This window comes from Squalius cephalus (genome assembly GCF_949319135.1).
Source record: "Squalius cephalus genome assembly, chromosome: 4".
Classification (NCBI taxonomy): Eukaryota; Metazoa; Chordata; class Actinopteri; order Cypriniformes; family Leuciscidae; genus Squalius; species Squalius cephalus.
Genome location: NC_137125.1, coordinates 11,268,994 through 11,341,082, shown reverse-complemented (window position 1 = coordinate 11,341,082; position 72,089 = coordinate 11,268,994). Strand labels below are relative to the sequence as shown.

The following is a 72,089-nucleotide window of genomic DNA, read 5'->3' as shown; positions in this document are numbered from 1 at the left end:
AACTAAGAGTGGTGGAAAATATTAAAGAATAGATAAAGCACACCACATTTCAAATTATCTTTTAATTACACTGAAGTCTGAAGTCCTGATCAAACTGCAACTTCAGTTGCAACGGAACAAATGTTTATGTAATGTTTTTTTCTCCAATGTTTTTATAAAAAAATTTTTTCTTAGTTCTGTCAATTTTCTACAGTACAGCATGAGCATATAAACTTCAAATAATATGCATACCATCCAGAGCAAGGATGCCACTGCACCAACACCTTCGCATGACCCTTAGCAGAAACAGAATGAAACATGGGTTTATGTTCAAGACATTTACTTGCAACACATGAAGTTAGTCATACATCTGCTGAACGGTAAATACAAAAAAATAAGTTCAAGTAAAAATAAACAAAGTGAAATTAATAGCTAGTTGACTAAAAACTTTAATTAATAAATATTAGCACAATTCACTTTATTACTATATACAATACAATTTTGTAATATATATGGAACTGCAGTTTTTATTTTTGTCACACTACCATTGCTATGGTTAAAGCGCCCCTATTATGGAATTTTGAAAAGTACCTTTCATGCAGTGTGTAACATAGAACTAAGTGAACAAAAAAATCCTGCAAAGTTTTAAATATGAAAGTTCACCATATAAATAGTTATTGTCTCTCAAAAGTGAGAGTCGATTCTGAATCAGTCGAATGAATTGTTTTTCCAGCGAGTAATTTTTCCTACAAATGATCTTTATTGGCCACGCGCACATATTGCGCACACCGTAGACACCAGGGAAAACATTCAGCTTCAGCTGATAACTGTCATGTCGGCTGTTCTAAAATGCGACGCAGAAGAGACTGTCAGTGAGTCAGTGGCTACTATGGCAAGCCGTTTTAACTTTTATTCATTTCCAGGATATGAATTATTGATATCAAAAATGTAATTCTTGATATCTGTAATTATATTTTCACTAGTGAAATGTCACCATAGGCTGCCATTCAAAATAAATTGTTGATATCAAGAATTGATTTCTAGTAAGTAGAAATATAATTTTTTATATCAATTTGATATCAGTAACATTGTTACTAGTAAAAATGTGAATTCCTGATATCAAGAATTACGTAGTTACTAGTAAAAATGTCTATTCTAGATATCAACAATTACATTGCTACTAGTAAAAATGTTAATTTTTGATATCTGAAAATGTATTTCTGAATATTATTTCAGATATCTAAAATGGCTTTCTTACTAGTAACAATCACATTCATGATATCAGAAATTAACATTGTCACTAGTGAAAATGCAATTATTGATATCAAAAATGAACATTGTTACTAGTAGCAATTCAATTGTTATCAAGAATAGACATTTAAACTAGTGACAATTTAATTCTTGATATCAAAAATTAAGGTTTTTACTAGTAAGAATTGTATTTCTGATATGTGAAACTGGAATTTCAACTAGTAAGAAATCTTTTCTTGATATCAACAATGGATTTTGAATGGCAGCCTATGGTGACATTTCACTAGTGAAAATACAATTACAGATATCAAAAATGATAGTTTCTACTAGTAGAAATTCAATTGTTGATATCAAGAATTATCATTTTAACTAGTGAAAATGTAAATGCTGATATCAAGAATTGCCATTGTTACTAGTATTTCAGTATTTTGTATTTTGAAACAAACCTCCCTGATTCTTTTCTTCAAAATTTTTTTGTAGGGGAAACTGGTTGAGTCATCATGCATGGGGCATTCTGAAACACATAAAAATGTGGTTATAATTTGTAAAAGTAAAAGAAAAAGTTCAACAAACAATCAAGAAGAGGTCTTGGGTATGTTATGGTCACAACAATGAATAGCTTACTATAAATATGTTGCAATATGTGCAAAAGAACATATTACAATGTACATTTGTAGAATTCTAAACCAGTCTTTTAAAAAACAAAACAATGAGAAAGGCCCTGTTCTTTAAGCTCTAAAACTGTGATCACGTTGCAAAAATCAAACATAGCTTTGATTCATATGTAAAAATAAATAAAAATAAATAAACAAATCCACACATACCTTTATGGTCTGCTTTCTTCTTTCTTTTTTTTCCTGAGGAAGATACTGGACCTGGACTGCCTAGCTCAGTGGACAGTTTAGAATTGAAAGAAAGAGTTGAGGCTGGTGGCAGAGGAGAGGCCAGAGAAGAAGAAGAAGGTAAAGGACTAGACTCAGATGAGATGAAAACAGGATGAGGAGCCAAAGAGGAAGATGCAGGAGGAATGAGAGGTGTTTCAGACTCAGGGCTGAGCAGATGAGTGGACTCTGCTGTATCTGCTGATGGAGTCTCTGAGGTGTTTGTTGCAGAACTTGCAGAACTGCTTGGTGCAATAGCCACTGTTGGATAAAAGAAACTGTGATGTGGACATGAGAGTAATAATAATAATTCAATAATAATTCAGCAAAAATAAATAAATAATAAAATAAAGTTGTATTATGTTTTTAAAGTATAGTTTTATTTATTTTGTATTACGTTTAAGTCCACCTATGAATTGTATTTATTAATGTAATATCAATTTAACATTATCAAAATAATACCCTGCTCAAGATTTCTTATGTAATTTCCCCTGTGAAAAAAGATTGGGAGTATTGTTTATATATACAATTTTTTAAGGTGAAGAAAAATAAGTAAGGGATAATGTATAGTGAGCCGGTTGTTATAGTGAATAACAACCCCGACAGGCTGATCGGGATCCCGACGCGAAGCGGAGCTTGAATCAGCCTGAAGGGGTTGTTATTCACTATAACAACCGGCTCACTATACATTATCCTGCTTATTACATGGTTACCTACATAATAAATAAATAATTTAACACAAATTACTGATTTAAAAAAGAAGTTTATTGATTTAAAAATGATTGTATTGCTTCCGCTAAAGAAAATAGTCCGTTCCGCGTCCATAGCAACGCTCTGTTTTTCATGGCAACGGTCTGTTATACTTCGATCAAGAAATAACAGACCGCATTCTACATTGGAATTCAGCCAAGCCATGTAATAAAAATAAATAATAATCATAATAATATATAATTTAGGATGCACTAATAAGCAATTAAATATGTGAAAATTTGCATGCATTGTACATTTGTGTTTATTACCATTAAGAAGACTTTCATACAACCTCTTTATGGTAAGAAAAGCATCCTGAGTTTCTTCTGTATCCATCTTCCATGGACAGAAGCACTCAGCAGAAAAACCATTCAAGGTTCTCCTGCCAAGGAGAAAGAGTGGGAACCTCTCTAAAAGTTCCCACTTGTGGATCTGGAATAACATTGAGACAGAATTATAAAACTAATAAGAGAGAGAGATAGAGAGACAGAAATTAGCTTGAATGGTTTAGTCATTGTGATACTATTACAGTACTTTTTATTCTATTTCAGGGGTGTTCAATCCTGCTCCTGCAGGGCCACTATCCAGAGTTTAACGAGTTTGCTTGCCCATAAAATCTTTCAGATATTAGGTTAAACTTATTTGGCTTGCTGTCCACTGAAGAGGGGCTCGATGAAGCAGCTTCAACTCGAGCTCTGATATACCCCCCAGTGGCTAAATGTAGGATATGATAATTGAAGGGCAAGGTACCGGAGATGAAGGTGGAGTTTGGGGAGGTGGAGGGATACTGGAACAGCTTGATGCTAGAGAGAGGTAAGCGGCTGCTTATATACTCAGGCTGTTGATTGAAAGATTAGATGGGCTCACTCCTCCCTAACTTGCGTTTAGGAACTTCATTTAACTCAAACCCCACTTAAACACACCTGAACCCGAAGTTGGAGCTAAACAATGCAAGACGCAACTTCTAATTTAGAGTTCTTTATCAGACCTGAGTACACTGGACACACACAGATGTTACACCCCAGTCGTTGTGCACTGAAAAAAGAATTGCTGAAACTTATATAAATATAACAACGACATGTGTAAAAGCTAAATATCAGGGATTATTTACTTACTATTTTATGACTAACATCTGAAATATAAACCTACCAGTAGATTTGTTGCATCATAAACTTTGTTCACACTGCAGTTTTTTTTTTGCCGGTCTATCCATTCTTGGGAAAGCTGTTTCTTCTTCTTCTCCAGCTTCTGCTTGTATGGCTGCTTAGCATGGCAGTGTTGACATGTTTTGCTAGCTACTCCAATTTTTTTCCTGCATATGCAGCAATCCTTTAGAGTAGGCATCTGTAAAAAGAAACATAAATAATAAGTGTTATGAGGGGATAATTAATATGTTTTCACCCCTATGTTGACAAGAGTCACAGTCTTCAAAAATATCGTCACCACAGTGACCTAACTTTCAAAACATTTAAAGAAAACTGAAACAGTATAATGCTACTCAGAAACATTTTTTTTTCCAGGATGAATAGGGGAATATTAATTAATATTCATGATGGAAGTCATCCCTGACTGGTCTGATAACCTACACCAACCCCACCCCTAAACCTAACCATCAATGGGGGTCTGACCAATCAGGGAGGACTTCCGTCATGAATATTAATCAGTATTCCCCTACCATCCTGGGAGAATTTTTTTAATACAAGGTTTTCGTTGGAAAATATATTTTGCAGCGATTTTTGTGTGAGCATATCAGTGAACACCCCTGACCACTCAGGTGGTCCACAGAAAGCTAAAATTCTTGTGTCAGCAGCATTTGTCCAAATTTCAATCTTAACCGTTCTATTTCATCAGAAACGATCTGAAAACAGTGCTTTAAGTGTAAAAAAACGAACTTGTCCTTTAATCAAAATCCGAAAAGTTATTTCCGGTCTGGAATGGCGTTCCTTCTCTGATGAAGTCAGTTTGACGGCTTGGGTTGAAAACGCTTAACCACTCCCCTCAAACTGCTAGTCTGCTATGAGCGAGATGTAGAGGAGGAGCGCTAGAGTAAAACCCTTCCCTCTGTTCAATATTGCCTTTCACTTGCAACTTCCAGGTCACAGGGACTTTTTTTTTTTGTATTAGTGTTAGACTATTATTGGAAGCATCAGAATGCAGCTATAGAAGAGGTTTTAGATCAAATGTCATAATACATGTTATAGACTGTTATTGACTTCTAAAACCGATATGAATGACACATGTGAGGTATGAGTATAACAGATCATAACAGATCATAAAAACATGGACACATAGACACATGTAGCATACTGGTGTCAGATATTGCAAAAACTCGAATTAGATTCCAGCTATTGTTTTGGGAAGGTTATATTATGTATTTTACATCTGTGTCCAAACATAATACCCAAGTTAAGCACTGTCATCCCTCACAGTAAAAATAATATTATATTATCTAACGTTAATGTTAAATGATGATTAATGATCTAATGAAGTCTATTGCAGATATTCATACATGCATATAACTTAGAAATATATATATTTATTACATGGCTTGGTTGAATTCTAATGTAGAATGCAGTAGTGATGGGGACGAGACCGCCTATGCCGAGTCCGAGTCAAGACCGAGTCTTTGAAGGGTCGAGTCCGAGTCGAGACAGAGTCCGTTGGTTTTCAAATTCAGTTGAGTCCGAGTCAAGACCGAGTCTTTGAGGAAGCAAGTCCGAGTCGAGACCGAGTCTTTGAAGGGTCGAGTCCGAGTCAAGACCGAGTCTTTGAAGGGTCGAGTCCGAGTCAAGACCGAGTCTTTGAAGGGTCGAGTCCGAGTCAAGACCGAGTCTTTGAAGGGTCGAGTCCGAGTCAAGACCGAGTCTTTGAAGGGTCGAGTCCGAGTCAAGACCGAGTCTTTGAAGGGTCGAGTCCGAGTCAAGACCGAGTCTTTGAGGAAGCAAGTCCGAGTCGAGACCGAGTCTTTGAAGGGTCGAGTCCGAGTCAAGACCGAGTCTTTGAAGGGTCGAGTCCGAGTCAAGACCGAGTCTTTGAAGGGTCGAGTCCGAGTCAAGACCGAGTCTTTGAAGGGTCGAGTCCGAGTCAAGACCGAGTCTTTGAAGGGTCGAGTCCGAGTCAAGACCGAGTCTTTGAAGGGTCGAGTCCGAGTCAAGACCGAGTCTTTGAGGAAGCAAGTCCGAGTCGAGACCGAGTCTTTGAAGGGTCGAGTCCGAGTCAAGACCGAGTCTTTGAAGGGTCGAGTCCGAGTCAAGACCGAGTCTTTGAAGGGTCGAGTCCGAGTCAAGACCGAGTCTTTGAAGGGTCGAGTCCGAGTCGAGACCGAGTCTTTGAAGGGTCGAGTCCGAGTCAAGACCGAGTCTTTGAAGGGTCGAGTCCGAGTCAAGACCGAGTCTTTGAAGGGTCGAGTCCGAGTCAAGACCGAGTCTTTGAAGGGTCGAGTCCGAGTCAAGACCGAGTCTTTGAGGAAGCAAGTCCGAGTCGAGACCGAGTCTTTGAAGGGTCGAGTCCGAGTCAAGACCGAGTCTTTGAAGGGTCGAGTCCGAGTCAAGACCGAGTCTTTGAAGGGTCGAGTCCGAGTCAAGACCGAGTCTTTGAAGGGTCGAGTCCGAGTCAAGACCGAGTCTTTGAAGGGTCGAGTCCGAGTCAAGACCGAGTCTTTGAAGGGTCGAGTCCGAGTCAAGACCGAGTCTTTGAGGAAGCAAGTCCGAGTCGAGACCGAGTCTTTGAAGGGTCGAGTCCGAGTCAAGACCGAGTCTTTGAAGGGTCGAGTCCGAGTCAAGACCGAGTCTTTGAAGGGTCGAGTCCGAGTCAAGACCGAGTCTTTGAAGGGTCGAGTCCGAGTCGAGACCGAGTCTTTGAAGGGTCGAGTCCGAGTCAAGACCGAGTCTTTGAAGGGTCGAGTCCGAGTCAAGACCGAGTCTTTGAGGAAGCAAGTCCGAGTCGAGACCGAGTCTTTGAAGGGTCGAGTCCGAGTCAAGACCGAGTCTTTGAAGGGTCGAGTCCGAGTCAAGACCGAGTCTTTGAATGAATGAATGAATGAATGAGGCATTTATATAGCGCTTTCATATGTACTACTGTACACCCAAAGCGCTTTACAATCATATCAGGGGATCTCTCCTCAACCACCACCAGTGTGCAGCATCCACTTGGATGAAGCGACGGCAGCCACAGTACAACGGCGCCAGTGCGCTCACCACACACCAGATATAGGTGGAGAGAGGAGAGAGAGTGATAGAGCCAATTTAATGTAAGGGGATTATTAGGAGGCCATGATTGGTAAGGGCCAATGGGTGGAATGTGAAGGGTCGAGACCGAGTCAAGACCGAGTCTTTGAGGAAGCAAGTCCGAGTCGAGACCGAGTCTTTAGGAGTCGAGACCAAGACCATAAAAACATGTCAGTTTTCATATTCATGATTTAATATCACCCCAGTTAATAATCAACAATTCCGCCTACAGACTAAGCTAGATTGGGAATTGTTTAGAGGAGCAGTCTTAACATATGGACTATGCTTTTACTATCATTAAAAAAATCATGCATCATCTTCTGCCTATTTTTCTAAACTGCTTCAACAGTGCTGCTCTGTCATCAACATGTTAAGCCCACCCTGACTTTTTTAATCATAGTTAGGGCATGCAGAGCAAATAAAAAATTTCTAGTGGACTAGTGATGGGGACGAGACCGCCTATGCAGAGTCCGAGTCAAGACCGAGTCTTTGAAGAAACGAGTCCGAGTCGAGTCCGTGAAAGCAGAAATCGGTCTCGAGACCGGACTCGTACTACATCACTAGAATGCGGTCTGTTATTTCTTGATAACTGCCGCTGCTAAGGATAACAAACCGTTGCCATGCAAAGCAGAGCGTTGCCATGGACACGTAGGATTCTAACCGTAGAGACAGAACGCACTATTTTATTTAGCGGAAGCAATACAATCATTTTTAAATCAATAAACTGTTTTAAATCAATATTTTGTGTCAAATTATTGATTTATTTGGTAGGTAGCCATGTAATAAGCGGGATAATGTAGAGAGAGGCGGTTGTTATAGCGAATACAACCCCTTCAGGCTGATTCAAGACCTTCGCGTCGGTTGTATTCACTACTATAACAACCACCTTGCCCTAGTCTACTACATTATCCCTTACATTTATTTAAATATAATACAAAATGACAGAAACACAGTCAGTTTGCTCAATCAATCAATTTATCAATCTATCTATATTGTTTGTACAAACAAATACACCCACATTAATATAATTAATGCATGTGACCTAACAAAACCATTGTGGCACTGTTTGGTAAATATAATATGATCATGCTTAAGTGGATAAAAATCAACATCAGATGACTTGGGTTAATCACCTTTGTTGTCTGTCCTTGTCTTGTCGTTCTGTTCCTGGCTTTGCACCTGTATAAAAAAAGACAAATAGCACAGTGTACTATATATTATAATGAATATATTGGTCATAATTATTTATGTTCACTGTTTATAATTCTGAAGAGCTAAGAGAGAAGAGAAGAGAGTTTTTCACTGAACTTTAACAATGACGTTAAAGATCTATTCTATTAGGTGTGTGTGTGTGTGTGTGTGTGTGTGTGTGTGTGTGTGTGTGTGTGTGTGTGTGTGTGTGTGTGTGTGTGTGTGTGTGTGTGAGTGAGTGGAAACAATTCCATTCTAGTTATTATTATACATAATTCCATTATTTTATCACAAATATTTCTTTTATTTGAAATAACAACCATTACTATTGTATTTAAAATTAATATTTAGGTCTAGTATGATTATATTTGCAGTATTTATTTATTAATTTCCACAATTGGATATTTCTGGAAAATATTATCTCAAATATTAATGTACGTCAATTAATAATGTAGCCTACTGAAACGTAATTCACATGTTAAATGCTTTAAAATAGTATTTGGATGATCAAATTATACGAAATAAGGAAACAGTATTGAACGTTTTAACAGAATGTGTGGACTTTTTACATGGTCCCTTACACACAACTTTTCCAATTTCCGAACAATGTCACACTAAATACTGACTTTAAAATGCTGATGTGATCTGATCAAATGATTTGACCCTCAAACATGTTCAAATAATAAGAAAAATAACGTCCCTAATTTGACATGCGACGTAGGCTATAGGCCACGCAAGCAATTCAATCTTGAATAGACGATAACGTTAATTATAGATATTTGTCCAGTAACAATAATCCATCTCTTTTTAATAATGGTATGTCGATATATATGAATAAAATCTTAATGTCACTAATGATGTTCTCGCTGTCTAACTTTTCCACTTAACGTTACTTTAGGATATTTCATTGTGTTTCTTATTTCATAGGCTAACAGTTACATCGTTATTCCCAAGTAAAAACCTCCAACAAGTTACAAAAACACCAAATAGCAAGATGAACCAGCACAAAGCGCCTTGCATATTATTTTGTTCTAAAATTATTATATTATCAAAGTTCTGATTAGCCTACCTGAATTAGCCTCAATTGTCTCGTATAAAACCCATAATGCATCGAGGCGACTCTGCGTGACAAATTTTCCGCCGCCTATAGGGGCACTATTTTAGGAAATGATGCAATGGGTCGTATTTGAGGACAGGTGCAAACGACCTTTACGGTCGTATAAGTTGGAGGACTTGTTGACTTTATTTCACGTCAGAATTCTAGATCTGAGCTGTAGATAAATGAATATTATTTACGGACTATAAACTGTATACCAGATTTTGCATTATAGTCTCGAGTCTTGACAGCTGTAATCTTGTCCATGCTGGCAAATAATCATGACCACCCGACATGAATTATGATATAGCACGGCCATTCAAAAGTAGGGTCTACCATGTGCATAGTAAAACGATTACCAAAAATAGGCGGGAATTAATGTAAACACAGATATCGGATACCAGTCCTGTCTAAAGTGAATCTAAACATGCGGGCCAGAAAGTCAGACATGGTCAAAAGATCGGATCTGTGCATTAAGACCTTAAAACCCTTTCACACTGGACGCAAGGCGCGAATTGTTGTATTTTTTTATCAGCTGTTTGTGTAATGAATGCTTTCACACTGAACGCGAATGTGCTGTGGCGGAAAAACTACGTTTATTTTTTTCCGCTTCAATGACGATTTTTTTCTTTACTTGCGCAGCAACAGAGAAGGCTTCAACCAAGGTGACGTCACAGCAAAGATTATGGATCTTCTGATTGACGTCGACGCATCGCGTTTTGTTTGACAAAACTAACAAAAACTACAAGGACAATGATTTGAAAGACAATGTGTGGCATAGCATTGCCAACCAGCTCTACTATCACGACTGTGAGCATGTTGCGTGATAGTTATAAGGCTAGAAAGCTAGACTACATTTGGGATAGAAAGCTAACACTATCATCGTCAAAGATAGAGACAGAGATCGTGTTTACTTTGAAAATGTAACAAAATGTAGTGAGACTGTTTAGGGCTGCTTTTAGGATACTATATATTCTTTGTGTGATGGCTACAGTTTCTAGTCGAATGATTTTGACTTGTTCACCCAAAACCTTGTTTTCTGTCTTTTAAAGAAAATTAAAAGCTCGTCTTCACTGGAAGATGAAGTGTCCATGTTTTCTCAACTGTTGCCGATCATTTCTCTGAAACGTCACAGACGTTCGTTATGCGTCCGGTGTTATAGGGCCTTTAGTGTGTCCCAGAGCGCCGTTACCCAGGCACAACATGCATCCTAGACTGCTCTGAGAGATCTTGATTCCTGTGCAGTCTTTTAGCCATCACTATGCCCAGAACACTATCAAGTACCTAGTGGCAAATGCACCCTGTGGCCTAATAATGTTTGCCTCTCCAGTTTATGGAGGTAGATGTAGTGACAAATTCATTACATGGTTCCTGGAATACCTGAGTCCAAGAGATAAGGTCATGGCTGACCGAGGCTTCATCATCCGTGATCTGCTGTCTGTAAGGAAGGTGAAGCTCATAATACCTGCCTTTACTCAAAGGGGGTTTACTCAAATCTCCTGCTGCATTCAGTGCAATTCTCTCTTCAAAGACTGTGAAGGCCACAGGGATGTGGACAGAGGGAAAACTACACGGTTTCTACTCTGAAAATGTGAACATAATTCTCACAATTATTTTTTGGACTTTGTAGCCTAAATAAGGCCGCTGTCTTTAAAGGTTTTCAAGTTATCATTATAAAAATCCTCCCAGAACACAACTGTTGCACTCTGTTGCAATATATATAAAAAAAATGTATTCATGTTTTATAAAAATGCTGGCAAATAATGATGCTGTTTTTGCCTTGGCTCAAACAAGTAAGTGATGCGTCAGGAATGACCCAAATAACATACTGCAACATGTTTTTGATTGTTACATATTTGTTTGTCTTTGTGTTCTCTGTGGGCCTTGTTTTTGTACAGTTTTGAACAGTTTTGCCTTTTAATCCCATATATTAGATGTGGTAAAACTGTTTCATTGGCAGTGTTTATATTTTCAGCACTTCAATGTGACAACATGTTTAAATATGTAAATATGACACAATATTATTATTTCTACTGTTCTTAGGCGTAGGTTTCTATGCGCTTTTGTGATTTTGGGAGCGTGTGACTGAACGGGACTTTTATTTTGGTATGCTGATGTGACGTCATAAGACTGCGTCGCGCTGCTCCAGTGTTGTGATTCGGCTGAAGAGAGGTTTGTGTGTTAAATCATTTAAAGTATTCAGTCTATGCAAACCTTTCCGATTATTATATAGCTTCTACAAGAACTCTAAAACGAGTTCTTAATATATCCTTGTACTTTATCTAACATGTTATGTTTATGAGTAAAACGCATCTATACACGAGTAACAGTAAAATATGCGTCTCATTTAGCTCCCTATATCGTGAATCAGTTAATTATCAGTGAGTCAGTAGCACGAGTGAAATAGTTTACTAATGTGATGATTAATTCTGCCTACTTATTCAATTACGTGTTTATTTACTCCCTGTCCTATTTCGACTGCCCTCCACGTGCACGCGCACGCGCACGACGTCATTTGCTGACATTGGTGCGACAAAATGAATTGAATATGTTGTGTTGCCCTTTTATCTTCATTTGATTGATTTAATGTAGTTATTGCAGCGATAATGTAGTTATAACATTGTTTGTTAAATGTTTTGAGAACATACTGAATTGTTTTGTATTTTTGAAACTCAATTTAAAAGATGAATAAATAAATAAAGTTCAGCGCTGTTTGCTTTTTAAAGCTTTTTGTAACCAAATATTTTCCTCCCAAATCACAGCACGACAACAGCAAACGTTCAAGTCGTCTCATTTTTTAATAAACCAACAGGGTATGAGTCATATGGGTCTTGTAATCTATTATTTGACTGTAAATATCAGGAACCATAGTCCTTTGTGCAATAAAAGTAAAATAAAACTTTAAAACTTCTTGAGTAATGGGTCAGTGTTTGCCCGCAGCGATGTCATTAAATGACGTAATGCTCGTGCACGCAGAGGGCAGTCGAAATTCGCCACAACGCCGCTGAATAAATCTCATACCACAGTCAGTTATTCACTACAGGAGTAAAAACTGAGCGAGCTTTTGACTTCTTCACTGTATTAACAGCGCATAAATTCTCTCAGACACAACGAGTCTTGGATCTAACTCAACATAAGCTGATAATGGTTTGTCTTAGTTTGTTTAGAAAAAAATAGAAGAATCAAGGTTTATTTTTTATTTTCATCAGTGTTCATCGATGATTATTGTGCTGTTCGGGGGCCTATTAAAGACTGTTATTATATGATTAATAGGCTAATATTATTAATAATTAGTGCTCGCCCACTGTTTCAACGGCACTGGTTCCGGAAGTATTTTTTCCATTCATTTCTCCCATGGGGATTTTGAAAAATGTCTTTATTAAAGAGTTATATGAGCCAAATTATTGTCTTAATGTTATTTTTATAACTAAAGTGTTAGGCTAAACTTATCAAGGGCATCAGCTATGGCTTCTAATTCTCTTAAAATTATATTAAAGGGGTGGTTGATTATGATTTGACTTTTCTAACTTTAGTTAGTGTGTAATGTTGCTCTTTGAGCATAAACAACATCTGCAAAGTTACAACGCTCAAAGCAAAGGGGAGATATTTGCTTTTAAAGATATCATTTTTTAAGGACTACAACAAGCGGCTGGTTGGGACTACATGACATTACTCCCGGGTTAGTGACATCACCAACCCTAAAATTTACATAAACCCCGCCCCCGGGAACACGATTTATAGATATATCATGACAGAATATGTTAACCATTGATTAGAAGATAACTACATATAAGCTACAACAATTTATCAACTAACCATTCAGAAATGTTCTGTTGCTTCTACATGTTGTCACTTCTTCTTGAGTCTCTCCATCATTGTCTGACTCCGGTTTGAACATAAAAGGCTAAAAGTTTTTGAAATCTCCAGTGCATGTCTGTGTGAGGTAAAAGGATACAAGCTCTTGAAGCTCCGCCCTCTGTGCCGGTAGCAGCAGCTCATTTGCATTTAAAGGGACGGTGCGTTTTTACTCACCCTCAAAAAGTGACAATTTTAACATGCTATATAAAAATATCTGTGGGGTATTTTGAGCTAAAACTTCACATACACACTCTGGGGACATCAGAGACTTATTTTACATCTTGTGAAAAGGGCATTATACCTAGGGTTGCAAAATTCTGGGAATTTTCAAAGATGGAAACTTTCCATGGGAATTAATGGGAATTTAAGGGAATTAACAGGAATTTATGGGAATAAACTGGGAATTTTCAAGGTTGAAGGTTGGCTCTTCATAGGGAACGTAAATATAGTTGAGGAAAGTATATTTTAGCATAATCTTGACTAAAACAAACAGATGCCATTCAAATACACTTGAATATCCATGCCATTCCTCAATCACATGCACATAGCACACTGCTTACTGCAAGGCTATTAAAACCACACCCCCTACTGGCACTGTGCATGCCTCCATCACATGTACAGAAGCCCAAAGCACAAGACTATTGAAGGCACATATTTGAGCCTGTGGACTAAACAAAATGAAGTAAGTTTTGATGATATTATGGGGAAATATATTTATTTAATGTTTAAATTGCAAATATCACATACAAATGTATTCATCTAGTAGATAGCAAGCTGATAAGTTAGATGCTAAATAAGCTAGCATAACTTTATTTACCACATAAGTAGGGCTGGGCGGTATGTCGGTATATATCGTTACCGCGGAAGAAAAAATCAACCGTAACAGATTTTTTTATTCCGTGTATACCGCGACATGTAAATAAGTAGGCGTGGTTAACTCACGTGCAGCGTGCGTGAGACTGAGACACTGATATTTGTCAAAGAAACATGAAGAAAGACCAAGAGGATCCACAAAAGGAATTACGTTTTCAAAATTAACTTGATATTTTCGGGGGGGGAGGCGCAGAAGTCAACTAGAGCAGTGCAGCACACTGAAAGTTTAGAGAGACGCACATGCTCGCAACGGGGCTTACTTGACGACAAGTTCATATATCAATATTCTAATGAATAGAAATAACCTTAAATGTATCTATCCATCTCTTATGTGTACAGTTACTTTCAGAGTGGATGCGCAAGCGGTTGCCGTGGTAATGAATATTTCCAAAATTCCCCAGCTTAACTTCCCATGGAAATTTACCGGAAACTTTCCGGAAATTTTCCGCCCCTTTGCAACCCTAATTATACCACCCCTTTAAAATGTCCGTCTTGGTGATTATCCTTGTAAACATATCCTAATATTCCTGCTGCGCACTTATCTGTTTTAAAAGTTAAAAGGGACCAAGTGACAAATATCAGTATCGCAATCAGCCAATAGTTTAAAATTGGTCCCGGAGAAAAAAAATATAATCTGCAAATATTAATAATAATAATACATTTTATTTGAAAGGCGCCTTTCTGACACTCAAGGTCACCGTACAGGCATACATAAAAGTTAATACATAAAACAAATGATAAAATAATGCAAGAAATAAATTAAAAACCAGTTAAAATCAATTAGAATTACAGATGAATTGATGTTACAATGAATAGGCTTGTTTAAACAGATAGGTTTTGAGTCCAGATTTGAAATGAGGGAATGAGTCCATATTTCTGAGATGAGGTGGAAGAGAGTTCCAAAGGCGGGGAGCAGAGCGGCTGAATGCTCTGCTCCCCATTGTGGTGAGACGGGCAGGTGGGACAGACAGGTATAATGAGGAGGAGGATCTGAGAGAGCGAGATGGAGTGGGAACATGGAGGAGGTTAGATAGATAAGGGGGTGAGAGGTTGTGGATGGCTTTGAATGTCAGCAAGAGGACTTTGAACTGGATACGGGACTGGATAGGGAGCCAGTGGAGCTGCTGGAGGACAGGAGTGATGTGATGGATGGAGGGGGTTTGGGTAATGATTCGGGCAGCTGAATTCTGGACTAATTGAAGTTTACGGAGGGATTTGTGTGGGAGGCCCAAGAGAAGTGAATTACAATAATCTAGACGTGAGGTGACAAGGCTGTGGACAAGAATGGCGGCAGAGTTGGGGGTAAGGGAGGGGCGAAGACGATTAATGTTACGTAAATGGAAGTAGGCTGACCGGGTGATGTTATTGATGTGTGATTGAAATGATAGTGTGCTATCCAGGATGACACCCAGACTCTTAACCTGAGGGGAAGGTGAGACGGAGGAGTTATCAGTTGTGATGGAAAAACTGTTGGTTTTGGATAATGTGGATTTGGTGCCAATGAGGAGAACCTCGGTTTTATCACTGTTAAGTTTAAGGAAGTTTAGGGTAAACCAGGATTTTATTTCAGCAATGCAATCGGTGAGGGTAGTGGGTGGGAGAGTGACTGAGGGCTTTGTGGTGAGGTAGAGCTGGATGTCATCCGCGTAGCAGTGGAAAGTAACATTGAATTTACGGAGAATATTGCCAAGGGGAAGAAGGTAGATGATAAAGAGAAGGGGCCCCAGGACAAAGCCCTGGGGCACACCTGTAGTGACGGGGGAGGGAATGGATTTTAAATTGGTATTAAATACCAAAGAAATCATAACTAATGATGAAATGTATAATTTTTGTTCTTCTCTTAATTTGTTGTGCTAATTTTGAGTGGAGGGAATTAAGATCATCAATTATCACTCTGAATGACCCCTTTTCTAAGGGGATGATTCAGACGCACCCAAAGATATAGTTTGGATGTGTTTTTCTTTGTTAATTATTCTCTTCTTAAACAGGACAAACACAGAAAAACTCCTGGTGAAGCGACTGAGATCCATATGACACTATTATAAAGATGGCGTTTATTAAAGAGGAGAGTGAAGACTTCAAGATTGAAGAAACATTCACAGTGAAACATGAATATACTGAGGAACAATCAAAGATGGCGTTTATTAAAGAGGAGATTGAAGACATAAGGATTGAAGGAACATTCAGTGTGAAAGACGAAGATGCTGAGGAACAAAAAAAGGTGCTGTTTATTAAAGAGGAGAGTAAAGACGTGAAGATTGAAGAAACATTGACAGTGAAACAAGAAGAAACTGAGGAACAAACAGGTTGGTTTCATTCTCAAAGCTGAACTCAGTCATTTGATCCTTATTAGAATGTCCAGCTCTACAGAAATTAATGATATTTTTGCAGAGTGCAGGGCTCCACACTGAGACCAAATGGTTGCATTTTGCTAACTTTTTTCCTTCCGGTGTGACAAACTTTTGTTAAAGGTCGCACTGGTGCCACCAGCACATTGGCCAACTGATAAGAGCTGCCTTTTATGTTGCATGTGAGAATCATCAAACGGCATACAAAACGAAAGTGAAACGAAACTACGCTACTTGTTTGAGCTAAGAACAGGTTCTACTCGCGGGCCGATCTGGATCACGTGACACTGTTACTACACAGCGCTGGGAGATCCAGTGAGGAAGCATTTTGAATTTACCACAGTATTAATAACATTGTTACTGCAAGATCTAGTTGGATCTGTTATAAAACACAGATATCAGATCAAACAGCACTGACGTGGAAACCAAGAGAAACATTGTGCCATGAGCGACCAAGTTATAAAATGCTGTATAATCCACAAATTGGGATGAATTCAATGTAGCAATGCTAAATGTAAACATGGTATTGTGGCAAAAAATTTTTTTTTACATTATTCATACGCAGGACTCAGTCTCTTCCCAGAACAGTGTAACAAGGTTTGTGTTCAAGGAAGAAGGAAGCAGGAACCAGCAAAAGTTAAACACTTTAGTTAAAAAATAAACAAACAAAAGCAAAGCGGCAGCCCCTCATGGACGACTGCCACATAAACAAAATGCAACGTAAATGGCTCAAGCCTGGTCCTCTTTCATCCTTTACTGTCATCACTCCTCCTTTTATCCTGCCGGAGCTCCTCCGTAAGAGATACAAGGCCCGTGTGGTGCGCAGGTGAAGCTTGTTAGGCCACGCTCCATTCTCACAGCTCTAGGCCCCGCCCTGCTTGCCACAAATGATAACTCCATCTGTCCTTCCTCTACTTCCCCCTTTTCTCCTTGTAAACAACCCCATCCCAAACTATTCCCACCCAGACTCCTTCCCACATCAAGCAGTCCCCATCATTGAAATTAGTCCCCACCACCAACAACAAAAATAACACTAATGTAATGGATTAGTCAACTTTGGTGTCCAAAGGATTGCAAAAGTAAGCATATACAAAAGAGTGAGGTCAAAGACCGTGAAGTCACAGGTCCTTCAACCCCTAGATGGTGCACATGCTCACACGGCACCCATTGCAAGTTCACAAGAATGAAAGTGCATAGAAAGTGTGCTATTTGGGACAGGACCATAGTTGCCCACACAAGTGCCAGTCTTCAACACAATGAACTCAAAAAACAAAACATAAACTCTCTAAGGAGCTGTTTACATGACAACGTTTTCAACTAAAGACTGAATCTTTTTTAGGCGTTTTGGCTTTTCATTTACACCACAACGGCATTTTGGGGGCCTGAAAACACAAACTTTTGAAAACGATTCAGAGTGCAAGTTTTTGAAAATGATATACCTTTGTCGTCTATGGAAACTGGCGTTGTTCATGTGTATTACGTGTTCAGTCTAAAGGCGTGTAGTTCTCTACATCACTAACTACTGTCCTGGCCTCTGCGTGCATTGTGAATTTTCTAATCTGTTGTTTTCGTGATTCCATGTAAACGGGGATCGTTTTGACAATGTTGTGTAGACAAAATACACAGTAACTCGCATGTTGATTTGAAACCGTCAAGCTAGTTAACGCTTTTTTGTCTTCTGCTAGTTTTCTACACAGGGTGAACAGTGGCTGCAAAATTGTGAATGACAAATCATGTTCCGCAATACATGTGCACAAACATATTTTTAAGTCGCAGACACAGTCAGTCATAGACAACGGTGTGTCAGCTGTAACAGTTTTTCCCGGCAACGTTGTGATAAGTTTGAGTGCACGGCCAGTGGCTCTATGACCGGGGTCTAACTCATGACGAGCAAGCACTTTCTTACCGCTGCTGGCATTTAGTAGCTTCCTCGAGCAAACATGCAGCAACAAGCACCAGGCTCTCTCAGTTTCTGGCACCAACTGCCAAAAGGCTTGCCATCTACCTTCTAATATCCACTCTCAGCGCCATTTATTTTTGAGTCCTTTATCTATGGGTAGGACATCATCCCCAGGCTTCATGAACTTGCGCTCCATGCTTTCACCAACAAAGCTAACATGACGTGTGGATCTCAATCACACTGTGTTGCCAGGACCCGCCCTGCGCTGCTTCTGATAGGCTTATAAAGGTAGTTAGAGCTGCGTTCCTCTCATATGATTGGTAGGTGAAATCAATTGACTCGAAAATATTAAACCGCATGCAAGTTCCCAAACTTTTTATTTTATTTTATTTTCCCTCACGGCTGCACGCCGGAGAGATTCGGCACGGTGCTGGAATACTTTAAGCCCTGCAAATGTTTACATCCTACAGCTGTTAAAGCATCATGTTGCCCTCTTGAGAATAAAGTAATGCTTAAAGCTTTTTGAGTCAGAACTTTCGGCCATTGGTTGTAGGAAACAGGTAAGACCCTGTGTTGAAGCGTTGAAGCTGTTGTACCTCCCCCTTTTGACTAAAGTGCAGAAGTCAGTTTTACCTATTGTAGGGATGGGTAACTGGTTCTGGGGGGTCACTGTCCTGCAGAGTTTAGTTCTGTCCCTAATCAAACACACCTGCCTGTAAATTTCAAGCAACCCAATTTGTCCAAATTGACGATGATGCCGTAGTGCTTGAGCCTGCTATCACTGTATTATACACTATATTGATGGCATTAATGTCTGTTGCTTTAAACTGGAGTTAACATGTCTTTGTTCTTTTTTTGCCTTAGATCTCATGATGCTAAAAGAGGAGATTCAAGATCTGAATGATATAGTAGAGCAAGATCAGTTTGAGAAACATATCACAACTGGAGAAAAATCATTTAGTTGCTCACAGACTGAAAAGACTTCACCAAAAAGAGCTAAGAATACAGAAAATAGACGTTGTTTCACCTGCCAACAGTGTGGAAGGAGTTTCACTCAAAAAGGAAATCTTAAAACTCACATGAGAATTCACACTGGAGAGAAGCCATACACATGTCAACAGTGTGGAAAGAGTTTCACACATAAGGGAACCCTTTATACCCACATGAAAGTTCACTCTGGAGAGAGTCCTTACACCTGCAAACATTGTGGAAAAACCTTGAATCGAAAAGGAAACCTTAAGACTCACATGAGAGTTCACACTGGAGAGAAACCTTTCACATGTGATAAGTGTGGAAAATGTTTCACACGTAAAGAGAGCCTTAATCACCACGTGAGGGTTCATGTAAAAGATAGCTGTTGTGTATGCCGTCAGTGTGGAAGGAGTTTCACAGACAAGAAACAGCTTAAGAGGCATTTAATAACTCACACCGGAGAGAAGTCTTACATGTGCCATTACTGTGGAAAGAGTTGCGCAAACAACACAAACCTTAAAGTCCATGTGAGAGTTCACACTGGAGAGAAGCCTTACAGCTGCCAACAGTGTGGAAAGAGTTTCACTGGAAAAGAAAGTCTTAAGATTCACATGAGAGTTCACACTGGAGAGAAGCCTTACCCCTGCAAACTGTGTGGAAAGAGATTTGCACAACAGGGAACCCGTTATAGCCACATGAAAACTCACACTGGAGGGATTCACGTATCTTTAGTGTGAGAAGAGATTCACACATCAAATAGATCTGAAACGTCATTTGCAAACTCATTCTGGCAAGAAGTGTTCGAAATGTAGTAAGAGGTTGAGGAAAAGGAGCAATTTCAAAAATCATATGTGCATTCACTCTGGAGGAAGTAGGGAACCCGTGGGTCCTTAAAGCTTAAACGCAGTAAAGGGTTAGTTTACCAAAAAATGAAAATTTACAAACAGTAAGACTTTTTATCTTAGGAACACAAACAAAGATCCTTTTAATGAAATTTGAGAGGATTCTGTCCCTCCATAGACCGCTACACAACTACCATTTTGACGCCTCAAAAAAAAAATTACTAAAGAGATTGTAAAACGAATCCATATAAATTGACCGGATTAGTCCAAATTTTCTGAAGAGGCACAATCACTTTATATGATGAACAGATTGAATTTAGGCTTTTATTCACAAATAAACATTCATCAATGGAGAAAAATGGAAGCGCAAGCATATTTGCTTGACATACAAGAACCAATGAGGTTCATTCTTGTGGCACATTTGACCTTTCGCAAAAAACAACGAGGTTTGTTCTCGCACATCAAGCACGTCCGGTTGAGGTTCTGTTTATGTTTATATGTATGTGAATAAATGCCTGGATTAAATCTGTTCATCATATAGTGATCGTGTCTCTTCAGAAAAAATTTATTAAACCGCTCAATTCATATGGCTTAGTTTTACAATCTCTTTATGAACTTTTTGCAGTGTCAAAGTGGTAGGTTGGGTAGCTGTCAATGGAGGGACAGAAAGCTCTCAGATTTCATCAAAATCATCTTCATTTGTTTTTTGAAAATTAAGGATGAGAGGAAAGTCTTAACTGTTTAACAAAGATTTTTAAAAAAATGGAGCGTAAACAAAGACGCTTGAAAAGGCAAACATGATTTTGATTGGCTGGAGATTGTGATGGTAACTGATTTGCATAACAGAGCTACTAGAGTGATTTGTGATTATTACTCTGAAAATATAATTTTATTATTGGCTGATGACATGTCCTGAAACAGATACCTCACTATGAACTTATAGGGATTTTGAAATGATGGGAATGAATAACACATTTGTCTTGGAGTGACAAGGAGATTAATACACATGTCTGGGAAAGGGAAAAGGGAAATAGCTTAGAACAAGGTTGTAGGGCTGTGCAGGTAAACTTCACAACCGCACCACCACGGTTGTAAAGCGCCATTGCGGTGGCTGAGTAGCGGCAAAAGATTTTTTTGGATGTGAATGCTGTTTTACATTAATATTATGACACGAGTGAAGCACAAAGCTTTGTTTACAAAAGAAATAATAGGTTAGCAATTAAATGTTACATTGCGGCCATGGAAAAGTTTTCATGACGAAAAGGATTCATGACGAATGAGAGAGTTGTGCGGCCATAAATTTAAGCTGTCGCCTTTGAATTCTGGTTTGCAATCTGGTCACCCGATTATCAGCGAATTTAGCAATATTCCATTAGTTATTCCATATAGAAAGCTTGAATTGTCTACTTTTAAACAAAACAATTCAAAACAAAAATAAACCGACCATGCTTATGTAATCCGTATGAAGTGTGCAGTTCTCTCTATAGGCGCGTTCACTGCGAAGGTAACAAGTCAGCATCGTCAACTTCATCTTTGCAGCCGACACTGACACAGAAAACACTAGTTTTTTAATAAACAATTAAAATGTCTCATTGATATATTTGACACATTCATAATCATTACTTTTGCCGGTTCTTTGTGACAGCTGTTATGTGTGTTACTGGCAGCGTCACCCTCCGGTTACATGAACGCATCTCCACCGCATCAGCACCAGAACATGGAGATTTTATTTTAGAGAATAATCACATAACCTATTCGATATTCTATAATTAAATTAACTAATCAAATATTCAAAAATTGTGATTCATCCCTACATGGAATCTCTTGTTTCTTTTCCCAAATCTTCACTCACGTCTCACCCATTTCCGAAGGGGATTTTAAATGTTTCTTCCTTGGTTCGCTTTTAATTAGGCCTATTATATTCGTATTCTTTACTGTGGTAAAGTAGAAAAACGCTGTAGGACAAATAGCCTACATTTTTACTTGTACGTCAAATTCTTTTTAACACAGTTTGTGCTTGTTATTAGACATGGTAAGGCGCGTCAAGTTAATTTGTAAAGAGCGTTTCACACGCGCGGGTGATTTTAGTTTGGCTTTCTCTGGCAGCGCAATATCAAACAGCCTAAATGTCTTGCCCTTGTGGAAGATAAAATTTGCTCTTCAGACCATTTACAAAAATTAGAAAACATGAAGATATCAGAAAAGATATCGATGGTCTCTTTCCTGCTCATGTCCCACATCCCTCTCGAAGCGCAGAGCGGTGGCTATATCATGCGTCTTTGTGTGGAAATATTAAACAAAAGTTTTTCATTTTTTTAAATAGATTCAACTTTATTATATTATTTAAGTTACCAGTATTTACTGATATTTATTTCAATGCTTTACAGGCTTTAGTGTGTTGTTTCTTTGACGGAATTGCTCAAATAAACACTTTTTTTCTCAAATAAATATATATATATTTTTTTTATTATTTCAAAACAACCACCACACCACCGCCGGTAGTTGGTCCATTACCACCGCGGTGGTAAAAAAACTGCCACCGTCACAGCCCTACAAGGTTGTCATCACAACGTATAATAGGGATTTCTGATAGAGATGGAGTTTCTCTCCATTCTTTCATGCCTCGTTCTTTAACAGAAGTGGACAGGTTGAAGGCTACAGAGTTTCAGCAGTTCATGTCCACCAGGTTATTAATCGCGCAGAGGAGCACAAAGCACTCAGCCCTCTTGATAATATGAAGCGATTGATTAGAAAACCAGATTGCCTTTAGAGCAGGTTGTTAAAAGAGCGAAAGAAAGTGCATTTGTTAACTGTATTCAGATTGGCATAGACATTGTAGATGTTAAGGACATAACCAAACAGAATGAAAGAATTCATATAGCGTCTCAGAGTCGTTTCATACGTGTGACTCCTCTGCAACTCCTCCATTGTAGATACAGTATTTGTTCAGCAGGGTGAGCACAGATGGTGGGTGTAGTGTCAGGCTTTTGGAAGTGTTTGTAAATGTGAACGAACATACAATATTGAAAAAACTGTTTAGTACCATAAGTAAACCATGACTTGTGGTGTTCTTGAAGTGACTGAACATTGTGAGATTGGGGAGTGTAGTTGGGGACATGGTTTAATCCAGGTAAGGACCTACTCTACATGTCAGAAACCCTAAAGAAAGCGGAGAAATTGCACACACAAAAAAATCCCTTAGATCTCCATACATCTGAGGTAACTTCTGAAGATGAGGGCCATGATGAAATAATCAAAAGGAAGGAAAAGTTGATAAATACCATGACTTTATCAGTGTTGTCCTATTGAGAAGTAATATGAATGTTTCACTTCACAGGCGCAATGCACGTTTCCTGAATTGTATGGAGAATGATTCTGATAGAGATGATGCGCCAGGAAAAGAATCACGGATCACACATTCTCCAGGTATTTACGGTCTAATTTTTGTATCCTTTCCTTTTTATAATATTTTTTATTTTATTTTAAATGCAATTTTTTGAGAGAATTTTTATTATTTTTATTTTATATATATACCTTTAAACTACTAGATTTTATCAATAAATATTCTTTCAACTTAAATTCAAAATAACTCCAAAACATGCATAAGCCAGCACAAATCATGTTAACCAATGTTTTAACGCCCAGGAGGAGGCACTCAGAGTGGAGTGAGCTCCCATATCCTAAGACTAAAGGTCCTTGCACACTGAGTCAGAAATTTCTGCATGTTTTTTTTTCGTATTCATGAATATTCGTGATTCGGTGGCTCTGATTTGTCAAAACACCATTCAAAATGCTTGCTACAGATGTGAAAAACGTAGAAAATCAAACCTGATCCAAAAAATGTTATGACGAACGAAAGTTTTGGAGGCAATGTGCAAGCGTGATTGACATAACGTGAGGTCGTATTAACGAGCAAAAATTTCGGATGCGAATTTCTGAGCCTTATAGCCTTAAGACTATAAGACTATGACATACACAATCCCAGGAATTTATAGCAATAGGAAATTAAAGTAACAGAGATAGTTTTGGCTTTACAGCAGCTCTAGAATAAAGTTATTGTCCAGCTAAAGCTAGTTTTGGATTGATTCGTACTTATCGAGAAGAGGTCTTATATGGGTCTATCAGACGGGGCGGCAATGCTAATTTTGCGTTAAAAAATTGTGTTTTTTGGAAATATAAAATTTCATGTATGTATTAAATAAGTCAAGCACTTTTCAAGTACCTCTTTGTTAATATGGCTGTTTTCATATTTCAAAAAGTCAAATTCAAGTACTTCAAGTACCTTGTACGAACCCTATTCAGAGCATAGCGTGCCTTGTAGAGGGTGCTCTCGCTGCATGTGCTGATTTGCTGCTCAGGAAACATTTCTGATTATCAATGTTGAAAACAGTTGTGCAATCATTCCGCTAAGAAAAATAACATATTCACATGCACCAACATTGTAATATTGTCCGAAACCAATAAGTTGATAATTTTCATGTTTGCCAAAACCTAATAAATGACAGATGGACATAAGTTTAAAAAGGTGGTGTTTAATAGACTGGTAACATTTCATCTCCAGAATAATAGTTTGAATATGGTGTTTGAAATGTAATTTTAATTTATCAGGTGTATAACCAGTTAACATTATTAATTTCTATATACTGTATGTGTAATTTTAGTAAGTTTGAAATACATCTGAGTTTCCTGATCAGTGTATAACTGATTTCTTGCAGGTGTTCACAAGATGCCCATTAAGAAAACTACAAAAAAACACAAGAAACCGCAAAAAGTGTGCTGGTCAAATGCTGAAGTTGCAGCTGTAATGAGACATTTCAAGGCACATATAACCCAAGGAAAACTGGCCACAACGACTGAATGCCGGCAGTGTAGGACCACTGAAGATCCTGTTTTGGCAAGACGCAGTGTACAAAAAATAAGAGATTTTGTAAGAAATCGAGGAATTAGCTTGAAAAGGAAAGCCCAAAATAAGTGATGTTACATCATGTCTCATTTGATGCCATTCTATTAAGATTATTACTTGGTTGTTGTTTTTGTTATTTTCATTCTATTGCAAAAAAACATTTTTAAAGAACAGTTAAACTTCTAGATTAGTTGAACTGCTGCCTTAAGGAATTGTTTGTCAAAAAAAAAAAAATTAATAATAATTATGTCTTCATTTCCAGACCCTCATGTTGTTCCAAACCCGAATGACTTTCCATCTTCAGTGGAAAGTCTAAAAGTTCTAAAAGTAGAACCTAAACTTCTCTTTTTGGGTTCCATTGAAGATAGAAAGCCATACGGGTTGGAAACAACATGATGGTAAGAAAAAAAATGTTTTCTGGGGGGTGACCCACCCCTTATAAATCAGTTTCTCTGGATGTTGTAGTATTTATGGCATTTTCACTATAATTGGTTAAAACTGTAAAAATTATTTAAAGTTGTAATTAAAGTAATTCTAAAACACTTTGGTTCCTGTAAAGTTTTAAGTTATTTTCTGTATTGTATTTAGAATCCAGTACTCTTTAATCACCCAGGTCTTGGTAATAAACCAAATTGTCACATTTGTGTGTTGCGTGTGGTCATGTGCCTGTAAAACACATTGGTCCCCGTAAATAATACAGAGAAATGTTCCCCCAGTTTATCATTACTGCATGCTGTATGCTTCACAATATTTGTGAAATTCAGGGTGAGGTGTATGAAGATACAGTGCATGCAAGAGTTTGACTCACCACAGCCAGAGGAAGTAGTTGAGAGCATTGACAGTGCAGGTCAGAGAGAGTGAGGGAAGCCATTGAGTGGTATTTTATTTAAGTATTGGTTTCCCTATGTTAGTTACTGTATATTCAATTGCTAACTGCCACTGACATAACACTTCAGAAATTAAACTACTGTGTTTATTAAATTGCTTTGAACTAATTCATTATCGGGCTCTTTATTATAAAATAAAAAGTACTAAAAATGACACATCAATTGCAAAATTCAAAGAATCAACATTTCCGAAAAAATTATTTTGCTGAAATTTTCAGACACTCAGAATAATTTCATTTCTTTAAATGTTAAAATTTCACATCGAAAATCAGCTCTTGAACATTCCTAATCTCAACTAGTGGAACAAGAATGCATTCAGACATCAAATAGTATTTATAAATAATACTTCTTTATAAATCGGATATGCTCAAAAATTGGATTTGGAGTGACGGTCTGAACATAGCCTTTGTCAAAGCCCAGTCTGATTTGGAGGGAGGACTTCGGGCAGAGACTTCTCGTCTTGTAAAAAATGCAGGAGGGGCAAAAGGAGTTCCTGTAAGAGGCGTAGAAACATTCAGAAGTAAATGTCATCAAACCTGTCTAGTAGGTCTAGGATCTCTGGTGATTGTTTAACTGCTTTGAACAGAGGCCTTTCTTTTACCCATTGTCAAGAATTTGATGTGCATGTTGACATGCATACTTTTTCAGAACTAAAGACTTAAAGAATTTTTAAAGGGTTGAAATAATGTAGATCTTGGTGCTCAGACGCCATCGAGGTGTGCCCATGTTGTGACAGAGTCAGTCAAAACCCCATTCAGAGGTTAATTCTACATTTATCCCTTCCGACAATAGAAATGCTTCTCTTAAAACGTATTAAAGACTTGTGGAACGTGAGGTTGCATTGTAGTTCAAGCAAAAAAAGACAGTTCAAACTTTCCCATAATTCTCATGAATTCCCACAAAGACCATTGGAAGCCCTTCGAAAAGACAAATCTGTGGTTATTCAAAGTGCTGATACAGAAGTTGCTGTGGTGATATTGGATAGACATGCATATGAGTCAGAGATAGTACTACCTTTTAGTTAAGATAAGTAACTAAGTGACTTATAAAAATAACTTAATTATTATTACTTAATTAGTATTATAAATAAGTAACTTGATTTAAAACATCAGTACAGCGTGGTTCTATTACCAAAGCTGAGTCTGATTTATATGTGTGTTGAATATCCTATAACGCTAAATTTATTCCTCCTGGTAGGCCGATAGTGTCAGCCATTTGCTCCCTGACAGAATTTCTGCTTATATAGATTTTTGCTCTGACTTCTTTTATTAGGGATACAATGGATTTCATTAAGATCATTCGATCTGTATAAAAATCACCTACAACTCCCATGTTCTTGGTCATGATGGATGTTGATGCTTTGTATACTAATGTTCTATTGCGTTTACTATCAACAGAACACTACCTCAGTCAACAATCCCATAAGGTCCCTAACACTGCTTGTTTAATTGATCTCATGAAACCTGTGCTTACACATACAGTCATGGTCAAAATTGATGGCACCCCTGGTAAATATGATAAAAAATGGCTGTAAAAAATAAATCTGCATTGTTTATCCTTTTGATCTTTCCTTCAAAAAATTCGCAAAAATCTAACCTTTCATTGAAGTAAAAGAATTGAAATTGGGGGGTAAATCACATTATGAAATAAATGTTTTTCTCCAAAACACGCTGGCCATAATTGTTGGCACCCCTAGAATTTTTTATTGAGAAAAATATCTCTGAAGTATATTCCCATTAATATTTACATTTTTAAGCACACCAGGGTGACTAGGAACATGAAATTGTCCAGCTATGACTTCTTGTTTCACAGGAGTTTAAATATGAGGAAACACAAAGGCCAAATCCCCTGAATCATCAATCACAATGAGGAAAACCAAAGAATATAGTTCTGATGCGCAGCAAAAGATTGTTGAGCTTCACAAAATAGAAAGTGGCTGTAAGAAAATATCTAAAGAATTGAAAATCCCCATTTTGACCATCAGGACAATAATTAAGAAGTTATAATCAACTAAAGATGTTACGAATCTGCCAGGAAGAGGACGTGTGTCTATATTGTCTTAATGGATGGCGAGGAGGAAAGTTTGAGTGGCCAAAGACTCTCCAAGGATCACAGATGGAGAATTGCAGAGATTAGTTGAGTCTTGGGGGTCAGAAAGCCTAAAAATAATTATCAAACAACCCCTACATCCCCACATGTTGTTTGGGAGGGTTTCAAGAAAAATCCTCCTCACTCCTCCAAAAACAAACTCCAGCATATTCAGTGGTCAGACACTACTGGATCTTCAAAAGGGACCGGATTCTGTGGTCAGATGAAACTAAAAAAAGACTTTTTGGCAGAAAACCCACCAGATGTGTTTGGTGCAAACAGGGATGAAGAGTACCCCATGCCTACGGTTAAATATACTGCTGGATCTTATATGTTGTGGGCATATTTATTTGCTGGAGGTCCTGGACATCTTGTTCAGATACATGGTATTATGGATTCTAGCAAATACCAACAGATAAAAAATCAAAACCTGACGGCCTCTGCTAGAAATCTTATAATGGGCCGTGGTTGGATCTTCCTTCAGGACAACGATCCAAAACATACATCAAAATCAACACAAAATGGGCAACTGAGCACAAAATGAAGCTTCTGCCATGACCGTCCCAGTACCTAAAATGAACACTATAGAAAATGAGTGGGCTGAACTGAAGAAAAGAAGCACCAACATGAACTTGTGAATCTGAAGGATCTGGAGAGATTCTGTATGGAGGAATGGTCTCTGATCTCTTGTCAGGTGTTCTCCAAACTCATCAGGCATTATAGAAGAAGACTCAGATCTGTTATCTTGACAAAAGGAGGTTGCAAAAAGTATTTAATAACAGGGTGCCAACAATTATGGCCAGCGTGTTTTGGAGAAAAACATTTATTTCATAATGTGATTTACCCCCCACTTTCAATTATTTTACTTCAATGAAAGGTTAGATTTTTGTGAATTTTTTGAATGAAAGATCAAAAGGATAAACAATGCAGATTTATTTTTTACAGCCATTTTTTATCATATTTATCAGGGGTGCCATCAATTTTGACCACCACTGTAACTATATAATGTTTGATTCAGATTTTTTTCTGCAGATTTCTGGGGTAAGAATGGGCTCTAAAATGGCTCAGAGTTTTGCATCTTTATTTTGTGGGCTGTTTGAAGAACAGTTTGTATACATTCAAGCATCTAATCCGTTCATCAAATTTATTGTGTTGTGGAAACCTTCCATTGATGACATTTTTTTTTTTCATTTGGAGTGGCACACAATCCCAGCTCCTTAGTTTCATAGCCTAGTTAATGCAAAACACTGATGCATTGACATTTACGATGGATGTACTGGAAGATAATATAAATGTTTAAGATGTTTATGTCATTTGCATGGAAACTGGGCTTGAAACTAATTTATATCGTAAACCCACTGATCGTAACATGCTACTACATGGGTCATCGTATCACCCTGTTCCTCTGAAGCGTTCTCTACCTGTCTCCCAATTTAGCCGGATTCGTAGAATCTGCAGTAGAGATGAGGATTATTCACATCAAGCAGAGATCTTGGCAGACAGATTCAGGGAGACAGCGTACAAAGAGGAGTGGATTCAAACTGCTGTAGCAGGTTTTAGGAACTCTTCTCAACAAGATTGCCTGGTAAAGAGACCTAAATGTAAAGAACAGCGAGTTAATTGCTTTATTAGATATTCTCTATTGGCAATAAAACATTGAAGGTATTATTCAGAAATACTGGTACGTTGTAGAGAGTGCATATCAGAAAGCCTATAGAAATTGCACACAAAAAAAACCCTCAGATCTCCATACATCTGAGGTAACTTCTGAAGATGAGGGCCATGATGAAATAATCAAAAGGAAGGAAAAGTTGATAAATACCATAACTTTATCAGAGTTGTCCTATTGAGAAGTAATATGAATGTATCCCCTCACAGGTGTAATGCACGTTTCCTGAATTGTATGGAGAATGATTCCGATAGAAATGATACGCCAGGAAAAGAATCACGGATCGCAGCTTCCCCTGTGGCTGATTCTCCAGGTAATCACGCGGTCTAATTCAAACATGTTTCCATAACCTTTTTTTTCCTCTTAGAAACAACCCATGATCAGATCCCTGGTTTCAAAGGCAATTCAGACTAGGGCTGGGCGATATATATATATATATATAAAAAGTGATATCTCGATATTGTACATTTTTGCAATATTCAATATATATCTAGATATGTTTGCATTTGCTTTTAAATAATAACAAAAACAATTTAGATAGAAAAGCTATTGTTACAAAGTAAATACAAAATGTTTAGTACAAATTTAAGCAGTTAAAAAAAAATCTAGACCAAGTAATCAATTACTGCTTTTTATTAGATAAACACATGTAAATGTAACTGAAGTAGTGCAAAACAAGTACAGAGAGTGCGTTCTGCGATGATCTCCCTGGTTTGTTCATTTGGAAAGGAAATGGTTTGCAGACAAGCTGATTTCAGCTCCCAGCCATCAATAAAATGACTGGTAAGACTGATGTAGGATTCACACACATCATGCTCGTCCATAGATCGGGTCGCGAATCTGTGCTCATCTGCTTTTCTGCAGTATGCATTATTAGTATGGTGTTTACTGAGTTTGATAATATCATTTATTTATTTTAATGTCAGTCTAATGCATTAAGACATGTTAGCGTTTCAGAGTGTCCCTGAGGACGCGGGTTTCGTGATATCATTGCGTTCAATAGAATTCCCTTTTCATTGGTGTCACGACCTCCCCGTCTAGGGTTAGGAATGCCGATGACAAACAAAGCATCTATTGAATTGATACATATATCCCTTCTCCTGTCCCAGCTCACATACAAATACTACAAAACGAAATAGTGTCAAAAGTAAGCTTTTTATTAACACAGGAATGAATAACGGGAAGCGTGAATCTTCAGGAGGGGTTCAAGCCAAAATAACAAACAAAAGTGGTTTTAATTAAAAGGGAATTAAATGTAATTTACCTAACAAAAGAAAAACCCCAAAGAAAGTACAAAAGTCTTCCCTTACTCCCTAACTGACAATAAACAGGAGAAAACTACTCAAGAAAAACAAGAATGGCAACCTCCTCCCTACGGCTTCCAAAAGAAACTAATTAAACATCAACCTAATGACATAAATCAGTAACAGCTTAAAGGAGACATATCATGCTTTTAAATTGTTCCTTTTTACATATAAATCATACATTTGTAGTCTATATAAAGCGGAACTGCAATGCTCGGGTCTGAATTCCTCATTATTATTGCTCCACGGGCCCCTTTTTTACCGCTTTTCTGATGTGCTTCTGAGAGCAACTCGTTTTGGTGCGGTCTCTTTAAATACAATTGAGACACTTCATACCCCGCCCCCTCTCCAGGTTGCAGAGGTTCAACTCCACCCCGTTCGGCCATTTTTGTAGTCTGATAGCAGAGATAGGATTATCTAGTGGCACAGAAACTTTTTATTCACACGTTATTAACAAAATGTCAACAACGGAAGACTTGTCCAGCCAGCCTTAGATGTTCGAGCCAGAGTCGGAGCCGGAGCGAGATGAAAATGAAGACGACGAACCTGCAGAACAATGTCTTCATATGGATGTATCGCAATGGTGTGTACTGTATTTACACATGAAACTTTGGTCTTCCGACCTTTTACCACCGTGTCGATTTATTTTGATTAATATGTGCGAGGGAGAGAGAGCAAGACAGCGTCTAGTTTGGAGACGGTGAAGTCTTGTTTACACTTTCGCCGGGCTCCGAGAGAGAGTGCGAGCGCGCGCGACCGGGTCTCTCTCTCTGCTCGTTCTTTCAGTCAAACATGCGCCACAAGCGCGGCAGTTCATCTACATTAGACGGTGTAATGAAGCGTGTGAGTTACTACATCCAACAACCGATCATTTTAACTTACCCTCTCGTAACTTCTGCATCCTTTAGCTTGGACTACAAAATTGCAGCGAGAAATAATAATGGCGGATTGCTCGAAGTGTTGGGCTGGAAGTCAATGTCCTTATTTGGCAGTTCTGCTGCAAATACTGTGACGTGATAGTTCAAAAAACGTCATAGATAACAGAAAAATCGGAACAGGTTGAAAAATATGACCAAAACAGAATATAAAGATATCAACGAAGCACCTGAAGAGAATAATTTCATCTTTTCTGTACTTCTAAACACTCCAAATATACAACAAAATGCATTTAAGGGCTAAAAAAGTGCATTTAGCATGATATGTCCCCTTTAAATAAACAAGAAAATATAAATAAAATATAATACAAAAGAGAAACTTATGATACCAAAGTAACAAGACAGAGAAAGACAGGGAAACCTCACTGAACGAAACACACTCCAACATTTAGAACTCCAACAATAAACTAAATGTCTGGGGCAGGAGATGAGGGACAGAACGACAACGGAGCTCTACGACGCGCGCCCAAGAAGCTCTCCTGCATTGCCGTCTTTCTCAGCTTATCAACACTCCCGCTCATCAACGTGATCTGCCGCAGCTGAACCCAATCAAGCCTGCACAGAAGGAGAGGGAGAAAGAGAGAGACTACGAACTGCACAATAACAAGTCACATCACAAAATCAAATAAATAATAAAAAAAAAGAACAAATTAACTTCTGATAACATTTGATGCGAGAAATCAACTGTGTAGATTTCAAATATTGGCATTTTTACGAACATTTATGGCGAATCGAAAATGTGTTCAAACGTTTTCGGAAGTGAGAATCTCCATAAGCGCCTGCGGGTGTTAAGTTAGCTTTAAGTTAGCTAGCGAGCCAAACGGCCAGTCTGCTCACAGACTCGTTTTACCCCACAGTCAAGAGACCATTGCAGCAGACGACAGCGGAGCAATAATGGCAGAAGAAAGCCAGACCCACAACTGTAAGAAAGTTTTACTTTTCGTACCGCTGTTATTATGTAATTGCATTCTGAATAATGTGATAACATTTTAATTGAAACCAAGGGACATCTGAGGAAACCGCTGCATTAATTGCATGGCGAGCGGCCAACGAGGCTCTCTTCACTGGTCGGAGGAATTCCTCCAAAAATGGATGGGAGTGAGTAACGTTATGCATAATCTATGTTTGTACTACAGACTGTTGTATAAAAAGGTTTGTACGCTTGGGGTAGTTGGTCGATTGGTGTGTTTGGTTGTGTCTGCCAGCCTGTCAGAAGAGTTTTATGCACCAAAATGAAATAAAACAAATAAATACTATAAAGCTAAGAAAGCAAATATAAAACTAAAAATCAAAGAAGTTGTGTAAGTTACATTTTAGTCTGTTGAATAGATGTGATTTAAAGTGGGTTGTAGTGTGGTATGAAACACTGCAAAATACTAGTGACAAACAAAATAAATAGTACAGGTGACATTTATGATTTGGTTATGATATGAATGCATAAAGTTATATGGAGGCAGTATTGCACTTAAGTGTATGATAGTACATGCATGCAGGGAGTAGAGGAGTGACAGTAATACAAATAATAATTATTGTTAGTAGTAATATTAGTAATTGTGTTTAAGTTGTCCTCTCTTCTTTTTGCTTTTTTTCAGAGTATTTGTGAACAAGTCTGACCTGGCTATCACAGCCAAACAAGCCATGAAAAAATGGAATAACCTCAAGGAAAAATACAAGGTAACCTACCATTTAATCTCTTTTTCAGTAATGTAGTGGGACTGATTTAAGCTAGATTTACCAAGTTAATATGCAATTATTTGTACAAGTGGAGTACGAGTATTATAGGGCAAGGACATACGTTATCAAACACTTTTAGGAAATTGTAAACTAAACAACATATCCCAACTTTATTTTTTTCTGTGTAGAAAATTAATATATGTTTGGCATCAGTATTTTAACTTCCATCATTACTGCAAGATATCTTAAAATAACTGTTAACTTAAAATAACTTGACATGAAGGGAATTTATACAGGATAGCATTGCAACAAACATGTGTGAAGCCATTCAAACTGTGGAAACTTTTTGGGACTACAAATATGTTCAATAACAGTTTTCACTGTTTTCATTTACACATTATTTTTTAGGAACTTAGGGATCCTCCAACAGGGAAAGGGGTGGAGGCAGGTGGGGTGACTGCTGCTACCTGGCTGTGGTACAGTCAGATGGATGCTGCACTCCAGGGGCAGCACTCAATAAGTCCGCCCCTGGTAGTGTCAGCAAATCTGACTGCCACTACAGGTACACCAAAGAACAGGCCAACCCGCCACCAAGGAAGAGGGCCAGGGTCAGTGAGGTACTCCTGGATTTCATGAAGGAGCAGGCAGAGAGGGAAGAGGAGAGAGAGCAGGAGGCAGTGGCAAGGGAAAGAGCAGCCTCTGACAGGGCAGAGAGATACTTGACTCTCTTTGAGAGACTTGTAAATAAATTGTAAATAGCCTGTATTATTTGTAATGTTCTTGGTTTACGATTGTTGTATTGGATTTTCTTCTATAAATATTTTTGAAATTGAGTTTCAGTCTGGATGGTAGATAAATAAACATTTGTAGTACATCAAGTAGTAATATGCAGGAAAGACAAATAAAAAAATAAAAAAGAGAAAGCAAATCTTACAACGGCAGTCAGAGTCATGCCTTCTTTTTGACATTATTTGTAGACAGCCATCAAATTTGGCATGTTTCTTTTCAACTAAAATAGTTGGTGATTAATAGGTATTTTTTCTGTTGTCATTGAAATTCTGCTAGGTGTGCTTAAAAAAACAGTCAATGACCATATACACAGTATTTTTTAATTATTCATCAACTAAACAATTTTACAGTCTAACTAATATAATGATAACAAATAAATATATTAATATTTTCAAGGTAACATTTTCATTTACATTTCATTTTCATTTATTCACCATTTATTTGACAGGGACAGTCATTCTGACATTCACAGTCATCTGACATTCACTCAGGTTTATCCCCTCAATCGTAATCATGCTCCCTCAGACATGCAGGCAGCTCTCTAGGCAGGTGCAGACACCTGTGCAGCAAGTCTGGCACGGAGATTATTTCCTGAGAACTCCCAATCCTCATCAGGAATGTTCCCCCCGATCTTCATCCTCATCGTGAAGTTCCTCCTCCTCCTCCAGGATATCATCTGTCGAGAGACAGAGGTTGTGGAGGATGCAGTATGCTGCAATAACTTTAGGGGCAAATAGAGGCCGAATCTCCAAAGCCCTCAGGAAGATGGCATGCCAGCGTGTTTTTAGCATTCCAAAGGTACGCTCAATGATGTTCCTGGCCTTGGCATGGTGCTTGTTGAAAGTTGCTTCAACTTGGCCTGATGATTAAAATACAGGTAATGTAAAAATATATGTAGTGTTTCAAATGCAAAGTAACAAATCCAATAAAACTTTTCTCTGTATATTCTTACCCGCTACAGGCTGGCGGTATGGCGTCATGACGGTGAGAGGATGCTGCAGACATGGGTACCCCCCGTCTCCAAGAAGAAAGAAGCCAGCTGGTGGATATAGGGACTCCTTGTACATTAGAGATCTCCGGAGAACAAGGGCATCATGGACTGACCTGGTGTTGCCAATATAAATATCCAGAAATTTCCCTTTGCCATCACACACACCCTGGAGAACCACTGAAGGGAAGAGCTTGCGGTTGAAGTAACACTTCTTTTGTGGTTCAGCAGGTGGACGTATTCTGACGTGGCACCCATCTATTGTTCCAGCCGCACAGCGGAATGCCTCATGGCCAGCCAAGCAAGCAAAGCCTGCCCCGACCTCCTCCATCTCTTCTGGCTTGGGGAAATGAATCACCTTGTGAAGCCAGTAGAGACAGAGACATTTCGTGGCTCCATCCATGTGGCTTTTGCCGAGGCAACATCTGGACCAGCTGGTTGATGGAGAGCCCAAAGGCTGGTTTTAGGTCAGCTTCAGAGAAAAACACTCTGAGGATTGGCACGTAGTTATTTATTTGTACATACATCTGAGAAGGCATTTGATCCTGTGTTTAAAAAAGAAATACACACACACATATATATATATATATATTATATATATAATTACTTATCAATTAACATTCTAAAAGTATTTTTTTATTACTATCATTTTGGTATCATTTTGGTATTGGAGCAAGGAGTGGGAAGCAAGGAAAGGCCAACACGATGGTAAGTAAAAAAAATAATTAAAAAAGGCTGTTCCATTCCTTCTAGTCTGGTTATATGTATTTCTTACAATTATTTAGGTTACAGATGTACTAATAAACTTTACTTGATTTATTGTACAATGCTTTCCTGAGTTGTTTTATCTGCAAATGAAAATGTGAGTGTGAACTTTTTTTTTAAAAGGTCTAAGGTAGTGCAGAGCGTACTTAGTCCATGAGCCAGGGCCCCAAATTTGGTCCATCGGTATCAACGGGGGGGGGCAAATGCTATCATTGTTTTTTGGCAAGGTATACACCCCTAGTATTAGAAAAATCACGATAGCAGTGCAGCGGTGGTAGCGAAATCACTTTTTTGAGCTCATGAAGTTACTAACCCCCTAAAATAAATTCCGTTTTTGAAATCTGGTGTATATCTGGTTTAGGCTCATGCTAGGGATATTATCAATATTCTATAATATGGTACTTGGTATTGTTGGAAAGGGGGCCTTTTAGGCTTTCATTTAAGCCCAGTACTGAATCTGTCTGACAAACACAGAGGTCACAAGACTTCTTTAAACCAGAAATAACACACATTTTTTCACAATTTCCGCCTAAACTGTATGCTTTCTTTTATCCCTGTGGCATGAAAGAACACCATGGACACAAAACTCAACAACTTCAATACTCAAGGCACTCTGATGACTCAGAAAATGTATAATATACCCATACTATTTATTTGTGAGAGCCTTAAATTAGACTTGTGCAGCCAGCACAAGTCTTCAAAATAGAATAGAGCCAATAGAATGGACAAAGAATACCCTATTAGTCCAGGGCCAAATGGCCTATTTATTCATGTACAGTTGTAATAAAAAGTAATTGTGTCAATAGTGTAGTCAATGGTGTTGTAAACATAACACTTGTAAGTGGTTTAACAAAATGTTTCTATCATGTATTTTGATATTCAGATATGATGTCAGAAAGTAGCTCATGCACGGAATGTTGAGGGATTTTGACAGTTTGACAAGGTTTTGTCAGTCTTGTGAAAAGATTGTTGGTTCAGTTGACTGGTTATAACAACACTACCAACTATGCCATCTTCAAACAACTTCCATTGAGTTCCAGGGGTATTAAATGTAAGTACAAAATACTTTTTCTCTTGTGCTTGTGAATTGGTGGGGAATAGTAGCAGTAGCTAATGTAAGCTTGGTGTTTTTCACACTTAGTATACTTCTTTTAAACTTAAAATAAGAAAGTATACTTTCAGTCTACATTTTATGTACTTCTCAGAAATATACTTAAAATTACACTTCAGTGTAGGCCTACTTGATTTATACTGAGAGAAAAGTCCAGGGCTCGTATTCATAAAGATTCTAAGAATCTTCTCAGAAAACTCTTAAAGGACAAGTTCAGTATTTTACACTTAAAGCCCTGTTTACAGATCGTTGAAATTTGGACACATGCTGCTGTCCGGAGAATTTTCGGTTTCTATCGTAGCACCCCCCCACCTCCACAATGGCTGCATAGGTGCACTGGAACAATCCTTCCTAAAACGCATTAAACTTTCGTTTACAAAGACGTGAAACTCACCGAGTGGTCAGGGGTGTCCACTGATATGCTCACACAAAAATCGCTGCAAAAGATGCTTTCCAACAGTTGTTTTACCATTCGTTGTAAAACTGTGGATCTATTTTTCCAAACGCCTCACACCCGTAGATTCTTCCATTGAGAGCTTGAATAATAGACGGCGGCGGAGTAACACCGTACCTCACAACACATCCAATACAAGTCAATGGAGTTGGACAAAAACTACGATAAAACCTGTTGGAAAGCATCTTTTGCAGCGATTTTTGTGTGAGCATATCAGTGAACACCCCTGATCACTCGGTGAGTTTCACGTCTTTGTAAACGAAAGTTTAATGCGTTTTAGGAAGGATTGTTCCAGTGAACCTATGCAGCCATTGTGGAGGTGGGGGGGTGCTACCACAGAAACCGAAATTTTTTAATTTTAAACCGAAATCTTAACTGTTCTATTTCATCAGAAACGATCTGAAAACAGGGCTTTAAGTGTAAAATACCGAACTTGTCCTTTAATTTAGCTTAAAAACTTTTACATAGGAGTCTTAGCTTAAGAGCGATTCGGGGCCAATCTGAGAGCAACTCTGAGCAAGGAAAAGACAAAAACTTTCATCTTAGTGAGGAGGCGGGGCTGACCCCGTTGCTATGTATGACACAATCTTTTGAAGACTGTGATTGGCTGGTTATCCAAGAAGGAAAAAAAGAGTGATTTTAAGTATAGGGTCTATTCTAAGCCTTCACTTTGAAATTACATGTGACTGTGTACATTACACACTGCTGCATTGTTGCATTTTCCCAGTTGCCAAATATCGTAATGTAGTGATTACTTTCATTTCTGGCGTTATGGCATTTCTGCACTGTGTCGGAGATGTTAGCGCGTCTCTAAGATCAGTCACAAACATGATCCCTGCACGATCTAATCTATAGCGTCTTATTAACTCACTGTCATCCATTGTCTGCAACACATTTTTTCTCCCTCTTCGTCTTTCTGCCATGTTCTCCTCTGCTAAAGAAACTCTTCAGCCTCTGAAAAGTCCTCGTCCATACTCCTTACAATTTTGACCTTAAGACCTCTTTTAACGGTTAAGATGCTTTCTGAATTACTTTTTTCTTTACTGGGATTTTTTCTTTAATTTTAAGAGTAAACGCCCACATTTCTAAGAATTTTCTTAGAATTTTGTCACTAGGAGCTACTCTTTGCTTTAAGATTCTTTATGAATACGGGCCCAGGTATATTTGGCCTGTACTTGAACTCAATCTTTGGATCCAGATATACTTAAAAGAATAATTAAGAATTCAAAGTATACTTGTCTTGTAGTTGTGTTAACTCTTTTGATTGAGTAGTCAATTAAATATACTTTTTTTACATAGTTTTTCATATACAGTCTTATGAAACTTACATTGTTTGAAAATATTGATTAGAATATTGATATAAAACAGATATGTTTCTAATTCTGCATATCTGAATTTGTGTGTAGGCTAGTCCACTGGTAGTGTATAGCAATTTACTCTAATTCTACTTTTTTGTTTAAAATGTTGCCTTTCTTTATGAAACTTACTGACATTCAAGTGTTGATTAAAAAAGGATGCATGAAGCTAATAAAATGTTTTTAAAATTAAAGAACAGTTAAAGGTATTTTTCAAGTGCAAAAATAATATATAAATAGTAAACTATAAGTATAATGTTATGTTCACTTAAAGAAAACTTACAAGTATACTTGTAGTATAAACTACGAAACTAGTAGTTTACTGAGAGTACACATCAGTGTAAAAAAAATTACTACTTGAATTAAAATAGTAAACTACTAGTATACTTATAAGTTCACTTGTAGTACAGATGCATTACAAATGAGAAAACTAGTTGTGTACTTAGTTTACTACTCTTACAAATACTAAAAATACTAAAAGTGGGCCAATTTAGCCCCAAGCAGTATTGAAATAGTACACAAGTTTACTACAAGTACACATTGATATTAGTATACTTACTACATAAAGTATACTTAAAAAATATACTTGAAAATTACTTAAGTATACTTCATAAAATGAACATGAAGACATGCACTTTTATGATGGATAGATGCACTTTTATGATGGATAGATGCACTTTTATGATGGATAGATGCACATTTATGATGGATAGATGTACTTTTATGATGGACAGATTCACTTTTATAATGGATAGATGCACTTTTATGATGGATAGATGCACTTTTATGATGGATAGATGCACATTTATGATGGATAGATGTACTTTTATGATGGACAGATTCACTTTTATAATGGATAGATGCACTTTTATGATGGACAGATGCACTTTTATAATGGATACACTCTAAAAAGAGATGTGTTAAAAATGACACATGTTGTGTCAGTTTTAACACATGTAGTGAGTGTGCTCAGGGACAACACATGTTGTGTCAAATTTAACACAATAAATGTGTAAGTCATTTTAACACACTAATTGTGTCATTTTTAAAAATAAAGAGAAAGGGCCAGATGCAACAATATTAACCATTTAATCAATAGTCCAGTACAGAATGCATGTGCACACAAAGTACAACACAATGTTTCAAGCTCAATGACTGGACAGACTCACTGTACTGGACATTATTCAGTTATTCACACTTCAACCCCTAATTGATAATGCTGCTTTTGACAAAAGTTCATGAAGAGATAACAGTTAACTGAGTTTGCACTTTGAATTTAATTAAAATCAAGCAACTGACACAATATTGTATATAAATAACTTGCATTTCCACTGGCATGTTTGTCTGAGAACACAGCAAACACTGCATACCATTCACAGTGATGGTGAGTGTCGGCACTCAAAATGATGAGTTGAAAACAACACAACCTGTAAAAAGAGATGTTAAAAATGACACGTTGTGTAGATTTTAACACATGTAGTGTGTGTGCTCAGGGACAACACATGTTGTGTAGATTTTAACACATGTAGTGTGTGTGCTCAAGGACAACACATGTTGTGTAGATTTTAACACATGTAGTGTGTGTGCTCAGGGACAACACATGTTGTGTAGATTTTAACACATGTTGTGTAGATTTTAACACATGTAGTGTGTGTGCTCAGGGACAACACATGTTGTGTCAAATTTAACACACAACCTGTGTCGATTCTTAACACATCTCTGTGTTGATAAGAACTACACATTTTGTGTTACCTTTAACACAACTAATGTGTTATTCCTCTTACACAGAAGTGTGTTGAAACCTTTTACACACTAATGTGTTATAGTTACACAACTTGTGTCAGATATGTGTCACATGTGACTGTAGTCGGTGTGTATCTGCCAGAGTTACTTCCTGTGTTTTTACAACTGAGTGTTTGGATGAACACTGAAACGTATTGTTAACTTGTGTTTATGGAGTCCAGTGACGTTTAATAAAGAGTTTGTTTGAACATTTGGATGTTTTAGACATCATGAATCTATATAGACAAGCTCTTATTGAGAATTAACAGAGGTTTAGATGTTGATGTTTCATTGAATGTTTTATTTGAAGTCACCAGAATCGTGATTAATGGCTCCTTTATTTGAGCTCTTGACCCTTTACTCTTCTTTTAGTTTTTCTCTGGCTGCTTTAACTGTATTTTAATCAAATACATTTGTTATGGCGAGTGAAAATATGATCAGATGTTTCTTGATGATGTTGTAATCAGCAAGTGCTGATCTGATCAGGTTTATGAGTAAATGGATGGTGTGCATTTAGTTTATTTATGTGCTGTTAGGTATAACAATCTTGTGACACTACATCATGCTATCCAGCAGTGCAGAATAATAAAATAAATGTTTTCTGAAAATTTTAATCTGCAGCAGAATTTAGTCAAACACAGACCTCAAGAATCAGCGTATGAATCTCAACAATGGTGACAAACGAAAAGCTTCATGCCGCAATGCATGCTGGGAGTCATGGATGAGATTTGCACTATGGTGGCACCCAGCATGCATTGCGGCATGAAGCTTTTTGTTTGTCACCATTGTTGAGATTCATACACTGATTCTTGATGTCTGCTTGATACCTTAGACTGTAAGATTCTGTACGAACTGTTTATTTATTAATTAATTTTAAGCTAATTGCATTATGCTAATCTTTTATGTATTACACTCACCTTTCAAATATTAAGCTTTTCTGAGCTCTTGCTGAACAATCTTACATGTTCATGATGATAAAATTATCATCTGGGCATATTTTTCTCATGATTATTTCTGTTGTTTCAAATGTGCAGATTAAATACACATTTACAGCAATCAGAGAAAACTAATGTTAAAGAGTCAAGGGTCAAGAGCTCAAATAAAGCTGACACTAATCACGATTCTGGTGACTTTAAATGAAACATTCAATGAATCATCAACACCAAAACCTGTTAATTCTCAATAAGAGCTTCTGTAGAGTCTGACAGAAATAAAGTTAATCTGGTTATTAATAACAAGTGAAAGCAGCATTTGAAAAAGACATTGAAAAAGAGGCATGATGTGATTGGCTGCAAAAAAACACCCATTAATCTTTAAGTTTTCATGAATTAAGATTTAATTTATTTATTTGAATGTATTGCTTTATTTATTTTAGAGCATTTTATGGGATACTATATAAAATATACCTATAATTTTTTTCATAAACACAAACTCTCCTCCACCCAGTGCTATATAATGGAGAGATGGACTTTTATAATGGATAGATGCACTTTTATAATGGATAGATGGACTTTTATAATGGACAGATGCACTTTTATGATGGACAGATGCACTTTTTTGATGGATAGATGCTCTTTTATGATGGACAGATGCTCTTTTATAATGGATAGATGCTCTTTTATGATGGATAGATGCACTTTTATAATGGATAGATGCACTTTTATAATGGATAATGGATAGATGCACTTTTATAATGGATAGACAATAATAGATTTTTACACACTGCATGAAAAGAGGTGTATCCGGACCAGTATACTCCTGTATACACTGCTGAAATTCGGAAGAATCCAGGAGTATACTGGCCGGATAGCTCAAATTCCATGGGTCTGTATATATCCGTATACATCCGAAATGATACCAAATCGGATGTATGTTGTGGACGTATACTCCCGTGCTACAGCCATTTGTTGCCATGGCAAGTAATCCCTCAAAGGTTTTTTCAAGAGAACATTTTCACACCTTTGTGCACCTTTGGGCCTTCCCCCCCATTGGTCCTTTTCTTTTAAAACCACTCCCATTACCCAGACCACTATTGGAGGACAGGACACATTGAAAACCCAGGAAAGTGATTTGATTGGTTACTTTTAGAACATAACCCACCCTAGGCCTTATTGCACAGTGATTTGATTGGTTATAGGCCAGCTATGCAGATATTGCTCAGTATACACTAAATCCCCCTTACCCCAATTTTAATACATACAAATATAATTTTAAAAACACACACAAAGAACAATGAGAAAGTCTGACATTTTTATTAAGGTAAATAAAACATTCCAAAGAGCATTATAAACAAGCATTAAAAAGGAATGGGGGAACAAAAATATTTGAGGGGATGAAAATGTAAAGGAACAAAAACAAATATAACATGAACATTCCAAAGAACTTTATAAACATACATTAAAATGAATGGGGAAAAAGAAATGTGAACAAAGGTGTAAAGGAAAAAAAATACAAAACGTGGAGATAAGCAACATGCACATCAAAAAAGGAACAAATATACAAAGTATACAATATAAAATGAGATCAATAAATAAATATAGAAATTAAAGTGTATATATGTAAATATTCATTTTTTCAAACTGCCATGATGCACTGGTGGTGTGACGTAGCGTGGGTCAGCCTCTAGTCTGGTTTGTAGTACCTGGCAGAGAGCAGATAACTCTGTGGTTCTGTTTGGTAGAGACCTCAGCATCCACACTGGCCTTCCATCAACAATAGCATCTTCATCAGACATCAGTTCTATTGTTGCAGTCTTCCACAGTTCCCTTTATGTGTTGGTTTGTACAACACTGGACCTGGTCTCCAGCAACTGCAAAACATGACAGTAATTTAACCACTAAAACAAAGAGGAGGATAGTTACATTCTGAAAAACAAAAACTAAAAAAACTGCTTAACCAGTTTCTTAACTTACCCATCTCTTTCGTTGACGGTTCTTTGCAGTGTTCTTCATAGTGTTTCTTTTCTTGGCCTTTTCAGGCTGAGCCAAAGAATACTTCCTCCGCAAAGTCTCAAAATACGTCTTGCAACCTGTTAAATAAATCATAAATAAATGTAATGCCAATAAAACTAAGTAAAACAGAGGACATTAAAATGATTACAACATCTTTAAGATTACCTTTTGCACATTCAGGGTCAACGTCTGTAAAAGTTGTCCTTAATTCTTCGAAGAGATAAGTGGTCACAGCCAGGTTATGTGATGAATTTATTCTGGGGGAAAAAGTTGCAGGCATCATTAATGAAATTCAGTTTTGGTATTTCAAATCCATATAGTAGTAGATTAAACTAACATTTACAGTATACAATACGCAGTCTTACCCGGTTTGTGGATCGTATTTGTGTGGGTTGTTCTCTGAATTATGGAGGCACCTTACAGATTCCTGTAAAGTTTGAAATTAAAAAGCGTTTAAGTGGATTCACAATCTGCAAGAACCACAAAACTGAATTTTTAGTTTGAATAAGTTGGCCATCACAGTAAACATAAGAGACAAAACATATCAGTTCATAAATCTTTAAGATGTCACGCAGCGCCTCTGATATCTTACCGGTTCGTGCCGCCTTCTGCCTATACAAGGCCACCAGTGCAGGTGTATGTTGGTCAAGCACAGCATAGAACTGGTTCCGTATGTTGACGTTTGTGATGCGTTGGAACTCAGCACAAAGCTACAAAACCAAAAACAAACAAAAATAATTATATAAAAAGACTAATACTCGATTTGCAACAGAAAACACATTTGTGATGCAACATGTTCAGTTAAAATACATTGTTGAGCAACATGGTCACATGCAAAGTGATAGTTCTTACACACAGTGAATAGTGGCATTTGCTGTTCCATTTGAATGTGATACATATAAAAAATAAAGCATAGAAATATGTGTGAAGAGTGGCAGAAAAGAGAAGTGAGTCTGTTTTACCTGTGATTCAATCCGAAGAGCCGGCCATTTCCCCAAGAAGTCCTTCACCTGCACAGATAAAACAATCAATATGAAACCAGTCAAATTATGCAATCAACCTCTTTAATGACTAATTAATGATACAAAATTTCAAGTGAATGTAACTTACCGATAAAGTTGCTCTCTGGTGACAATGTAGGTCTGCACATGCACACAAAAACAGACAGCAAGAGATTTAATTTTTAAGAAACGTTTGATTGATGCTAATGAATTAGCTGCTAGGCTCCAAATAAAAGAAATGGTGAAAAATAGTTACAGCCTAAATTAACATTTGAGTCACCTTGATTTCTGCACTCCTTCCACTTAAACCTATAATAAAAGAAGACGTTTGTAAAGGTTTAATAAAAACTTGCATAGTTCATTCGGTAACTATTATGTCCATAAACTTAACTTTGTTTGAGTAAAAGTTAACATAACTGCTAACGTTAGCCACTAGCTCATTTGGGTGCATGTAGATAACATCACATTGAACTTGCCAGAGCAGGGCGCTTAACACAAACAACAGCAACACACTCAAAAACAGAAGGACTATCGCTTGCTTAAAAGAGTTATTGACTAACGTTAACATTATTGCCCTGCCACGACATTAACAGTAGCTGCTAACGTTACACAGGATATTCTGTCACCAGCAGGCGGACTGACGGCAATCGCGCCCGCGGCACCGCGCTTGCAACTTAAAAATAGCCTCGTCTAACAGTCAAATATCACGTGTAATATGATATTCTTACAATATTACAACAAGCAAAGTAGTTTTGAAGTGTTTTGGTTTACTTACAAGTTGCTTCATTCTTGATACACGTCGCTCGAGAGGGTAGCCATCTTGGAAAGATTTTTCAGGTAACGTCAGCTGCACATCATGACGTCACATCACGTGATCGACAGTACGCTTTAAAATAGTGAGTAAACCAGCGGTGTTCACTCAGAAATGCTGAGGCACACAAACATAAAAATACATATTTGTTCATAGACATTAATAGTTTAAAGGTGGATTAACTCAGCAAGAGATTTTAACTGTAGTGACCTTGGTCTTCAATTCAGTGGAGTAGAAAAGCTCAGGTTCCATCTACCTTTTTAATAAATATCAAGTCACCTTTATTTATACAGCGCTTTTTACAATACAGATTGTTTCAAAGTAGCTTTACAGAGATAACAGGAAAATAATGCAAGAAAGTTTGTTTTCTAGAAGAAAATAGCTTCACAGTCCATCTTAAGTCAGTTCAGTGGTGATTCATTTTGTTGTATAAATAAATAAATAAATTTAAATGTGTGTATATATAGCCACTTTGGAGAAAACGTACTCGGTTACTAATGTAACCTCGGTTCTCTCTAGAAGAGGGAACGAGTATTGCGTAAGGTTAGCTTACGCATCGGGAACGTCTTCTTTCTTCGAGATCTGAAGCCAAAAAATTATCCTTAATTTTGTATACATTGTCAACGCAGTGCAGCAGCCGACAGACCTAGGCAGGCTGTATAAGCGTGCTCATTGGCTGCTCGGCGGCAACTGCTTAAGCCTATCGGTGAGCGCTCTGAACGCGCCCTCCACACCCTTCTAACCGTCAGAATGGGTGTGGCCAGCGTGTATATATTCAGCGCTCATAGGCTAAAATTCTGGTTTTCGCAGTCTGAAGCGCAAAAGCTCGTGGCGCGACACGGCAGGTTACGCAATACTCGTTCCCTCTTCTAGAGAGAACCGAGGTTACATTAGTAACCGAGTACGTTCTCTTACGAGAGGGGAACCCTTTGTCAACGCCGTGTGCGCCGAGCATCCAGCCCATGAATCCCAGGGAAACCGGGGAAAACACTCTGCTGGGAAATGTGGCCGGTCGGAGAGACGGGCCAGCGCAGTACAGGCACTTCATGCAGCATATGAAATAGAGCGGCGCGGCCGGTCTATATGTCACCGGTGCAGGCCGGGGCGGACTCGGATGACCAGCCGCCCCTGACTCCAGACACCACCGTGAGGAGCCGACACCACAGGCACGCAACAGACGGACAAAGGAGGAGGCAAGGAATTGAGTTCACAAGTAACAATCTTTATTGAATAATAATCAACTTGAGAAAGGAATAAGCAACTCTTTTCTTTTAGGGCTATTTGACCGGAGCAGCCGCTGGATCGATTCTTCACGGTCTTCGGGACACAATAGTGCAATAGTGACTCTAAAAGCTTACTTCACAGCGTTGCTGCACATCTGCAGGACTCAGACGGTAGGTAACAGGTAAGGTTTCTTCCCTTAACAGCAGATTCTCTTATCAGGACGTGAGAGGGGAATTGTGACTTTAAAACTCACTTCACAGCGTTGCTGCACATCTGCAGGTCTCGGACGGTAAGTAACAGGTAATGTTTCTTCGTCCAACAGCAGATTCTCTTATCAGGGCATGAAAGGGAAATTGTGACTTTAAAACTCACTTCACAGCGTTGCTGCACATCTGCAGGTCTCGGACGGTAAGTGACAAGTAATGTTTCTTCGTCCAACAGCAGATTCTCTTATCAGGACATGAAAGGGAAATTGTGACTTTAAAACTCACTTCACAGCGTTGCTGTAGTCTTCAGGATTCTTCCCTCAGCATCAAACACTTTCATCAGACATTAGCGAGAGACTCAATAGGCAGCTTTACCAGCGATGTTGTACATCTTCAGAGCTCCATCAGTAAGTATAACGGTTCAGACTTTTCCACAGCCATACGGTTCTTCACGAGACTTGTAATTTCAGAGAGAGAGAGGGTTAACAGGAGCCTTCAATGAGGGATTACTTCACGACAATACTCAGTGGAAGAGAGGATAATACAAAGCATTACTTCAACAGTTCAGTTGTATCGTTCTGGAATTTGGATGGGGACAAGTAGATCATTTCACAAGAATGAAAGCAGGCGTTGGGAGACTCTTCTCAGCATAACACACAGCACTCGTGTTCACTACAAATCCACAGCATTAATTCAACGTACATCAGGTAAGGCAAACAACTGCAAATCACTCACACAGTAAGGCTGATCAGAAGCCTCGCTTCATCCATGCATTTCAACGGGAATATTCAACTCTCAATTCCTCTCCAATGTATCTGAAACAGATGTCCTCCTCAACAGTAAATTTCACATTCACAGTCTTTTCTTCAAGCTTTACATTTGATTCAACGATGTAATTGATTCACTTATCTTTCTCTCTTCCTCTTCCAGCGCAGATCCAAGCAGCAGTTCAATCCAGTAATATTCCACAAGCAGCTCTAACGACAGACTCCAATGGCAGTTCTTCACTTACACGAATTTCCAGGATTACAACGTCCAAAGTGAGCACTCAAACAGGAGATCTTCTACCCCACAGCATGACGACAGAGACCCAGCCGAACAACTGGTCAACTGAACACCGACCAGCAACTGCACCACTAGCAACCATCTTCACAGACTGAATCCAACTCGATTCCACTCCATACCACCCAATACCAAGACTGGATACCACCGGGTTCAACGACTCCCGGATACCACACCCGCTCTTCTCTCCTGAACGGCTCCTTTATCCTCCTCTTGTGAAGCGAACAGCCTGTACAAACGCCGCTCCTCTCTCTCTCACACCTGCCGTGCATCAGCGGTAATCAGGTCGGGCAATGCCTCTGCTACACCCGGAACCGGAGTGAGGCGTTACACCAAAATAATTCCCTCGGGGAACATAGAAAAAAAAAAGGTTCCGCTTTTCCATGCATTTTGTCACCCGTGACATCTACACATATAACAGTACAAACAGTAGGGCCGGCAGAGCGAGCCCATACAGTACATAAGCACTCATAAGGGTAGGAGAAAAACGACATAGTCGGTCTCACATGAAGGGAAAAATTCCCGCGCGACAGAGAATAATACGGGCGGCCAGCAGCGCGGGCCAGCACCGACAACAGCGCGTAACGGGAAATAGGAAACAGAGCGGATCAGCCGGTCTGAGTCAAACACTTCACCCTGAGTATAGTACCAGAATAGCGCCAGCATATGAACGTAGTCTGCACACGAGAAATGGGCAGAGCATACATGTCACTTATGCTGACAGTATTTTTGCCTGTAGGGCAGGAACTTCCAGGTTATAAAACCTCACGAATGTTGACGGGGAGGCCCAGCCCGCCGCCATACAAATACCGTGATTAGAAATTCCGCTGGACCAGGCCCACGACGAGGCCATGCCTCTAGTGGAGTGGGCTCTGATGCCCAGAGGGCACTGCAGGTGTCTGGAGGCATAAGCTGCTGCTATCGCGTCCACTATCCACCTGGACAAGCTCTGCTTCGAGGCGGCAAGACCCTTGGTGCGTCCGCCGAAGGAAACAAAGAGCTGCTCTGAACGACTGAAAGCGGCGGAGCGCGTGATGTAAACTCTCAGCGCCCGGACAGGGCATAGGAGGTTATCACTGTCCCCACTGTCGGATGCTGGCAGAGCCGAGAGGGACATAACTTGTGCCCTAAACGGGGTTCCAATCGCTTTGGGGATGTAACCGTGTCTCAGTCTGAGAATGACTTTCGAGTCATTCGGCCCGAACTCAAGACATGCAGGGCTAACAGATAGCGCGTGCAAATCACCCACTCGTTTGACTGAAGACAGAGCTATCAGAAAAACGGTTTTAAGCGACAGATACTTTAGATCCGCGGATTCAAGCGGTTCAAAGGGAAAAGCCTCTAGGGCCGCTAGGACCAAGGACAGATCCCACGAGGGAACCGAGGGGGGCCGCGGGGGATTCATCCGTCTAGCTCCTCTGAGGAAGCGGATAATGAGCTCATTCCTTCCCATTGCCCGGCCGCGCGTCGTCTCAGCGAACGCTGCAATAGCGGCCACATATACTTTGAGCGTGGAAGGGGATCTGCCCTTTTCCAACAGCTCTTGTAAGAAGGAGAGCACCCGCGGGACCCCGCATGCGCGCGGATCCAAGTTTTTAGTAGCGCACCATTTAGAAAACACAGACCATTTAGACGCGTAGAGCCGTCTCGTGGAGGGGGCTCTCGACTGTGTGATCGTGTTCACGACCCCTTCTGACAGGTCAACGGGTATCCGTTGATCACCCATGCATGCAGCGACCAGCGCTCTGGATGGGGATGCCAGATCGATCCACCGGCTTGGGAGAGGAGATCCTTTCTCACCGGGATCGGCCATGGGGGTGAGTGCGACAGCCTCACTAGCTCTGGGTACCAAGTTTGGTTTTCCCATCGCAGGGCTATAAGCAGCACTGAGTGGTGCGTTTCTCTGATCCTCGAAATGACCTGTGGCAAAAGGGAGATCGGAGGAAAAGCATACAGCGGGAGGCTGGGCCATGTCTGGGACAGCGCGTCCTCGCTCTTCGAATAAAACTTCGGGCATTGAGCATTGTCTTTCGACGCAAACAGGTCGATTTCCGCTCTGCCGAATAGGCGCCAGAGAAACTGGACTGTCTGGGGGTGCAGAGACCATTCTCCCGGGGGAATGTTGTCCCTGGACAGTCTGTCTGGACCGACATTCAGGTGGCCCGGCACGTGCGCGGCTCTCAGCGAGCGCAGCGAGCGGTAAGCCCACACAAGAAGGCATTCTGTCAGCCTGCACAGATTCCTGGATCTGACACCGCCCTGTCGGTTCACATAGGATACCACGGACGTGTTGTCCGAGCGGACTAGCACATGGTGATCCCGTATGAATGGGAGGAAGCGCCTGAGCGCGTTCTCGACCGCTATCATCTCCAAACAGTTTATGTGGAGGCATTTTTCCCGGTCTGACCATAGGCCAAAAGCCGGTTTGCCCTCGAACAGAGCGCCCCAGCCTGAGGTGGAAGCGTCCGTCGAGATAACTTTGCGGTGTGAGATAGCTCCCATTGTCACTCCCCGCTGGTACCAGTCGGCCGCTAACCAGGGCTTCAGAGCTGAAACGCAGCTCTGAGTCACTCTGATGCGAATACCGCCGGAAGCCCATGCTCTGTGAGGCACTCGGGCATTCAGCCAGCGTTGTAGCGGGCGCATTCGTAAAAGACCCAGCCGAAGCACTGCTGCGGCTGAGGCCATACAACCCAGTAACCTCTGAAATGTTTTGAGAGGTACGGTGCTGCCCGGCCGGAGGAACGCGGCCAGGCGTCGAATGCAGCGCGCGCGCTGTGTCGACAGGCGGGCCGTGTACTGATATACCTGACCGTCGAAGGCGAATCTCAAGAATGGCCTGTGACGGGGTATTATCTGGATCTGAAAAGCACGCGTCTTTTAGATCGAGAGATATAAACCAGTCCCTCGGGCGAATTTGCGCGAGAATTTGTCTGGTTGTGAGCATTTTCAACGGTCTTCTCATAAGAGCCTTGTTCAAACGTCTCAGATCCAAAATTGGTCTGAGAGCTCCGTCCTTCTTGGGAACGAGGAAATAACGGCTGTAAAAGCCCGACTCGCTCATGGAAGGGGAAACCGGTTCTATAGCCCTTTTGCACAGAAGTGTAGCTATTTCTGCTCGAAGTAGATGTGCTACTTCCCCATTCACTCTGGTCTCGATACGCGCTTGAAAGCGCGGAGGGCGGCGAGCGAACTGCAGAGTATAGCCCTGTTTTACTGTGCTTAGCACCCGTTCTGATGCGCCTGGAATAGCTTCCCATGCTTTTGCGTGTGCAGCCAGGGGCAGAATGGCCTCCGGGCTCCGATCGCCGCGCATCGCGGGCTCGAGAGCTCGAAACGGAGGGGCGGGCGGGCGCGGCGCGCGCGCTCTTGGTGTTTAGATACGGCGGAGCGCACGCAGCGATACCGGCCGTTTTACACACAGTGTCCCGGTGGCTTTAGACGGGGAACATAAAGTGTGAGGCGCGACGCGCAATGGCGGCGTCGGGGGCGAAAATGCTCGTTAGTATGTGTGAGCGCTCAAGGGCGGGCACAGGACTTACATTCAGGGGCGGGCGCGGCGCGCGCGCTCTTGGTGCTTAGATACGGCGGATCGCACGTAGCGATAGCTGGCCGTTTTACACACAGTGTCCCGGTGGCTTTGGACGGGGAACATATAGTGTGAGGCGCGATGTCGGCGTCGGGGCGAAAATGTTAGTTAGTATGTGTGAGCGCTCGAGGGCGGGCACAGGACTTACATTTAAAACATGACCGGTCGTGCGAGGCTGTGTGACAGAGCGGGCAGTGAGTAGGTGTGGGCACGGAGAAGTGGACACGTGTCGCGTCGGCGTTTGTTTGCAGGCGTGCGTGTGTTTAAAACAGGCTCGTTTACTGCAATAGTAATATTTCCAGTCGCCTGAACTTAAGAGGGGACTGAGAAATGTGTGAGGATTGGCGGTTGTCCAGCCGTAGCGAGACTAACACACTCTCTTCTCTTTTCGCCGGTGAGTGAGGCGCACACGCTGAACGCTGCTCGTGACCGTCCGCTTTGTCATCCCTTGAACGGCGCAATCTGCGCGGCCCAACGAGGGAGAGAGCGGGCTTGTTTTCTGTATGTAAGAAAAACTGGCCGCGAGCTCGGAGAAGCGAACAGCATAAACTTTATCTGCCGCGAGAGCGGGGACCGAACCCGGATCTCTAGCTTGACAGTCTAGGATTCCGCCACTGAGCCACAGGGGAGAATACATTAGTACTCGGTTAGCGTCATCATGTCTTGTGACGGCGTTTGCTTGCAGGCGAGCGTGTATTTATAACAGGCTCGTATACTGCAATAGTAACAATTCCAGTCGCCTGAACTTAAGAGGGGACTGAGAAATGTGTGAGAAATGGAGGTTATAGTCCAGGCCACGGCGGGACGAAAACACTCTGTTCCCCTTTCACCGGTGAGTGACGCGCGAGGACGGAGTAGCTTTCTTGTAACGTAAAGAGAGCTCCAAGACCGTCCGCTCCTGCCATCCCTTGTGAGCGGCGCAGTTTGCGCGGCTCGAACAGAGGGAGAGGAAACTCGCTCCGAGACCATCCGCTCCTGCCATTCCTCGTGAGTGGCTCAGTTTGCGCGGCTCGAACAGAGGGAGAGTACGGGTATCTATCACATTCGCCTCATCTCCTGACGCGGCGGCTGCGCGGGCGAGAGCCGGCGGTTGAGCGGCCGGGAGGGAGAGGGCGAGAGAGAGCTCGAGGGAGAGGTTCCGGCGAGCTCCTCAGTCACAACAGTCTCCGGTGGTCGCTGCGAGCGGCGCTTCTTATTGCGCGGCCCGGCAGGGACAGGCGGAGCGACAGCTTGGTCGAAAGCTTCAAGTCGAGGCCGCAGGGTCGACATTGAAAGCTCTTCGCACTCGGAGAGTGCGGTGGCGGCGTGCCCGCGGCCCAGGCGGAGAGCGCAGAGAGGTGGCGGTCTCCGTTGCTGAGCGGGGCGCGGCACGAGCCGCAAAAACGAGGCGTTTTTACAAAAACGCCTCGTGCTCTTTTAGAATACACACAGAAACAGTAATAATGTAAAGGATATGTCGCCGGATAGCGTAGCAGGCACGGATGGCTGAAGGCGGCGAAGACGGCCGGCTTCCTCAGGCGCTGTCCTAAGCTTGCTGGTCGCTGGTTTCAACGGCGGCGGCTCTCAAGATCCAGCGATGCGAAGAGCGTCGCTGAAGACAAGAAAATCAGAATTTTAGCCTATGAGCGCTGAATATATACACGCTGGCCACACCCATTCTGACGGTTAGAAGGGTGTGGAGGGCGCGAAGCGCCCTCATTGGTTGCCGCGTTCAGAGCGCTCACCGATAGGCTTAAGCAGTTGCCGCCGAGCAGCCAATGAGCACGCTTATACAGCCTGCCTAGGTCTGTCGGCTGCTGCACTGCGTTGACAATGTATACAAAATTAAGGATAATTTTTTGGCTTCAGATCTCGAAGAAAGAAGACTTTCCCGATGCGTAAGCTAACCTTACGCAATACGAGAGACCTCTCGTAAGAGAACCGTGATGTCATTGTCCAGCTCAGTTCAGATCTCATATAATAGTGTCAACGCAGGCAGATCAATAATATTGTTGAATATTAAATTAAATGTCCCCAACTAAGCAAGCTAAAAGCCAATTATGAAAAAGGTGACAAATGTTGTTGCCTGCAATTTGTAAAACTTCACAATAAAATTTGAGATATTCTGAAATGTTTGGTTCATTTTTCTTTATTTGTTCCATTAAATTTATTGCTGGGAAAAAATTAATCGTGATTAATCGCATCCAAAATAAAAGCTTGTGTTTGCATAATATATGTGCGTATACTGTGTATAATTATTTTGTATATATAAATACACACATATGCATGTATATATTTAAGATTTTTATTTATTTATATATAAATTATTTATATTTAGATATAATATAAATTATGTCTAAATGTATATACATGCAAATATTTCTTAAATAAATACATGCATATGTGTGTATTTATACATACAATATAATTATACACAGTACACTGCATGAAAAGACTCAAATCCGGCAAAATACGGGCATGGTAAACTCCTGTGTAATTTGATGTTTGCCGGATGTATGCGGGAAAAAGCGGATCAGAGTAACATGGAACAGTATATTTCCAGATAAACCTGGAAACCTCACATATGCGGACATATACAGGAATCCGTGAAATTTCACGGGCATATACAGCTGAAACACTGCTGGGTGTGAGAGGACTGACAACTGTTAGGTGTGAAGACCTTTCATATGTTAATGACTGACACTAAAGGTGCTGGCTGTTCTCAGAGGGAGGGGTGGCCAGGGAGGACTTCAGGGTTGAGAATTATCTCTGGATTACTATAGGCTAAAATAAATAAATAAATTCTTAAGGACCTGAAACACAAAACCGACGTCAAAGAACTAGCAATGACTAAAGCCGACTCTAGGGTTGGCTCACGTCGCCTGTGTCAGGGCCTTAAAACCACTGCATGAAAAAAAGTCTCTTATTCAAATATTTTTTATAAAAACAGGACAAAATAAACACCCAGTCTGAACATATACGTTCACAAAAACATCTGAATATTTAATGAAATAAACAAAGGAATTTAATTAATGCTGGGAAAAAATAATCGCATCCAAAATAAAAGTTTGTGTTTGCATAATATATGTGTGTGTACTGTGTATAATTATTCTGTATGTATAAATACACACATATGCATGTATTTATTTAAGAAATATTTGCATGTATATACTGTATATACATTTATACATAATTTATATTATATATAAATATAAATAATTTAATAAAATAAAAAAAATAAAAAATACAAAATCTTAAATATATACATGCATATGTGTGTATTTATATATACAATATAATTATATATACAGTACACGCACATATATTATGCAAACACAAACTTTTATTTTGGATGCGATTAATCGCGATTAATTTTTTTCCCAGCAATAAATTTAATGGAACAAATAAAGAAAAATGAACCAAACATTTCAGAATATCTCAAATTTTATTGTGAAGTTTTACAAATTGCAGACAACAACAATTGTCACCTTTTTTACAATTGGCTTTTAGCTTGCTTAGTTGGGGACATTTAATTTAATATTCAACAATATTATTGATCTGCCTGCGTTGACACTATTATATGAGATCTGAACTGAGATGGACGATGACATCACGGTTTTCTCCAAAGTGGCTATATATACACACATTTAAATGTATTTATTTATTTATACAACAAAATGAATCACCACTGAACTGACTTAAGCTGGACTGTGAAGCTATTTTCTTCTGGAAACAAACTGTCTTGCATTACTTTCCTGTTATCTCTGTAAAGCTACTTTGAAACAATCTGTATTGTAAAAAGCGCTGTATAAATAAAGGTGACTTGATATTTATTAAAAAGGTAGAAGGAACCTGAGCTTTTCTACTCCACTGAATTGAAGACCGAGGTCACTACAGTTAAAATCTCTTGCTGAGTTAATCCACCTTTAAACTATTAATGTCTATGAACAAATATGTATTTTTATGTTTGTGTGCCTCAGCATTTCTGAGTGAACACCGCTGGTTTACTCACTATTTTAAAGTGTACTGTCGATCACGTGATATGACGTCATGACGTGCAGCTGACGTTACCTGAAAAATCTATCCAAGATGGCTACCCTCTCGAGCGACGTGTATCAAGAATGAAACAACTTGTAAGTAAACCAAAACACTTCAAAACTACTTTGCTTGTTGTAATATTGTAAGAATATCATATTACACGTGATATTTGACTGTTAGACGAGGCTATTTTTAAGTTGCAAGCGCGGTGCCGCGGGCGCGATTGCCGTCAGTCCGCCTGCTGGTGACAGAAAATCCTGTGTACTGTTAATGTCGTGGCAGGGCAATAATGTTAATGTTAGTCAATAACTCTTTTCAGCAAGCGATAGTCCTTCTGTTTTTGAGTGTGTTGCTGCTGTTTGTGTTAAGCGCCCTGCTCTGGCAAGTTCAATGTGATGTTATCTACATGCACCCAAATGAGCTAGTGGCTAACGTTAGCAGTTACGTTAACTTTTACTCAAACAAAGTTAAGGTTATGGACATAATAGTTACCGAATGAACTATGCAAGTTTTTATTACCCTTTACAAATGTCTTTTCATTATAGGTTTAAGTGGAAGGAGTGCAGTGAGCATCCCCCAAAATCAAGGTGACTCAAATGTTAATTTAGGCTGTAACTATTTTTCACCATTTCTTTTATTTGGAGCCTAATTCATTAGCATCAATCAAACGTCTCTTAAAAATTAAATACCTTGATGTCTGTTTTTGTGTGCATGTGCAGACCTACATTGTCACCAGAGAGCAACTTTATCTGTAAGTTACATTCACTTGAAATTTTGTATCATTAATTTGTCATTAAAGAGGTTGATTGCATAATTTGACTGGTTTCATATTGATTGTTTTATCTGTGCAGGTGAAGGACTTCTTGGGGAAATGGCCGGCTCTTCGGATTGAATCACAGGTAAAACAGACTCACTTCTCTTTTCTGCCACTCTTCACACATATTTCACTGCCAAATTTTTAATATGTATCACATTCAAATGGAACAGCAAATGCCACTATTCACTGTGTGCAAGAACTATCACTTTGCATGTGACCATGTTGCTCAACAATGTATTTTAACGGAACATGTTGCATCACAAATGTGTTTTCTGTTGCAAATCGAGTATTAGTCTTTTTATATAATTATTTTTGTTTGTTTTTGTAGCTTTGTGCTGAGTTCCAACGCATCACAAACGTCAACATACGGAACCAGTTCTATGCTGTGCTTGACCAACATACACCTGCACTGGTGGCCTTGTATAGGCAGAAGGCGGCACGAACCGGTAAGATATCAGAGGCGCTGCGTGACATCTTAAAGACTTATGAACTGATATGTTTTGTCTCTTATGTTTACTGTGATGGCCAACTTATTCAAACTGAAAATTCAGTTTTGTGGTTCTTGCAGATTGTGAATCCATTTAAACGCTTTTTAATTTAAAACTTTACAGGAATCTGTAAGGTGCCTCCATAATTCAGAGAACAACCCACACAAATACGATCCACAAACCGGGTAAGACTGCGTATTGTATACTGTAAATGTTAGTTTAATCTACTACTATATGGATTTGAAATACCAAAACTGAATTTCATTAATGATGCCTGCAACTTTTTCCCCCAGAATAAATTCATCACATAACCTGGCTGTGACCACTTATCTCTTCGAAGAATTAAGGACAACTTTTACAGACGTTGACCCTGAATGTGCAAAAGGTAATCTTAAAGATGTTGTAATCATTTTAATGTCCTCTGTTTTACTTAGTTTTATTGGCATTACATTTATTTATGATTTATTCAACAGGTTGCAAGACGTATTTTGAGACTTTGCGGAGGAAGTATTCTTTGGCTCAGCCTGAAAAGGCCAAGAAAAGAAACACTATGAAGAACACTGCAAAGAACCGTCAACGAAAGAGATGGGTAAGTTAAGAAACTGGTTAAGCAGTTTTTTTAGTTTTTGTTTTTCAGAATGTAACTATCCTCCTCTTTGTTTTAGTGGTTAAATTACTGTCATGTTTTGCAGTTGCTGGAGACCAGGTCCAGTGTTGTACAAACCAACACAGAAAGGGAACTGTGGAAGACTGCAACAATAGAACTGATGTCTGATGAAGATGCTATTGTTGATGGAAGGCCAGTGTGGATGCTGAGGTCTCTACCAAACAGAACCACAGAGTTATCTGCTCTCTGCCAGGTACTACTAACCAGACTAGAGGCTGACCCACGCTACGTCACACCACCAGTGCATCATGGCAGTTTGAAAAAATGAATATTTACATATATACACTTTAATTTCTATATTTATTTATTGATCTCATTTTATATTGTATACTTTGTATATTTGTTCCTTTTTTGATGTGCATGTTGCTTATCTCCACGTTTTGTATTTTTTTTCCTTTACACCTTTGTTCACATTTCTTTTTCCCCATTCATTTTAATGTATGTTTATAAAGTTCTTTGGAATGTTCATGTTATATTTGTTTTTGTTCCTTTACATTTTCATCCCCTCAAATATTTTTTTTCCCCCATTCCTTTTTAATGCTTGTTTATAATGCTCTTTGGAATGTTTTATTTACCTTAATAAAAATGTCATACTTTCTCATTGTTCTTTGTGTGTGTTTTTAAAATTATATTTGTATGTATTAAAATTGGGGTAAGGGGGGTTTAGTGTATACTGAGCAATATCTGCATAGCTGGCCTATAACCAATCAAATCACTGTGCGATAAGGCCTAGGGTGGGCTATGTTCTAAAAGTAACCAATCAAATCACTTTCCTGGGTTTTCAATGTGTCCTGTCCTCCAATAGTGGTCTGGGTAATGGGAGTGGTTTTAAAAGAAAAGGACCAATGGGGGGGAAGGCCAAAAGGTGCACAAAGGTGTGAAAATGTTCTCTTGAAAAAACCTTTGAGGGATTACTTGCCATGGCAACAAATGGCTGTAGCACGGGAGTATACGTCCACAACATACATCCGATTTGGTATCATTTCGGATGTATACGGATATATACAGACCCATGGAATTTGAGCTATCCGGCCAGTATACTCCCGGATTCTTCCGAATTTCAGCAGTGTATACAGGAGTATACTGGTCCGGATACACCTCTTTTCATGCAGTGGTACACACACACATATATTATGCAAACACAAACTTTTATTTTGGATGCGATTAATTTTTTTCCAGCACTAATTAAATTCCTTTGTTTATTTCATTAAATATTCAGATGTTTTTGTGAACGTATATGTTCAGACTGGGGGTCCGTTCTTCGTACGTCACTAACTCACTTAGCTGGATTTGATTGTTGGCGATTTGGCATGATCCTGGATTGTTTGGTTCTTCAACGCTCATCCTGGACTTGCTGTCATAGCAACATGTGCGCAAACTTAAACCTGCTCGGGAGCAGGTTTATTTCATGTTAACAGGATTAGACCGCGGCTTCATAAGCGGAGCTGATACGGGAAGTCCAGCGCAGCGCGATAGTGCACTTTCTGAGATATATATATATATATATATATATATATATATATATATATATATATATAGCCTATATATATTTTCTCGTGATTCGTGAGATTGTCGTTTTTTGTCGCTTTTATGTTTAAAAAAACAGGTTTATTTTTTTATTTATTTTTTTATTTCCAAGCCACTTAAGACCCAATGTTGTAAAGCAGTTTTTTTTTTATTATTCTTTTTAGGTTATCATAATTTTTTATGAAGATCATACAATCATGACCATGCCGATTACAGATATGTCACTCAGGCTTCACTAACGTGATTGGTACTAAAAACCATAGACTGCCATCAAGGCCTCAATGAAGGGGATTATGTGAACAGAAAGGGTTCACAATGTAAATGTGCAGCCCAGTTACTATTGTGATTCTTAATATTCCAGATTAGTAATATTATATAAAATAAAAAAAAGGCAGTTGACTAAAATCTTACATATCACAAATGTGAAAGCAAAATGGCCAGGATCTGTGCATGACTTAATCATTTTCAGAGATTCACATGTATGCACATTATTTGCAAGTGGTAAGAAAAGTTCCACAATTAAATATCAAGCTCACTGTATTACATACACTTATGCTGATCCTAACAGACCTGCATTTTTTCATAGGTGATTATGACATGTTCCTGCCTGCAGACAGGTGTTTTATGACCCCATTCCCTGACCCAAACCAGTTACAATGCAGCTCTAGCCAGGACAAGGACACACAATGAAATGAACTTTGGCTAACTAAAGGGAAGATTTCAGTGTCTGAAAAGTCTGAGGGTTGCACACCTGACAGGGCCTGTGACATTGTTGCATGTGCCATATTACACAACACTGCCAAAAAAAAAAAACACTTTTCATTAAATGTTTAATAAAAGACTAATATTCTTACCCGGGTCTCTCACACCAAAGGCATGTGTCTTATCCATTGTGCCACACCACCCCAGTTACAAAGTCTTATACTTTCTTTCCTTTGGAAAGTTAGAAAATGTCCACTTACTGCACATATTTCAGCCACCACTTTCTTGGGAACAGATACAAGTGTTGGTGTATTATGTAAAAGTGCACAAAAGAGGAAAACACAATGTCATTACAATGAACTACACTGGGGAAAAAAAGTTTATCAGTTTTCACTTTCACAAGTCAAAGCAATTCATCATTACTCAAGATTTAACAGTTGAAATGACTATACAGCCTTAATTTAATGCAGCAAAAATTATTTTACAGTGTAGGCTACTAAGATCTTTTCTTTTCTTTTTTTTTCTCAGCCTTTTTCTTGGTTGCTTTTATAAACAGAACACCATTTATTTAACAGTGTCTTTTATAAAAGAGACTACTGTATAATATAACTAAAAATTACCATTATGTAGAATATTTTTGTACTTCACTTTTATTAGTTCCCATGTTCTAGTGTGGTGATTCTGACATTACAATGCACAAAGTAATTATGCAATTATTAAAAAAAAAAAAAAAAAAAAGCTAATAAGTGATAAAAACATCTAACATGGCCACTTCTAACGCATTTAAATTGTCTGCTACTTTTTGCCAGCCCTCTCTCCTGGCTTTTGCAGACTTTGAGGTGTTCCCTGGCGTTTTGATCAAACATTAAAATTCCGAATAAACTTCGACTATTAGTTCTTGCTCTGCTGAGGAGAAAAACTGAGTGCGTTCTTTGGCCACGCTGAGCAGCCAATAGCAGCGTTGCTGATCAATGTTTCTACTATCGATACATATCCCCTATTAACCAGCGCATGAACGCGCAATTATCTCAGATAACACAATCCAGCTATACTAATCATATCCGGCAAGTGTGTTCGAAGAACCGAGTTAGCCAGATCATGATTCGCACGATGATATCATCTTGGATGTGTCATTTGATCTCGGATGTAATAAGCAACGTACGAAGAACGGGCCCTGGGTGTTTATTTTGTCCTGTTTTTATAAAAAATATTTGATTAAGAGACTTTTTTTCATGCAGTGGTTTTAAGGCCCTGACACAGGCGACGTGAGCCAACCCTAGAGTCGGCTTTAGTCATTGCTAGTTCTTTGACGTCGGTTTTGTGTTTCAGGGCCTTAAGAATTTATTTATTTTTCTGTACAAAAAGCTTGTTTGCCGTAGCCTAACCTAGTAATCCAGAGATAATTCAATCCTGAAGTCCTCCCTGGCCACCCCTCCCTCTGAGAACAGCCAGCACCTTTAGTGTCAGTCATTAACATATGAAAGGTCTTCACACCTAACAGTTGTCAGTCCTCTCACACCCAGCAGTGTTTCAGCTGTATATGTCCGTGAAATTTCACGGATTCCTGTATATGTCCGCATATGTGAGGTTTCCGGGTTTATCTGGAAATATACTGTTCCATGTTACTCTGATCCGCTTTTTCCCACATACATCCGGCAAACATCAAATTACACAGGAGTTTACCATGCCCGTATTTTGCCGGATTTGAGTCTTTTCATGCAGTTACAGCGATTGATTCCTGCCGGTTCCATAATGAGACTGGCGCGGCCAGAGACATTTTGGGCACTGCTGCATATTAAATATATTATAAATAGTTTTTCCGCGTTAGAAATACAATGTGTGGCGAGAGGACGTGACAAAAGACCGAAATCAGTGACTGTCATGTGACACTTGAGAGCCCTGACTGCACTGTAGCAGTTACTGTTACACTGTTTAACCTGCAAGCTAGCTAGCCTGCTAAAAACACCAAGCTTACATTAGCTACTGCTACTATTCCCCACCAATTCACAAGCACAAGAGAAAAAGTATTTTGTACTTACATTTAATACCCCTGGAACTCAATGGAAGTTTTTTGAAGATGGCATAGTTGGTAGTGTTGTTATAACCAGTCAACTGAACCAACAATCTTTTCACAAGACTGACAAAACCTTGTCAAACTGTCAAAATCCCTCAACATTCCGTGCATGAGCTACTTTCTGACATCATATCTGAATATCAAAATACATGATAGAAACATTTTGTTAAACCACTTACAAGTGTTATGTTTACAACACCATTGACTACACTATTGACACAATTACTTTTTATTACAACTGTACATGAATAAATAGGCCATTTGGCCCTGGACTAATAGGGTATTCTTTGTCCATTCTATTGGCTCTATTCTATTTTGAAGACTTGTGCTGGCTGCACAAGTCTAATTTAAGGCTCTCACAAATAAATAGTATGGGTATATTATACATTTTCTGAGTCATCAGAGTGCCTTGAGTATTGAAGTTGTTGAGTTTTGTGTCCATGGTGTTCTTTCATGCCACAGGGATAAAAGAAAGCATACAGTTTAGGCGGAAATTGTGAAAAAATGTGTGTTATTTCTGGTTTAAAGACGTCTTGTGACCTCTGTGTTTGTCAGACAGATTCAGTACTGGGCTTAAATGAAAGCCTAAAAGGTCCCCTTTCCAACGATACCAAGCACCATATTATAGAATATTGACAATATCCCTAGCATGAGCCTAAACCAGATATACACCAGATTTCAAAAACGGAATTTATTTTAGGGGGTTAGTAACTTCATGAGCTCAAAAAAGTGATTTCGCTACCACCGCTGCACTGCTATCGTGATTTTTCTAATACTAGGGGGTGTATACCTTGCCAAAAAACAATGATAGCATTTGCCCCCCCGTTGATACCGATGGACCCCCTGGCTCATGGACTAACTGTAATTTAAGCTACTCAAACAAGCTATTGCTATTCTATTTACCTAATCCCAATTTATTGGATAAGGAAACTATAAACTAGTAATTTTTCCTATTCATCCAGGGTTCTCCCCTAGCATTTTGTGAGGAGGTGATGGTACTGGGGGGCACAATCAACATGATCAAATGTAGCTTGACTGATGTAATCAATTGTAATACTGAGTGATGGAAAATTTGCTTTATATTAGGGGTACAGTATCCCTGTTGAGAACCCTGTTTTATACCTTAACATTTCAATCTACTTGATCACATTGTTTGCCACTCTTATCTAAGTTATGTGCTGATTTAAGTCAACTTTATAAGATAAATACGTACATAATCAGAGACAAACACTAAAATAGCACATTGCCGTTCCATCTTCCTCCTCCTCATCCTGGTTCTCCTCATTTGTAGACGCCTTCTCAGCTCAGCAGCTTCCTCTTCTGCTTCTTGGTAAAGTATACCCATGGTGACTGCTAACATTGCCCGGTCCATCTTTGACCTAACAGTTATTTAACCTTAAGTATTTTATCTTCTCCAAACAATAGACTACTTGAACGACAAACAATAGCCTGCGCTTTACCGGCGTTTTTCCCCCACCATTGGCTAGAGATGTACACAAACAAACAACAGAAGCGTAGTGTACAGTTGTAGAGTAATCCCTTGAGCTGAGGGTAGGCTTGGGCAATAAAGCCTGGCTGTTATCGTCAATAATTCTCGTTATGTTTGGGTACTGCAGATGGCGTCTGCGCGGGGGTATAATTGCGCAATACCAGCATGAACACATCGTCTCAAACTGTCAGCAGTGTTCTGTGTGCTCGGCACCTTGTGAGTTCATTCTTCCAAGAACAACTAGCAAGAGCGTTCTCCCCAAGAACACAAGTCCGTTCTTTGCATTCTTCATTTTGAGAAACACCCATTACGTCCAGGGACGCAACATTGGCTAGTCGCCAACCAATAAAATGGCTCCTTTGAACACCCCCGCTTCATACACCGAAATCTTCACACAGCACACAGACAAGCGGCTTTCTGAAGACACTGAAACTGATATGTTTTCAGGTGCCCTTTCTATACGCTGGGGAGCACCCTACAACGTCATCACTGCATTCACCATGATTGGCTGGTTGTTACACGTGCTTCAGACACCGGGTCCCCATTGCATCAGCTGATGAAGTGGAAAGAACAAATCGAGTGATCTATGATAAGACTATTTTCAATCCATTGAATTCCATCAATATTCAAATTTAATATAAATTAATATAAATATTCATATTCATGGCAAAACAGAAAACTCCTCTGGGATTATCCGACTTTTTGTGGTTTACAATATGTCTGTCACCATTCTGTTCAGTTTAGTTTTGACTGAGTTTGTTTTCACTTGTCATGTGTCTTTGTTCTGATTTACGTCACTCATCAGTATGCTTAATTACCGTCATTATTAGTTCATCCGTGTCAGCTGTGTTAGTTTAATCATCTTGTTTGAGTTTGTGTATATATAGGTGTAACCCCGCACTGCTCTGTGCGTGCGTGCATGTGTGTATCCTTTGTATGGATCGCTACCTGAATATTATAAGTAAAGTTACACGTTTGAATCTTCATCTTCTGTGTCTACGTCTTCCAATCTGCACACACTCGTTACAATGTCGAGATATAGGGTATTTTTAATGTCAGGCTATCCCTAAAGAATGACACCCCAACATATGTCACATTTTACCTGACAGACCAGTTTATTTTAATTCACCAATTTTGCATGTTTGGTAGAGATTTTGCATGAATGCAGGAAGTCATTACAATACACAAGCAATACACATGCATTACAAACTTCAGAGTCACCACAAAAGTATTTTGTGTATTTTTTATAACAAGATGAAAGGCACCCACACTATTCCTAATTCTTGAATTTACAATTTTAGTAAATATTGATTGTGAAACATACTTTATTATTCTGAAAGACACATTGGATGCAAATGAATCACAAGAAGTTATGAATAGTAACCTACACAAGTTTTTCATTGAAATAAAACTTTCAGGGTGTAATAATCTGCAATGTACAAAAAAAAAAAAAAAAAAAAATTGTTGTGGTCCCTGGACAGTAATAACAAAAAAGAACACAGTAAAGATTGTCAAATATAACATTGTATAAAAATGTATGCTTTCATATTATTAAACTGATTAAAAATCAGAAGCAGAGCCAAATTACAGAATGGACAAACAATAAGAATGACACATTCATATATTCACAAAATGTAACAAGCACTACACATTAGAATTCACTTATACTTGATTTGTATGAAACAGCTTTACTAACTAAAAAAAAAAAAAATGTTCATGTTTCCCCGGCATGATGTTGGAATACCAAACCAAAATTGTTTGTTTAATTGTTTATTTTAACAATATTCAGTTCAATCCCAGAATCTTCCTTGAATTTCTTACATAGACTATCCAAGTCATCACAACATATTTGATAGTCTTGATGTATCACTACAACTTGTCTAGAATGGGAGACATGAGTTGTGTAGCTTTTCTTTCTTATCTGAATTTCCAGATATTTCAGGACCAAACTGAGGATGGACCTTGTGAGTGGGCAGCCATCTTGTAACTCTCTGAAGTCATCTGAAGGTTGGCTGGCTTTAGGGAGAATAACCTTTAAAATGCTGTTTTGTTTTGTTGAATCAACATCCCTATCAACTAAACCTTTCAGGGGGATGACAGTTTCTTGAGAAAGTCTTTTAGACTTTTCGAGATAATTTTCTAAAAGGTTTGAGAGGCTTTCTGCTAAGAAGGACCATTTAATTTGATGTGGTTTCACTGCAAAGGTCACACAGCAACAGTCACTGGTGTTTACTTGGCTCCTTTCTTCTGAGGAAGTGTCCAGTAGTACACTGAGGCGTTTGGCCAGAATCATCGTGAAAATCAAATAATCCACATTGAAATGTTTCCCATCATCTGATTTACTAAATATTTCAGGTAACTGTTGGCATTTCATCCAAAAATTAAAATATATTTTTAACATCTCTGTTAATTGACAACTATAGTTCTTGTATGTTTTTACACTTATGCCATCAGGCCGTTGGTGCCCAGAGTCAGTTAAAGACTTGATCACACGGAGTATTTCTGCCCCATTCATATTTCCTTCTCTTCTGTATGGTTCTACCTTAAATCCATTGTCCTCTAACCATGAAGCAACATTTGGCACTTCATTGCTAGATTGTTCTTTAGTTTTGAGATGAATATATAAAGGTAAATGATTTGAAGGAATCACTTTCTTACTACTTGTTGAACTTGTATCCACACTACTTTCATGTTCATAGATTTTGACTTTGTTTATTTGTTCTAAGTCCTCTTCACGAATAAGAAACATGTCTAATCTAGATGAACTTTCATTCTGAGAATAGGTGAATTTCTTGACTGTTGGGTGAAAGTGTGCCCAAGTATCGATAAGATTTAGTGAGGCAGAGAATTTTTTAAACATGTTACTTAGTAATGTATGTTTTAGTTTTTTTGCTTTGGATTTTCGATCAAAGCTAAGGTCCACAACTGTGTTGAAATCCCCTCCAACCACAAGCACGCCCTCAGCTGTTTCTCTCAAGTAATCTGTCAGAATGTTTAGGACATCTTTGTCATTTTTGTGTTGGTACACATTGACAAGCGTAAACAGCTGACCATGGAGACGACAGAAGAGCACGAGATACCCTCCAGTGTAATCCTCATCATGACATATGTACTCAAAAGATACACCATCTTTTATTAAGATTGCCACTCCTTTGCTACGGGAATCATAGATTGTGAAGAAACATTGCCAGCCATCAAGGTTTTCTAATTTCATGTCATTAGGTCCAATTTTTGTCTCTTGCAGAAAGACTATTTCTGCCTCTAGCTTTGACAGAACATCAATGTGTGGGCTTAGTTTTTTCCCCCCACAAATATTCCATGTGACAAAGCAAAGTGTTCGTTCTTTTGATGATTCCATTCCTATGCAGAGCAAGTGCACAAAAAAATATTTAGAACAAAATCAAAACAACAATTTGAATAATTTCACTTCTTATTACTAGTGCTAATTAATATCTTCAAAAAATATTCACAGAACCTCAAATACCAGACTGATCAGCAGCCTCTTTTTATGGTCACTTTGTAATTAAAAGGCAACCCAAAAACATAGCAATAACCTCTGTGTCAGTAGGAGAAACACAAATAAGTGTCATCTAAAAGGTGTTGCCAGAATAACATGAATTCCAATGTCTTGGCTTTGCCGGAGGCTCTATAGCCACAGTTAAAATGGTTACAATGCTCATACATGTTGTTCCTCATTTCTGAGGTAAGATTCCAGAATGCTAAATGTGCAAAACAGTCAATTCAATTTGAATGACATCCTTTCTAAAAAAAAACTGGGAATATCTCGAGGCATCTAAACAATTTACATTTTAATGAGTTTTTAAAAGTTTTTTATTTTTAATATGGCTGGCCAAGTCTGCTATTTTATAAGATAAATATTGAGAGACTCTTAAGTAAAAAAAAAAGTATATACTATATATGTAAACTAACATTTATGTTGTGTATGTATGTATGTAGTTGAACATTTATGTTCATTTCATTTTAATTATATACATTAAAATAATTTCAAGCAACAATTTGTTTTTAATCAATTCTGTTATAAGATTGCTATAGTGAAACTATGAAAATAGTGTAAAACTCACCTTATTCACTCTCACACTCAAAGTCTCACACTCCTCTGGCAGCTGCTGTTATCGCTACAGTATGTTCGCTCATGGGGTTTTATGAAAATTATCTAGCATCACGTCACTGTAGGGTGGGGCATCATTGTTTGTTACTAGCATTGACAACCTTTAGTCATGTTCTCAGAGTCAGCCGTAACAGAAAAAAGGGTAACACTTTATGGTAAGGGTACATGAATCATCATGAATTCATGTATAAATTCATGCATGAAATATGCATTCATTCATGCTAGTGATGGGCGATACTGCAAATTTCGGTATCGATCCGATACCAAGTAAATACAGGGCCAGTATCGCCGATACCGATACCAATACTTTTTCATTTTAAAAGCATGCACTTGAACTTGTATGCACTTTCCTGTGCTAGAGCAGTGTGTCATGATTTATGAGGTGAATGCATCATTAATATGCTAAATCTGAATACGTTTTCATGACTACTAGGCCTAAATATTTTATGATTTGTGCTCTCAACTCGCCTGTAATTAGTCAGTGACTTTTACAAAACTATCCTAATTATAGTACTAGCCTACTGTGCAAAAGTTTGGGGTCTGTAAGATTTTTAATTCTCTTCTGCATTTATTTGATCAAAAATACAGTAAAAACTGTAATATTACAATTTAACATAGGTTTTCTATGTCATAGTAAACTGTAATTTATTCATGTGATCAAAGCTGAACTTTCGGCATCATTACTCCAGTTATGATGATAATTCATTTTAATATGCTGATTTGCTGCTCAGGAAACATTTCTTATTATTATCAATGTTGAAAACAGTTTCATATTTTTGTGGAAACCATGATACATGTATATTTTATGCAGAATTATTTGATGAACAAAGTTGAAAGAACAGCATTTATATGAAGTAGATTTTTTTTTTTTACAGTGTAAAACCCTTGACTGTCACTTTTGATCAGTTTAATGCATCGATCCTTGTTGAATAAAAATATTAATTTCATTAAAAAAATCTTACTGACGTCAACTTTTTGAACCGTTATGTACACTTTTGGTTTGTTTATTGCGAAATAACTCACGTGAATAATAATTATTCACTTTATTTCCTGTTTGTAGTTTTAAAGAAAGTGAGAAACGGGTTTATTGTGATGATAATTAATGAGAATAATCATAATTCTGTCAGATCATCAAACCATTCAAACCATTCATCAACACAGAATAAAGCTTTGATTGAGCCGTTAACACACGATTCACTACATTTATAAAACTATTATATATTTAATGAGCGCTTGGACTTAAATTTGACATCTTTGTGTTTAGTTCTGCTTTAATGTTATTTATATAACTTATTTAATATAACTGTTATCTTATTAAAACTCATAATGTGGATCATATTCCCTGATCAACTTTAAGATCTGTTCATGTGTTTCATTTATGATGCAGTAAAATATTTGCATATGGAGATTTAGTAATTCTGCTGTGATCCAGTAGAGAAACACTGTTTTACACGAGCTCTGAAAGATTACGAACAATGAAATCTCCACACATTTGCTCCAGAAGTGGATGGAAAGATGAATCTATTGCAATTAGTAAAATTATTGCTGATGCTCAAGATTTCATCAGCTATATTTGATTTAACACTACAGTGCAAAAAAAATGCTTTTCTTACTTAGTATTTTTGTCTTGTTTCCAGTCCAAATATCAAACATTTATTAAATCAAGATGTTTACTAGATGAGTAAAATGACATAAGATATTTTGTCTTGTTTTCTGGGGAAATAAATCAAAATGAGGTGAGTTTTTGCTTAAAACAAGCTAAATGATCTGTCAATGGGGTCAGAAACATAATGTCAGGATCGATCCGCCCACCCCTATCAGGAAGCAGACAGACTGGCTAAACCGACCGTCTGCTAGCTGTCTCACGTCACCAAGGTCAGACAAATCCCATCACATAGAGCCTCTTTCACCTAGATATCATCATATAGAGACTGTGTCTGTTCCCCGAATTAGGACATACAAAAAACTCCTAAACACATTTAAGGTTAAATTTGATTGATGTTCAACAAATAAAAAACAGGTAATACAGATGAACAAATGATAAAGCTCGGGTTGCTGAATATTAGATCCCTTTCTACAAAATCACTCTTTGTAAATTATATGATTACAGATGTAACCGCACTGGCATTAGTACATTTAACATTAGCTCAAATGATCTATAGGGAATTTTAATAATTAATCATGAATATGATTAATATTTTGCATATTACAGTTACATTGAAATATCGAAACTGAAAATAGATCGCCTGTATATGAATAATCAATCACAACGAATTATAATTCCTCATTCATATATCAGTAATCTTATTTCAGATAAATTATATGAGACAACCCTTAATGGAAATTAATGTAATTATCAAACAGTTGTTTGTCCAGCAAACGCCGTAAGATTAGCTTACCAACTTCTCAATAGAGTTTATCACTTTATAACTTCAGGAAGGACAGTTTCTGGCCGAGAAACTATTTTCCTGTCTTTATAAAATTAATTAATCGTAAAGCTTGTAGCTTAAGATCGAAACATCCCATGGACTTTATAGTTATGAGCAGACAGACAGGATCAATCGAGGATATATGGAATTTTAATAATTGGAAAACTAATTACTACATCGAACTAAGGAATACAAATTCTACAATTTACACGAGTATGCATATAACAATACAAACAGTAAAAACAAAACAAACGGATAACAGGTGAGAGAGAGAGAGAGGATGAAAGATTGAATGAGGATGAGAGAGGAAGGGAAGAGATCATCTGAAATGATCACAGTAGACTGACTCAAAGACCGTAACCTTTTGAGAGGGACAACAAGAAATCAGATTACATTAAAAGTTCAATAAACTTATCTTGCAAAATGGTTCTCTTTGTTGCTGAAGAACGCCGAGTTTGTGTGTGTGTCCTAAGAGCAGCGTGCGGGTGTTTCTTTAAGAAAGCAGGGCTTGCTTCGTTGAGCGAAGCCGCGGGCTGTTCAAGTCTCTTTGAAGTTGAGGTTGCCGGCTACGTTCGCTTCACTGAACGTAGGGAGAGTCCAAAGACGAAAAATAGAGAAAAGACTTAAGGAAATAAAAGAGAAAATGGAGAATGCTCCCTAAAAGGGAGCCATGGACCTTGAAAACCTCTCACAGAAAAAGGTGCTCCGAGTTTCCGAAGGGGAGAGGGTGAGAAACAGGCCAGTTCCGTCTTTTGAGGGAATCCCGTCCCCGCCCCATTTTACGGGAAGGGCAAATCATCTGTCGAGATTTTTCGAGTGGGAAGATTCCTTTGTTTGTTTGGAGAGACACCCACTCGAGGGAGTTATGGTGTTGTCTTAATACTCTAGTAAGACGATTCATATAGTAATAATCATATCATTGCAATCTATTATCGAGATTCAACAACGTTAAGTCTCAAGATTTAAAATGATATAAAACATGTCATATGAAAGATTATAGAATACACAAAGTTACATAAGATATGCATAATTACACACATTTAAGGTTTGTTCATTCAAATAAACGTCATAAACGAAGCGAATATAACCTGTCTGGTAAACAGGAGTATAGGAGATACATATGACATGCTTATATTCTAAGTTTAATATTCAAAGTTTGTGTATGTGTGTGCGTCGGAATGTTGGCTTTCCGTTATCTCTCTAGCAGAGGAGCTTGATGAGTCGCTGAAACATTGGTGGTCAAACTTTATGACCTGCTCCGTGAGATCGGGTTACGGGATGCAATTCCACTGGGAGAAACATTCTTCAAAAATACATTTCAGAGCTAAACACTAGAAGATCATGATTATATGATCAAACAAATCAATAAAACATGCATACAGGAAGGCCAAATACAAATCTGCGTTACATACATTCAAAATTATATTTCTATCCTGAATAACACACAACGGATGTTTGTGTGTGTGTGTGTGTATGATGTCACGTAGCAGGAGAAAGTTTCGTTATCTCTCAGTGGGTCCTTTTGAAGCTCCCCACAGGGAAGAAGAATGTTGTTTTCAGGTTTCTGGAGTATCTCTGAGATGCAATTAATGTCGTAAAAGTCCATTTGCTCCAGTCTCTCTGGAGCCTGGCGTATGATTTGTAATTTTGAAGTCACGAGGTTACAAGCTTTGGTAAGCTTAGCAAAGAACGTTTTGGGCAGGAATGTGCTTATAAAACACAGAGAGTCCGAATTTGTTAATTCAGAATCAAACGAACGAATGATTCAAATAGCCCAGTCGCTACACAGACTATAACCTAGATGTGCTGTGTTTGACAGAAACCTGGCTAAATCAGAACATTACATTACTTTATATGAGTCCACCCCCAAAGATTATTGTTATAAAAATGAACCTCTGATCTGGATAAATATTCTGAATGTTCTGATCCAATCTGACTCCTGACCTGTAATGCTGTCTGAATCACAATCATACACTGTCCGCTCATTGGACAGAGGAGAACTGGCCCCCGACTGAGCCTGGGTTCGCCCAAGGTG

At 38.8% G+C, this 72,089-nt stretch overlaps 1 protein-coding gene and 3 long non-coding RNA genes across 4 annotated transcripts; 3 read left to right on the top strand and 1 right to left on the bottom strand.

Annotated features, from left to right (window-relative positions):
• Nucleotides 1-11,484: 11,484 nt before the first annotated feature.
• On the top strand, nt 11,485-25,754 carry LOC307157270 (uncharacterized protein). Its single transcript, XM_079869141.1, has 5 exons — nt 11,485-11,546; nt 16,094-16,411; nt 19,218-20,058; nt 23,505-23,593; nt 24,883-25,754. Exons 2-5 carry the CDS (start codon nt 16,153-16,155, stop codon nt 25,140-25,142), a joined length of 1,449 nt encoding a protein of 482 aa, XP_079725267.1. The 5' UTR covers nt 11,485-11,546; nt 16,094-16,152; the 3' UTR covers nt 25,143-25,754.
• An 18,291-nt stretch (nt 25,755-44,045) lies between these two features.
• Nucleotides 44,046-44,991, bottom strand: LOC307157575. Its single transcript, XR_013821038.1, has 5 exons — nt 44,933-44,991; nt 44,785-44,832; nt 44,415-44,532; nt 44,188-44,249; nt 44,046-44,079 (listed from the first exon to the last, which is right to left on the bottom strand). It is a non-coding gene; the product is annotated as an uncharacterized lncRNA (long non-coding RNA).
• Nucleotides 44,992-56,568: 11,577 nt separating this feature from the next.
• On the top strand, nt 56,569-57,364 carry LOC307157808. The gene is made up of 4 exons (XR_013821083.1): nt 56,569-56,631; nt 56,878-56,995; nt 57,161-57,222; nt 57,331-57,364. It is a non-coding gene; the product is annotated as an uncharacterized lncRNA (long non-coding RNA).
• A 30-nt stretch (nt 57,365-57,394) lies between these two features.
• LOC307157216 lies at nt 57,395-58,004 on the top strand. The gene is made up of 3 exons (XR_013820899.1): nt 57,395-57,422; nt 57,511-57,626; nt 57,730-58,004. It is a non-coding gene; the product is annotated as an uncharacterized lncRNA (long non-coding RNA).
• Nucleotides 58,005-72,089: the final 14,085 nt, after the last annotated feature.

Excerpts from the sequence above, each read along its gene's own strand:
- LOC307157270 (XM_079869141.1), top strand. The coding sequence starts at position 16,153 with ATGGCGTTTATTAAAGAGGAGAGTGAAGACTTCAAGATTGAAGAAACA. Across the intron at positions 16,412-19,217 it reads AGAAACTGAGGAACAAACAG|ATCTCATGATGCTAAAAGAG; the intron begins GTTGGTTTCATT and ends TTTTTGCCTTAG. Across the intron at positions 23,594-24,882 it reads ACGGATCACACATTCTCCAG|GTGTTCACAAGATGCCCATT; the intron begins GTATTTACGGTC and ends GATTTCTTGCAG.